At 38.3% G+C, this 57,424-nt stretch overlaps 2 protein-coding genes and 1 pseudogene across 3 annotated transcripts; 1 reads left to right on the top strand and 2 right to left on the bottom strand.

Annotated features, from left to right (window-relative positions):
- Positions 1 to 15,703: 15,703 nt before the first annotated feature.
- Positions 15,704 to 16,642, top strand: LOC309807217 (olfactory receptor 10T2-like; the record flags this gene model as incomplete). The annotated part of the gene is made up of 1 exon (XM_082626565.1): positions 15,704 to 16,642. The coding sequence occupies one exon, from the start codon at positions 15,704 to 15,706 to the stop codon at positions 16,640 to 16,642; it is 939 nt and encodes a 312-aa protein (XP_082482691.1).
- A 9,922-nt stretch (positions 16,643 to 26,564) lies between these two features.
- On the bottom strand, positions 26,565 to 27,503 carry LOC309807581 (olfactory receptor 5P4-like; the record flags this gene model as incomplete). The annotated part of the gene is given in 3 exon segments (XM_082627403.1): positions 26,565 to 26,747; positions 26,751 to 26,996; positions 27,000 to 27,503. Coding segments are annotated over 3 exon segments (933 nt in total).
- A 21,608-nt stretch (positions 27,504 to 49,111) lies between these two features.
- Positions 49,112 to 50,138, bottom strand: LOC309808687 (olfactory receptor 5P4-like; annotated as a pseudogene). The gene has a single exon. The product of its transcript is annotated as an olfactory receptor 5P4-like (transcript).
- Between the last annotated feature and the right edge of the window lie 7,286 nt (positions 50,139 to 57,424).

Here is a 57,424-nt window from a genome sequence, read left to right as displayed (position 1 = left end):
AGGTCTTTTCAGATGCCTAACATAATGGTTAATGGATTAGCTTGGCGTCAAAATGATTTTGAAGGCACTGTCTCATTTAGAGTGGCATATTCTGGTCATGATGTTCTAATCAAATTTTGGATTTTTTAGCAAAACCTCCAGGACATTTTCTTGCAGGTATACTTGTTATGAGGTTTGCTTTGAAGTGCAGACCTGAATGGAATAAACTCCAATTCCTCAGATCAATTTTGTAAATCATATTTTTATTTCAACTATTTATTATTCCAATCTTGAAGAGGTAAGGGCAGAAAAATGACATGAAGACACTCCATGGAATTTTGATTTTAACTTCAGTCATTGTTAAAGGTGAAGCGGAGAAAAATAGTAAGGAATCAGCAGTGGAAAATGAAGAGTATGCAAGAGAAAGAAACAGGCTGGAAATTATTCTGTAGGACTAACAAATATATTGTGATTTGAAGGGTTGCTGTTTTCTCTTTGCATTGTAGTTATGGGCAAAGAATACAAGAGGATTCAGGCCAGATAACCAGCACCCACCTAATACCTATAATGTGCCAGACAATATGCTGGGGTTAGACAGATGTCTCATGTCATGCTCACAAGTCTATGTGCTTGGAATTTCATTTTGATTTTATAAAACAAAGTGAGTTTAGAGTGGTTAAGTGACTATAGAAGTCGTGAATTTATTCAACACATACTGACTAAATGCATATGATGGGCCAGGCAATTTTATACATGGGAAACACAAGTGGTAACCAGACACATAGGATCTCTGTGATGAAAGAGTGAATGACTATTTTGGTTTGTGGAGTCAAGGAAGCCCTCTCTGAGGAGGCGATGTGCTTAAATGGAAAAACAGTGGCAAAAGCAACCAACAGGTGAAGATTAAGGGAGAGAGCATTACTGGCATGTTTCACAGCTAACTCAAAGACCCTAAGGTGGGACATTCATCTGCCTAAGCAGTCTTCAGGCTAGACCCAAATAGCTTGTCTTTGAGACCGCTCCACTCTCTTTCCTCTGGAGGTTTTCCAGTCTGTTTCCTCTAAAGGAAACATTTTTCCATTCTTATTGCTTTAGCTATCACTCACCTTGTATAACTCTGTGATTCTAACCTCTACCATAAAGGAATCTCCAATTTTCTTTAGCATATTTCCGGGCCAAAATGTCCTCCTAGTATTGAATGTAAGATTTTCAGAACAGAATTGGTTGTATTTCCCCCACATGTCAGACTTTTCTCCTGTACTTCCTATTTGAGTTAGTTACAGTCATTAGAGAGCTACCGTCAGACCCCAATTTTGATTTCTTCCTCACCTTTATACACATAAATTCACTTCCAAAATTCCAGATGTCCTCCTGCCATCATCTTTTTTGTTGTTTGTTTTTTGTTTTTTTCTCTCTACCATTGTCGTTGACCTATCCAGTAGGGTGAATGTGGTGCCTCTGTAGTTTTCTATTAGTCACAAATCTGTTGCATTTTTATTCACTACATCGTTACCAGATATTGGATTCCTAAACAGAGGATATATTAAGTCACTAATAGTGTCAAAAACAGTGAATGACTATACACTGCTTATAGGAGGAAATCCAAATACCCCAGCATAATATTTGATGCTCATCGCAAATGGATCCCTAGACGCTGCTCCTGGCTCAGTTTGCACCACATCCCTCTAAGTAACCCTACACTCAAACCAGACAGTAGTGCCCTCTCTTTTCCAAACACATCATGATCCTTCATGCTGCTGTGCCCTTGCCTGTGGGGTTCCCTCTGCCACAACTTCTCCTCCTCCATTTTGTTTCCTATAGACTTTTACTCATTTTTCAGGACCCAGCTTGGATTACTTTGATTCCTCATCCTCTCTTGTTGTCCACATTTTCTAGATTCCAGGATCCTGAATAAGAAATGTCTCCCGCATTCTACTTCCTCACTCGTGGATTTTTGCCACAGCCTCTACTTTTCCCCTCTCCCAGTCCTTTCCTTCACCTGCTACCAGCTTTTCTACGTCCAATCTGCAATCACTGTACATTCCATTTTAGATTTTTAGGTACCTTTTGCTTACAAAGTAGATAATTCTAATAACTTCTAGGCTTCATTGCCTGGTTCAGGTACACCATCTCGTATGTCCTTATGGCTATCCCAAGAGATAAGTGCCATTATCACGACCATGTTTGTAGTGAGGAACCTGTGGCCTAGGGATTTACTTAATTTGCCAGAAGTGATATAGCTGGTAAGTGTACATGTATAACATATACACAGCAAGGCAGTCAGAGTCTAGAGAGCCACTTGCTTGGCTAGTTGATTATAAGGCTTCCCTCAGTGCAACTTCACTAACCGCATTTCTTGCCTCAAACCTCCCCTATATGGGGACCATCCCACTGTTTCCAAAAAACAGTTTATCCTTTGTGACTCTTCTACTTTGTACATGTTGTTTTCTATAAGTTGTAGTGTTCTTCTTGCCCTTTTATGACTGCTAAAAACAGCATTCTTAGACAATTCAAATGTCTTGTCCCTCGGAATTCTCCTCGAACCTCCGTATGTGTGTTAGTCATTTTTTCTTTTAGGTTTACATCATTTTATTGTGAGGAGGTTGGGTTTTTTTTGGTTTTGTTTTTTTTTTGTTGCCTGCCATGTGGCATGTGGGATGTTAGTTCCCAAACCACGGAGCGAACCTGTGCCCCCTACAGTGGAAGCCTGGAGTCCTAACCACTGGACTGCCAGGGAATTCCCAGGAGGTTGGGTTTTTGTTGTTGTTGTTTGGGTTGTTTTGTGTGTGTGCTTGTGTGCGTATGCTTGACTCCTGTACTACACAGAGCAGAGACTTGTTTTAAAATTTTGTATGCCCCAACTTGCATCCTGAGCCTAGTGATTGTAGAATTTTTACTAAGGTTAGTTGAGAAGCTATAGGGAAAAAAATCCATATTCTCCAGAAAGCCTCCATGCTTATACTTCAGTGCATTTAACCCCTCTTCAATACGCCACTTGTTCTCCTTAGTATTTATTTTGTTTGATGTGTACAAAGCATAGTTGGTTTCTCTCTAAATAGTTTTAAGAATAATGTCACGTAGCATTGTGAACGCATGTATAGATGCTTTCTACATTCTTTCTTTTTAATTTTTAAAATTTTTCTTGAATTTTATTTTATTTTTCTATACAGCAGGTTCTTATTAGTTATCCATTTTATACATATTAGTGTATACATGTCAATCCCAAGCTCCCAGTTCATCACACCACCACCATCAACCCCCCACTGCTTTCCCCCATTGGTGTCCATACGTTTGTTCTCTACATCTGTGTCTCAATTTCTCCCTGCAAACTGGTTCATCTGTACCATTTTTCTAGGCTCCACATATATGTGTTAATATACGATATTTGCTTTTCTCTTTCTGACTTACTTCACTCTGTATGACAGTCTCTAGATTCATCCATGTCTCAACAAATGACCCAATTTCATTCCTTTTTATGGCTGAGTAATATTCCATTGTATATATGTACCACAACTTCTTTATCCATTCATCTGTTGATGGGCATTTAGGTTGCTTCCATGACCTGACTATTGTAAATAGTGCTGCAATGAATATCGGGGTGCATGTGTCTTTTTGAATTATGTTTTTCTATGGGTATATGCCCAGCCATGGGATTGCTGGATCATATAGTAATTCTATTTTTGGTTTTTTAAGGAACCTCCATACTGTTCTCCATAGTGGCTGTATCAGTTTACATTCCCACTTTTCTCCACACCCTCTCCAGCATTTGTTGTTTGTAGATTTTCTGATGCTACCCATTCTAACTGGTATGAGGTGATACCTCATTGTAGTTCTGATTTGCATTTCTCTAATAATTAGTGATGTTGAGTAGCTTTTCATGTGCTTCTTGGCCATCTGTATGTCTTCTTTGGAGAAATGTCTATTTAGGTCTTCTGCCCATTTTTGGATTGGGTTGTTTGTTTCTTTAATATCAAGCTGCATGAGCTGTTTATATATTTTGGCGATTAATCCTTTGTTGATTCGTTTGCAAATATTTTCTCCCATTCTGAGGGTTGTCTTTTCGTCTTGTTTATGATTTCCTTTGCTGTGCAAAAGCTTTGAAGTTTCATTAGGTCCCATTTGTTTATTTTTGTTTTTATTTCCATTACTCTAGGAGGTGGATCAAAAAAGATCTTGCTGTGACTTATGTCAAAGAGTGTTCTTCCTATGTTTTCCTCTAAGAGTTTTATAGTGTCCGGTCTTACATTTAGGTCTCTAATCCATTTTGAGTTTATTTTTGTGTATGGTGTTAGGGAGTGTTCTAATTTCAGTCTTTTACATGTAGCTGTCCAGTTTTCCCAGCACCACTTATTGAAGAGACTGTCTTTTCTCCACTGTATATCTTTGTCTCCTTTGTCATAGATTAGTTGACCATAGGTGTGTGGGTTTACCTCTGGGCTTTCTATCTTGATCCATTGATCTGTGTTTCTGTTTTTGTGCCAGTACCATATTGTCTTGATTACTGTAGCTTTGTGGTATAGTCTGAAGTCAGGGAGTCTGATTCCTCCAGCTCTGTTTTTTTCCCTCAAGACTGCTTTGGCCATTTGGGATCTTTTGTGTCTCCATACAATTTTTAAGATTTTTTGTTCTAGTTCTGTAAAAAATGCCATTGGTAATTTGATAGGGATTGCATTGAATCTGTAGATTGCTTTGGCTAGTATCATCATTTTCACAATATTAATTCTTCCAATCCAAGAACGTGGTATATCTCTCCATCTGTTGGTATCATCTTTAATTTCTTTCATCAGTGTCTTATAGTTTTCTGCATACAGGTCTTTTGTCTCCCTAGGTAGGTTTATTCCTAGGTATTGTATTCTTTTTGTTGCAGTGGTAAATGGGAGTGTTTCCTTAATTTCATTTTCAGATTTTTCATCATTAGTGTATAGAAATGCAAGAGATTTCTGTGCATTAGTTTTGTATCCTGCAACTTTACCAAATTCATTGATTAGCTCTAGTAGTTTTCTGGTGGCATCTTTAGGATTCTCTATGTATAGTATCATGTCATCTGCAAACAGTGACAGTTTTACTTTTCCTTTTCCAAATTGTATTCCTTTTATTTCTTATTCTTCTCTGATTGCCGTGGCTAGGACTTCCAAAACTGTGTTGAATAATAGTGGTGAGAGTGGACATCCTTGTCTTTTTCCTGATCTTAGAGGAAATGCTTTCAGTTTTTCACCATTGAGAATGACGTTTGCTGTGGGTTTGTCATATATGGCCTTTATTATGTTGAGGTAGCTTCCCTCTATGTCCACTTTCTGGAGAGTTTCTATGATAAATGGGTATTGAATTTTCTCAAAAGCTTTTTCTGCATCTATTGAGATGATCATATGGTTTTTCTTCTTCAATTTGTTAATATGGTGTATCACATTGATTGATTTGCGTATATTGAAGGATCCTTGCATCCCTGGGATAAATCCCACTTGATCATGGTGTATGATCCTTTTAATGTGTTGTTGGATTCTGTTTGCTAGTATTGTGTTGAGGACTTTTGCATCTATATTCATGAGTGATGGTGGTCTGTAATTTTCTTTTTCTGTAGTATCTTTCTCTGGTTTTGGTATCAGGGTGATGGTGGCCTCATAGAATAAGTTTGGGAGTGTTCCTTCCTCTGCAATTTTTTGGAAGAGTTTGAGGAGGATAGGTGTTAGCTCTTCTCTAAATGTTTGATAGAATTCACCTGTGAAGCCATCTGGTCCTGGACTTTTGTTTGTTGGAAGATTTTTTTTTTTTTTTTTTTTTTTTGTGGTATGTGGGCCTCTTACTGTTGTGGCCTCTCCCGTTGCGGAGCACAGGCTCTGGACACGCAGGCTCAGTGGCCATGGCTCACGGGCCTAGCCGCTCTGCGGCATGTGGGATCTTCCTGGACCGGGGCACGAACCCGTGTCCCCTGCATTGGCAGGCGGACTCTCAACCACTGTGCCACCAGGGAAGCCCTGTTGGAAGCTTTTTAATCACAGTTTCAATTTCATTACTTGTGATGGGTCTGTTCATATTTTCTGTTTCTTCGTGGTTCAGTCTTTGAAGGTTATACCTTTCTAAGAATTTGTCCATTTCTTCCAGGTTGTCCATTTTATTGGCATAGAGTTGCTTGTAATAGTCTCTTAGGATGCTTTGTATTTCTGCAGTGTCTGTTGTAACTTCTCCTTTTTCTTTTTTAATTTTATTGATTTGAGTCCTCTTCCTCTTTTTCTTCATGAGTCTGGCTAACAGTTAATCAATTTTGTTTATCTTCTGAATGAACCAGCTTTTAGTTTTATTGATTTTTCTATTTTCTTTGTTTCCATTTCAGTTATTTCTGCTCTGATCTTTATGATTTCTTTCCTTCTGCTAACTTTGGGTTTTGTTTGTTGTTCTTTCTCTAGTTCCTTTAGGTGTAAGGTTAGATTATTTATTTGAGATTTGTCTTGTTTCTTGAGGTAGGCTTGAATAGCTATAAACTTCCTTCTTAGAACTGGTTTTGCTGTATCCCATAGGTTTTGGATTGTCGTGTTTTCATTGTCATTTGTCTCTAAGTATTTTTTGATTTCCTCTTTGATTTCTTCAGTGTTATCTTGGTTATTTAGTAATGTATTGTTTAGCCTTCATGTGTTTGTGTTTTTTACGTTTTTTTCCCTGTATTTCATTTCTAATCTCATAGCGTTGTGGTCAGAAAAGATGCTTGATATGATTTCAATTTTCTTAAATTTACTGAGGCTTGATTTGTGACCCAAGATGTGATCTATCCTGGAGAATGTTCTGTGCGCACTTGAGAAGAAAGTGTAATCTGCTGTTTTGGGATGGAATGTCCTATAAATGTCAATTAAATCTGTGTGGTCTGTTGTGTCATTTAAAGCTTCTGTTTCCTTATTTATTTTCATTTTGGATGATCTGTCCATTGGTGTAAGTGAGGTGTTAAAGTCCCCCACTATTATTGTGTTACTGTCGATTTCCTCTCTTATAGCTGTTAGCGGTTGCCTTATGTATTGAGGTGCTCCTGTGTTGGGTGCATATATATTTATATTGCTATATCTTACTCTTGGATTGATCCTTTGATCATTATGTAGTGTCCTTCCTTGTCTCTTGTAACATTCTTTCCTTTAAAGTCTATTTTATCTTATATGAGTATTGCTACTCCAGCTTTCTTTTGATTTCCATTTGCATGGAATATCTTTTTCCATCCCCTCACTTTCAGTCTGTATGTGTCCCTAGGTCTGAAGTGGGTCTCTCATAGACAGCATATATATGGATCTTGTTTTTGTATCCATTCAGCAAACCTGTGGCCTTTGGTTGGAGTGTTTAATCCATTCACTTTTAAGGTAATTATCGATATGTATGTTCCTATGACCATTTTCTTAATTTTTTTTTTTTTTTTTTTTTGCTGTACGCGGGCCTCTCACTGTTGTGGCCTCTCCCATTGCGGAGCCCAGGCTCCAGACGTGCAGGCTCAGCGGCCATGGCTCACGGGCCCAGCCGCTCTGTGGCATGTGGGATCTTCCTGAACCGGGGCATGAACCCGTGTCCCCTGCATCGGCAGGCGGACTCTCAACCACTGCGCCACCAGGGAAGCCCCCTTCTTAATTGTTTTGGGTTTGTTTTTGTAGATCCTTTTCTTCTCTAGTGTTTCCCAGGTAGAGAAGTTCCTTTATCATTTGTTGTAGAGCTGGTTTGGTGGTGCTGAATTCTGTTAGCCTTTGCTTGTCTGTAAAGATTTTTTTTTTTTTTTGTAAAGCTTTTGATTTCTCCATCTCAGATTCTCCATCGAATCTGAATGAGATCCTTGCCGGGTAGAGTAATCTTGGTTGTAGGTTCTTCCTTTTCATCACTTTAATTATATCATGCCACTCCCTTCTGGCTTATAGAGTTTCTGCTGAGAAATCAGCTGTTAACCTTATGGGAGCTCCCTTGTATGTTATTTTTCGTTTTTCCCTTGCTGCTTTCAATAATTTTTCTTTGCCTTTAATTTTTGCCAATTCGATTACTATGTGTCTCGGCGTGTTTCTCCTTGGATTTATCTTGTATGGGACTCACTGGGCTTCCTGGACTTGTGTGGCTATTTCCTTTCCCATGTTAGGGAAGTTTTCGACTATAATCTCTTCAAATGTTTTCTCAGGTCCTTTCTTTGTCTCTTCTCCTTCCAGGACCCTTATAATGCGAATGTTGTTGAGTTTAATGTTGTCCCAGAGGTCTCTTAGGCTGTCTTCATTTCTTTTCATTCTTTTTTCTTTATTCTGTTCTGCAGCAGTGAATTCCACCATTCTGTCTTCCAGGTCACTTATACCTCAGTTATTCTGCTATTGATTCCTTCTAGTGTACTTTTCATTTCAGTTATTGTATTGTTCATCTCTGTTTGTTCGTCCTTTAATTCTTCTAGGTCTTTGTTATACATTTCTTGCATCTTCTCTATCTTTGCCTCCATTCTTTTTCTGAAGTCTTGGATCATCTTCACTATCATTATTCTGAATTCTTTTTCTGGAAGATTGCTTATCTCCACTTCATTTAATTGTTTTTCTGGGGTTTTATCTTGTTCCTTCATCTGGTACGTAGCCCTCTGCTTTTTCATCTTGTCTGTCTTTCTGTGAATGTGGTTTTTGTTCCACAGACGGCAGGATTGTAGCTCTTCTTGCTTCTGCTCTCTGCCCTCTGGTGGATGAGGCTATCTAAGAGGCTTGATGGGAGGTACTGGTGGTGGGTAGAGCTGACTGTTGCTCTGGTGGGCAGAGCTCAGTAAAACTTTAATCCACTTGACTGCTGATGGGTGGGGCTGGGTTCCCTCCCTGTTGGTTGTTTGGCCTGAGGCAACCCAACACTGGAGCCTACCTGGGCTCTTTGGTGGGGCTAATGACAGACTCTGGGAGCGCTTACACCAAGGAGTACTTCCCAGAACTTCTGCTGCCAGTGTCCTTGTCCCCACGGTGAGCCACAGCGCCCCCTCTCCCGCCTCTGCAGGAGACCCTCCAACACTACCAGGTAGGTCTGTTTCAGTCTCCCCTGGCGTCACTGCTCCTTCCCCTGGGTCCTATGTGCACACTACTTTGTGTGTGCCCTCCAAGAGTGGAGCGTCTGTTTCCCCCAGTCCCGTGAAAGTCCTGCAGTCAATTCCCACTAGGCTTCAAAGTCTGATTCTCTAGGAATTCCTCCTCCCGTTGCTGGACCCCCAGGTTGGGATGCCTGATGTGGGGCTCAGAACCTTCACTGCAGTGGGTGGACTTCTGTGGTATAAGTGTTCTCCAGTTTGTGAGTCACCCACCCAGCAGTTATGGGATTTGATTTTACTGTGATTGTGCCCCTCCTACCATCTCATTGTGGCTTCTCCTTTGTCTTTGGATGTGGGATATCTTTTTTGGTGAGTTCCAGTGTCTTCCTGTCAGTGATTGTCCAGCAGCTAGTTGTGATTCTGGTGTTCTTGGAAGAGGGAGTGAGAGCTCATCCTTCTACTCCGCCATCTTGGTTCCTCCTCTATGCTCCCTATTATAGGAGCAGTTATGGCAATTGTGTCTTATTTGATGCCACAGAAAGTGAAACATATTGTCCAGGCCAGAAAGTAATAGTCCTCTTTTCTTTGTTCCAAGTTTAGAGGGGGAGAGGGGAAATACGCTTTATTCATTAAACAAACATGTATTAAATACTGGTATGTATTTACTTTTTTTCTTTGCTGAGTCATGCATTTATTTATTTATTTAAACTAATTTCATCCCTGGTTTCCTACTCTTTTGCCTGTCTTTTTTTATTGTTAAACTGTAGTTGATTTACAACATTGTGTTAGTTTCAGGTGTACAACTTCAGATTCTTTTCCATTATAAGTTATTACAAGATATTGAATATAGTTCCATGTGCTATAAGGGAAATCCTTGTTGTTTTCTATTTTATATATAGTAGTATGTATCTTTTAACCCCATACTCCTAATTTATCCCTTCCCTTCCCCCTTTGGTAACCATAAGTTTGTTTTCTATGTCTGTGAGTCTGCTTCTGTTTTATAAATAAGTTGATTTGTATTTTTTTTAGATTCTAAATATGTGATATCATATAATACTTGTCTTTCTCTTTCTGACTGACTTCACTTAGTATGATAATCTCTTGGTCCATCCACGTTGCTGCAAATGGCATTATTTCTTTCTTTTTTATGTCTGAGTAATATTCCATTGTGTGTGTGTGTCTGTGTGTATATATTATATATATATACACACACACATATATATATATATCACATCTTCCTTATCCATTCATCTGTCAGTGGACATTTAGGTTGCTTCCATGTCTTGGCTATTGTGAATAGTGCTGCTGTGAACATAAGGGTGCATGTATCTTTTCGAATTAGAGTTTTCATCTTTTCCCAATATTGTGCAGGACTGGAATTTCTGGATCATATGGTAACTGAATTTTTAGTTTTTTAAGGAACTTTCCAGCTATTTTCCATAGTGGCTGCACCTATTTACATTCCCATCAACAGTGTAGGAGGGTCCCCTTTTCTCCACCACCTCTCCAGTGTTTATTATTTGTGGACTTTTTAATGATGGCCATTCTGATTGCCGTGAGGTGATATCTCGTTGTAGTTTTGATTTGCATTTCTTTAATAATTAGCTAATGTGGAGCTATTTTTCGTGTGCCTATTGGCCATCTGTATGTCTTCTTTGAAGAAATGTCTACTTGGGTCTTCTACCCATTTTTTTTTTTCTTTTTGTGGTACGCGGGCCTCCCACCGCTGCGGCTTCTCCCGTTGCGGAGCACAGGCTCTGGACGCGCAGGTCCAGTGGCCACGGCCCACAGGCCCAGCTGCCCCGCGGCATGCGGGATCCTCCCGGACTGGGGCACAAACCCGTGTCCCCTGCATTGGCAGGCGGTCTCCCAACCACTGCGCCACCAGGGAAGCCCTTCTACCCATTTTTGATTGGGTTATTTGGTTTTTTGATATTGAGTTGCATAAGCTGTCTGTATATTTTGGAAATTAAGCTCTTGTTGGTGGCATCATTTGCAAATATTTTCTCCCATTCCATAGGTTGTCTTTTCATTCTGTTTGGTTTCCTTTGCAATACAAAAGCATAATTTTGATTACGTGCCATTTGTTTATTTTTGCTTTTATTTCTATTACCTTGGGAGACTGAACTAAGAAAATGTTACTGCAATTTATGTCTGAGAATGCTTTGCCTATGTTCTTTCTAGGATTTTTATGGTGTCATGTCTTATATTTAAATCTTTAAGCCATTTTGAGTTTGTGTGTGTGTGTATGGTGTAAGAGAGTGTTCTAACTTCAGTGATTTACATGGGGCTGTCCAGCTTTCCCAATACCACTTGCTGAAGAGACTGTCTTTTCTCCATTGTACCATCTTTCCTCCTTTGTCAAAGATTAATTGACTGTAGATGTGTGGGTTTATTTTGGGGCTGTCTATGTTTGTTCCATTGATCATATGGCTGTTTTTGTGCTCAAACCATGTGGTTTTGATTACTGTAGCTTTGTAGTATTGTCTAAAGTCTGGGAGGGATGTGCCTCCAGCTTTGTTCTTTTTCCTCAGAGTTGCTATATCAATTCTGGGTCTTTTGTGGTTCCATATAAATTTTACGATTATTTGTTCTAGTTCTGAGAAAAATGTCATGGGTAATTTGATAGGGATCACATTAAATCTGTAGATTGCCTTGGTAGTATGGCCATTTAATCAATATTAATTATTGCAATCCAAGAGCATGGGATATCTTTCCATTTCTATCATCTTCAATTTCCTTTATCAATGTTTTAGTTCTCTGCATATAGGTCTTTCATATCCTTGGTTAGTTTTATTCCTAAGTATTTTTTTTTGATGCAATTTTAAATGGGATTTTTTTTTTTACTTTCTGATATTTCATTGTTAGTATAAAGAAATGCAACAGTTTTCTGCATATTAATCTTGTATCCTGCTACCTTGCTGAATTCATTTATTAGTTCTAATAGTTTTTCTGTGGAGTCTTTATGGTTTCTATAGAGTATCATGTCCTCTGCATACAATGACAGTTTTACCTCTTCCCTTCCAATTGGGGTACCTTTTATTTCTTTTTCCAATTGCTGTGGCTAGAGCTTCTAATACTATGTTGAATAGAAGAGATGAGAGTGGGCATCGTTGTTTTGTTCTAGGATTTAGTGGGAAGGCTTTCAGCTTTTCAGCCTTGAGTATTATATTAACTGTGGGTTTGTTGTAAGTGGTATTGGTATGTATTGATACTATCACAATGCTAGGTGATGTGGCTATATCTTAATGGGTCTTGAAATGTATTGAAAGAGACAGTGAACAACATTTAGCACATGCCCCATTTAAGTAAATGACAGAGAAAACAATTTAATTGGAAATAATTAGTCAGTGCATCTAGAAAGAAGACAAGGGAAGCTTCCTGGGGGAAGATGTCACTCCATTTACTCACTGAACTCTCATGACATAAACTTTTATATTTACCATATTTTGCTCCAGGTAGGATACGAAATGGTAAAATAGTCCTCTGCTCTGACTAGTATAGAAGTCATATATGTTAAAATGTCATCCTAATACAATCAGACATGCACACAGAACTCATAAACTCAATCAGTGATTGAAGATGATTTTTTAGGAAGGTGACTTTTTTTTGTAGAATTCCATTTTAATAAAATTCAAAAGCAATCAAGATGAAACTGTATTTTTTCTGTAACATATATATGTGTAATGAAATTATTTTATTGAATGAAAGATTCTTTAAATTCTGTAGTGCTTTTCAGTTTTAAAAGTTTCACACATGTGATTTCGTATAATCCCATAATAAGCCTTTTCCCTGCCCTTACCCCTTTATTGCCCCGCCTCCCTTCCCTGTCTGCACTGGTAACCACTAGTTTGTTCTCTATATCTGTGAGTCAGCTGCTTTTTTGTTTTATTCACTACTTTGTTGTATTTTCAGATTCCACATACAAGTAATATCATACAGTATTTGTCTTTCTCTGTCTGACTTATTTCAGTTAACATAACGTTCTCAAAATCCATCCATGTTGCTGCAGATGGCAAAATTTCATTCTTTTTTGTGGATGAGTAGTATTCCATTTGTGTGTGTGTGTGTGTGTGTGTGTGTGTATATATATATGGTGTGTATACATGTGTGTTTCCATTCATCTGTTGATGGATACTTAGGTTTCTTCCATACCTTGGAAATAGTAAATAATACTATGAACACTGGAGTGCATGTGTCTTTTTGAATTAGCGTTTTTGGGGTTTTTTGGGTTTTATACCCAGGAGTGGAATTGTTGGGTCATATAGCTGTTCTCTTTTTAGTTTTTTAAGAAACTTCTATACTGTTTTCCCCAGTGGTTGCACCAATTTACATTTAGGGAGGTGACATTTAAACTGGGTTTGAAACAAAGACTGTGGTTTAAGAAGCAGGGGGGAAGAACACTGCAAATAGAGAAACAATGTGTGCACAGTAGGAGAGCCACCAAGGGGCATTCCATGCTTGGGAGATGATGGGATGCTTTCCATGTAGAGGAGGTTGGTGGCAGAAGATGAGATGGACAGGTAAACCTTGAATGCCTTGCTAGGGCACTTGCACTTGCAGGGACTCTTTAACTTTACTAGTTAAGAAGGTGTTCTCCCAAGTGACTCTGCCTGGGTATAAATACCAGCTCCTCCTTTAACAAACTTTATCACCTTCACAAATTAAGTAACTCCCTAAGCCATAGTTTCCTTATTTCAAACATGAACACAATACTACTATTTATCCCGTAAGGTATTTAAGAGAATAAATGAGAGAGATGGTCTGATTACATTGGCTATCTTGATATTCTTTAAATATGTCAAGCTCATTCCCACCATGGGATCTTTGCAGTAGTGTTTCCTGTGAGTGTCATGTTTTACCCCTAGATCTTATATGGTGCATGCTTATCAATTCTAGTCGCAAAGTAAATATCAGTTCCATAGAAAAGGCTTTCCTGACTCTACAACTGGAAGTAGCCACCTAGTCCCACACTCTCATATCACTTTCCTTTAATTCTCTTCATGGCATTTTTCTCAGTCTGAGATAGGAGAGGTCATATGTGTCTTATCACATGTTATATTTCCCATCAGAGAATTGACTAATACATCATAGACATTAACTAAATATTTTTGGAATTAATTTATTGACTTTGCATAGTCAATTAAGCAACCTGTACCTTGGTTTCAATTTTTGTAGCATCAGGATTGAAATACCTACCACACAGAATTGTTGGGAGAAAACTAGTGAGAAAATTCTATCAAACACACAGCGTATTGTCCAGTATATTTCAGATTTTGAATAAATACTGGTTACCTGCATCACTGCCTTGTAAATTTTTTCCAGTATTTCAGTACATAAAGAACACACAGACTTTCCAGATAAAGGTATATTTTCTCTTTTCTTCAAGCTTTGTGGATCCTACAAAATACTTTCCAGTGTTGTCTCTACCAGTCTTTCCCCAACCTACAACTCCACACCAATGTCTTCTCACTGTTTTCCTTTCATTCCCTAGTGCCTGAAACCAAGCTCTGTATTGTTTGGAAACTCTGTATGTTACTTTCATGCTGTCATCTCAAACACAGAGTGGATATTTTAACAATGGATGAAAACGACCTGAGGAAGTTGAGTTCTTAAAAGAGCTGTGCTGCAAAGAAGTCCTATTCGATACCAGTATATCAGCTAGATTTATCCTGGAAGTTTTCCTGAAAGCTCAAGAATTGGTCAGAACATCATGAACCAAATGAGCTATTCAGGATGGGAATAGTCTATCCATAACCATTTTTTAAAAATTAATTAATTAATTAATTTTGGGCTGTGTTGGGTCTTCATTTCTGTGCGAGGGCTTTCTCTAGTTGTGGCAAGTGGGGACTACTCTTCATCGCAGTGCGCGGGCCTCTCACTATCACGGCCTCTCTTGTTGTGGAGCGCAGGCTCAGTGGTTGTGGCGCACAGGCTTAGTTGCTCCGTGGCATGTGGGATCCTCCCAGACCAGGGCTCGAACCCGTGTCCCCTGCATTAGCAGGCAGATTCTCAACCACTGCACCACCAGGGAAGCCCCTATCCATAACCATTTTGCTTCCAAGATCTGACTGAATGACAGACAATTATTGAAAAACTCCACTTCAACTCATTGTTATGTACAGAAAATAGTACAAATTTCAAAATGGTAAATTCACTTATTAAATCATTGGCATAATTGTCAGCCAAGCAGCCACTGCCTTCTGGAGAGCACCTCTGAAGATATAATTATTTTCCAAGAATGTTTGGAAGCCATTCGAAAAATTTTCCCTACTTCTCTTTAAGGTAGTATTGATTCAGTCAACATTGTTAAGTACTTATGTATGCCAGGCTGTGATTAGACCACACGTAAACATTGTATACCCTTTACTCCTCATACTCCTGTAGGTGAGAAAATGAACTTTTTTATTTCATATTTCCCTCATTCATTCAGATTCTGACTGTAGAAGATAGAAAGGGGTAATAAATTAGGGGGTTCCCAGAATATATTTGGGGCTACTGTATGGCATTTACATACATTCTCCTATGAGAATCTTTTTTTTCATCACTCTGAGTCCTGACCTGGAATTCAGCCAGGTACATTTAACTTCCATTTCTCAGGCTTTCTCATTAAGAGTTGTCTGTCAGTGTCCTCGATTAAAGGCCAGGTGACGTCAGTGCTTTCTACAATCAGAGTTTTGACCCCAAGAAGCTCTGCACCTTTGGAGGAGAGTTGTTACGTGCACCAGGAGGATGGACAATCATACCACAGTGAGCACATTCCTTCTGTGGGGATTTTCCAGTTTTCCAGACCTGCAAGATCTCTCCTTCGTGATGATTTTCTTCTGCCATGTGACCATCCTAGTTGCAAATGTGTCCATAATGGTGGCCATCAAGCTCAATCACAATCTTCACACCCCCATGTACTTTTTCCTCTGTGGTTTGTCCTTTTCAGAAACCTGTACCACTATGGTAATCATCCCCCGCATGCTAGTGGACTTGCTATCAGAAAGCAAGACCATTTCTCTTCCTGAGCGTGCTACACAGATGTTTTTCTTCTTTGGATTGGGAGCTAACAACTGCTTACTCTTGGCTGCCACGTCCTATGACCATTACACTGCTATTCACAACCCGCTGCACTACACCATCTTGATGACCCAAAAGATCTGCTTTCAGCTCATGACAGCTTCTTGTGTTACTGGGATTGTGGTGTCACTGTGCATTGTCCTTGTAGTATTCAACTTGTCGTTCTGTGACTCCACCATCAAGCACTTTTTTTGTGACATTACATCTGTAGTCTCCCTTGTCTGTGATTACACCTTTTTTCAGAAAATGGTTCTTCTTGCCTTCACTGCCTTTGTTTTGGTGGGGAGCTTTATTTTCATTATGATTTCCTGTGTCTTCATTGGGTCCATAGTTAAGAGGATGCCATCTGCCCAGGGGAGGTATAAGGCCTTCTCAACTTGCTCCTTCCACCTCACTGTGTTGTGCATACACTATGGATTTGCTGGCTTTGTCTATCTGAGACCCAAGGACAGTGACTCATTCCGTGAAGATATGCTGATGGCTGTGACATATACAGTACTGACACCTCTGCTTAATCCCATTGTTTACAGTCTAAGAAACAAACATATGAAAATATCCCTAAGGAAAGTACTAGGCAATATATGTAGGTTTTCCCCTAGATGGTAAATAAAAGAGCTCTGAACACTTTTTAAAATTTTTACAGGGCCTCCCTGGTGGCGCAGTGGTTGAGAGTCCGCCTGCCGATGCAGGGGATACGGGTTCGTGCCCCGGTCTGGGAGGATCCCATATGCCGCGGAGCGGCTGGGCCCGTGAGCCATGGCCGCTGAGCCTGTGCGTCCGGAGCCTGTGCTCCGCAATGGGAGAGGCCACAACAGTGAGAGGCCCGCGTACAGAAAAAAAAAAAAAAAAAAAAAAAAAAAAAAAAATTTTTACAGAGCATTGATAAATTAAAGTGGAGAAAGTGGAGTACTTCCAATAAAAATCATCACGTTGTATACAAAGCAATTAAAGTGTGTTCTAACTGCCTGAAATGCTCTGGTCTCACTTCTTTCTTACTATGAAACCAGATGTAGTTGTAAAATATTTTAAAATGAGATAAAATATTCTAACATATTATTACATATATATGTACATATACAGATATACACATCCATGCATACACACATGCACATATGTATGTAGTAAATGTATCAAAAATGTTTTAGAATACTCTATTTTCATAATTTTGGTTTCCTTTGGAGAAGGAAGAAAATTATATTAAAAAGGAAAAGAAGAAAGAAGGAAAGAGGGAGAGAGAGACAGCGAGAGAAAGAGAAGGAGGGGAAAGAGAAAGATCACTGATTTACTTAATCAAAAAAGGAGAAAGCACAAACACACAAATTTAGTGTTGAAATGAGTGAAAGACCACAATGCAGAGAAATTTCAAAACATTTTTTATTTTTTAATTTATTTTTTTACATCTTTATTGGAGTATAATTGCTTTACAGTGGTGTGTTAGTTTCTGCTTTATAACAGTGAATATATGAATATACATATACATATGTTCCCTTATCTCTTCCCTCTTGCGTCTCCCTCCCTCCCACGCTCCCTATCCCACCCTCAAAACATTTTAAGAAAATACCTGTTTAACTCTATTCAAAGAAACATGGAAACTAGATGGGAATGGATGAATTTCTGAAAAAAAATAAAATGATGAAAGTTACTGCAGAAGAAATATGCATTTTTAACATACCAAATTCCAGGAATAATATAGACGTCTGTCAAAGAGCTATTCTTTCCAGCCCCCAACAAAGGAGTAGACTAGATGGTTTCATAATGAACTTCCACAAAAATCAAATAATTCAAATGTTGTTTGAGTTACAGCATAGACAAAGATAAATAGCTTGGAATTTTTGAAAGCCACAGAGGTGGAAGGTGCTATAAATAACTGAATCTAATCGAGGCCATTGTCGTAAGGTTCTCACGTGGATACTTAGGGAGATGCTGTAGGGAGGGCTTGGCATTTTGAGGTCACATTGTCTAATGGTAAATCCGTATGGTGAGTGATGTTACCAATGCTGTGGCAGGACTGAGGGACCGAGATGGGAGAAAGAATCAAGGGGCTGGTGGCAAAGTCTTTAATAAATGAGAAGAAACTGGGTGGTCAGTAAAAGACTCTGAAAACAGTAGTATATTGTTTCATATCTGGATAGTATTTGTGTCAATGAGTGAAATGTTTTGTCATGCAGATTGCCAATAAATGATTTCGAAATATGGTAAGGAGCTAGGAGAATGTCAACATTGTGTGCAGATATCTGTAGAATAGGAGTGAGCAGCTTCTCTTCAATATTGCTGAGAAGCTTATGTGCCCTCCTCAGACAGCTAGGTTTGGTTAAGATGGAGAGGTGGAGCATGTACTCTGGGAAAAGTTGATGGGTGGAATAGAAAGGAGATTCCAGAATGAAAGTAAAACATATAGGAGAAACCCCAGCAAACAAAGAGAATTTCAAAGAGATGAAGCCGAGAGCTGTGAGTAAGTGAATACTGGCGGAGAGAGTTCCCAAAAGGCTTGCAGCTGAGATTCAAATCATAGCTCCATTGACTATAGGTGGTGTCGGAGCCTATTGGGTCTACAGTTCTCATTCTTTGCTCAGCATTGAATTAAAGTTTGGCTAGAGGTTCTGTGACCAACCATTTCATAAACTTCACCATTCCATTTTCACAAATGTCCTTGTTTAGTGTAAAAGTGTCTGCCTCCTCATGTAATTATCTAAACTTTTTATTTCATTCATTATTTTAAGACTCAAAATTTTGACCAAATGGTATTTATCCCTGCGATGCAAGGTTGGTTTAACATATGAAAATCAATCAGTGTGATACACCATATTAATAGAATGAAAAATAACAACCACACGATTGTGTCAATAGATGTAGAATATATACACAATGAAATATTATTCAGCCATTAAGAAAGAAGGAACTCTTGCCACTTGTGACATCATAGGTGTACCTGGAGACATTGTGCTTAATGCAATAAGCCAGACACAGAAGGAAAAATACTGCATGAGCTCACTTATAAGTGAAATCTAAGAAAGTCAAATTCATAGAAGCAGAGAATAGAATGGTAGTTACCAGAGTTGGGGAAATGGAGGGAATGGGGAGATGCTGGTCAAAGGGTACAAAGTTACAGTTACATAGGACGAATAAGTTCTAGAGATCGAATGTAGAGCCTTATAACTGTAGTTAATAATACTGTATTTTATACTGGATATTTTCTAAGAGTAAACTTAAGTTACTCTTATCACACCTAAAAAAGATAAAGAGATGTGAGTAGATGGATATGTTAGCTTGGTTATATTTATCACTTCACTATGTATATGTATGTCAAAACATCATGCTGGGGCTTCCCTGGTGGCGCAGTGGTTGAGAGTCCGCCTGCCAATGCAGGGGACCACGGGTTCGTGCCCCAGTCTGGGAAAATCCCACATGCCGCAGAGCGGCTGAGCCCGTGAAGCATGGCCGCTGAGCCTGCGCGTCCGAAGCCTGTGCTCCGCAACGGGAAAGGCCACAACAGTGAGAGGCCCGTGTAGCGCCAAAAAAAAAAAAAAAAAAAAAAAATCATGCTGAACACTTTAAATCATAAATTTTATTAAAAAAATTAAAACATCTTAAAATTGTTTTAAAGGTTAAAAGAACATGTCAACTAGCACTTTATTCATACCGCTTGAATGGAAACCATTGTATTTTTAAGAAACATTTCTTTGTTGTGAACTTCTTGAAAGAAAAGCACATAACCTATTTAACTTTGTTTCCTCAGTTCATAACCTCGTGCTAGAAATAAGAGACACTAAATAAATATTCATTGAATTAGAGTTAATGTTTAACCAACAGACATTTGTTGAATGCTTGCTGTGTACCAGACACTGTACTTTGAGCTAAGGATAATTAGTTCAACCTCCCACATCACTACTTTTATCCACCCACCAAAGTTTCTGCAACTGCATTACCAGCTCTCAATGACCAGTTAACTCTTTTTTTCCTTATGCCTCAGTTTAAATGTCATTTCTCTGGTAAAGCCTTTCTTGAGCCTCACAAATAAATGCATTTGCCAAATGATATTATGAGGAATAGAGACTGAGCAAAAAGACACAGCCTGGGGCTTTTGGCAGTGAGGTAGGGTAAGTACATAGAACTTTGAGGTCAAAGATACCTAAGACTTGTGAGGCCAAGATCCTGTAGAGGAAAAAGCTATAGAGAAGTGATCCTGAAATTCTACATATAATTCCTTATTATGGAATTTGACTACTCCCAAGTTGCACTTGGGCTGGTGAGATATCAAACACCAAGTGGAAATCAGCCTATGAGAGCCTGATGATCTTAGCAGAGGTTTTGGCATTTTGCATTGCTGGTTTGATAGAGTTTGATAGATAGGCTGTTTAAGGTAGAGGGCCCCACAACACCTTATGCTTTTATTTGAGAGTCCTGAAGTACTACACCTTAGGAGGAATTGCTGCATCTTAGAAATAAGGTCAAACTAGAAATAGATTATCCCCAACAAAGTACAACCACCACATTCTATTAGGATGCAAGTTTAGGAGTTATACTGTACATGGAGACATCAGTTCTTTTTTTATGTGAATGACCCCTTTAGGCACTCTATTTTCATTTCCTCAAAGGGATCAAGCCAGTGCTTTATTCTTCTGCTAGAATAAAATTGAAAACAGTACGGAAGAAGATAATCTCATCTAGAACCTCTAAAATTTTTTTATCCACGTTGTTCATCAATTAAAAAAAAAAGATAAGATATGCCACAAGATAGGACCAAATGCATAAAAACCAGGTATGTAAATATTAAATAAATATTTATAATACATCTAAGAACAATAGGGGAATAATATGAAGAGTCACACCACAGAAATGAATACAAAAAGAAAAAGAAAAGGAATCAACTTTAAATCTTAAAAATGAAAAACAAAATAAATTAGGAATTCAGCTGTTGGGTTAATAGTAGATTGGACACAGCAGAAAAGATTAGTAAACTGAAATGTAGGTTAGTAGAAAACATACACATTACAAGACAAAGAAAAAATCATCAAAAACACAAAAAGAGTGTGAGAGCTGTATAAGAAATTATGAAAAGATCTAAGATATGTGTAATGAACTTCTAGAAAAAAGTAGAGAAATATCTGAAGAAATATTCAATGATAATTTTCCATTCTGATGAAGGAACGTGAGTTACAAATTCAAGAAACTTTGCAGGGCTTCCCTGGTGGCACAGTGGTTGAGAGTTTGCCTGCTGATGCAGGGGACGCGGGTTCCTGCCCTGGTCTGGGAGGATCCCGCATGCCGTGGAGCAGCTGGGCCCGTGGGCCATGGCTGCTGGGCCTGCGCATCCGGAGCCTGCGCTCCGCAACGGGAGGGCACAGCAGTGAGAGGCCCGCGTACTGCAAAAAAGAAAAAAAAAAAGAAACTTTGCAGATTCCAAACATGATAAGTTATAAGAAAAACCACACTCAAGGAAATCATAAAAAGACTACAGGAAGCCCAAAACAAAAGAAAAATGTTAAAAGCTTCCAGAGGAGAAGTAAAAGACATATTCCCTTCAAAAAAAAAATCAAATGACTAATAGCTGAGTTTTGGAAAGTATTGATGGAAGCAAGAAAATTAAATCTTAAAAGTGCTCAAAGATTTTTTTACTAGTAACCTAGAATTCTACCTAAAATAGAAATATCTCTCAAAAATGAAGGTGCATTAAAGACCTTTTTTGAAGAACCTAGGGGTAAGATGGGAATGGAGACGCAGACCTACTAGAGAATGGACTTGAGGATGTGGGGAGGGGGAAGGGTAGGCTGTGACAAAGTGAGAGAGTGACATGGACATATATACACTACCAAACGTAGAATAGATAGCTAGTGGGAAGCAGCTGCATAGCACAGGGAGATCAGCTCTGAGCTTTGTGACCCCCTAGAGGGATGGGGTAGGGAGGGTGGGAGGGAGGGAGACGCAAGAGGGAAGAGTTATGGGAACATCTGTACATGTATAACTGATTCACTTTGTTATAAAGCAGAAACTAACACACCATTGTAAAGCAATTATACTCCAATAAAGATGTTAAAAAATAAATAAATAAAGACTTTTTTTTTTTTGCGGTATGTGGGCTTCTCACTGTTGTGGCCTCTCCCGTTGCAGAGCACAGGCTCCGGACGCGCAGGCTCAGCAACCATGGCTCACGGGCCCACCACTCCGTGGCATATGGGACCTTCCCGGACTGGGGCACGAACCCGTGTCCCCTGCATCAGCAGGCGGACTCTCAACCACTGCGCCACCAGGGAAGCCCAAGACCTTTTTTATGATTAAAAAAATCTGTTAAAATGCATCACAAGCAAACCTGCATTAAAAGAAGAAATAATAAAGTGTTTTTTAAAGCAGAAGTAAAGTTAATGCTGATATAGGTATAAGGTTTAAAGAAAGGAATGAAGGTCACGAAAAAGAATAAATATATAGGAAACTAGAGGAGGTACAGTAGGTAAGGGAAGATCTTTGAGAAATAATTAAGAAACTCAGTTGGCTTACATGGGTAGGTAGATGATGATATTGTCACCACTTCCTATAGACTCAGATTAAAACGGGAAAAAGAAAGAGTACTCTTTTGTAATACCTTCTAAAATAGCAACTTTATTGGAGTATAAGTTACATACGAACAATTTAAATATACAGGTTGATGACTTTTGACAAGTATAACCACCAACCCAGTCACAATATACAGTGATTTCCTCACCCCCAAGAAATTACCTCTTGCCCCTTTGCTTTCAATCTTCTCCAGCTCTCCATTACAGAGTGAGTATTTTACAGAATCTGGGAAATGTCAATGACTTCATAAGTCCCAGTCCGTTTCAGAAGAAGAAAATCTTCCTGAAATTTATATAGACTAAGAATCTTTTAATATCACAACAGTTCAGGATCTTTTAAAATTTCCCCAATCAAATCCTACCTTCTATGTATCAATCTATAATCCACAGTAAGTAGGGAACTTCCAAAAAAAAATCTTACAAAAGGAGTTTTTTATTTTTTTTTTTTTTTTTTTTTTTTTTTTTTTTTTTTTTTGCTGTACGCGGGCCTCTCACTGCTGTGGCCTCTCCCGTTGCGGAGCACAGGCTCCGGACACACAGGCTCCGCGGCCATGGCTCACGGGCCCAGCCGCTCCGCGGCATGTGGGATCTTCCGGGATCGGGGCACGAACCCGTGTCCCCTGCATCGGCAGGCGGACTCTCAACCACTGCGCCACCAGGGAAGCCCAAGACCTTTTTTATGATTAAAAAAATCTGTTAAAATGCATCACAAGCAAACCTGCATTAAAAGAAGAAATAATAAAGTGTTTTTTAAAGCAGAAGTAAAGTTAATGCTGATATAGGTATAAGGTTTAAAGAAAGGAATGAAGGTCACGAAAAAGAATAAATATATAGGAAACTAGAGGAGGTACAGTAGGTAAGGGAAGATCTTTGAGAAATAATTAAGAAACTCAGTTGGCTTACATGGGTAGGTAGATGATGATATTGTCACCACTTCCTATAGACTCAGATTAAAACGGGAAAAAGAAAGAGTACTCTTTTGTAATACCTTCTAAAATAGCAACTTTATTGGAGTATAAGTTACATACGAACAATTTAAATATACAGGTTGATGACTTTTGACAAGTATAACCACCAACCCAGTCACAATATACAGTGATTTCCTCACCCCCAAGAAATTACCTCTTGCCCCTTTGCTTTCAATCTTCTCCAGCTCTCCATTACAGAGTGAGTATTTTACAGAATCTGGGAAATGTCAATGACTTCATAAGTCCCAGTCCGTTTCAGAAGAAGAAAATCTTCCTGAAATTTATATAGACTAAGAATCTTTTAATATCACAACAGTTCAGGATCTTTTAAAATTTCCCCAATCAAATCCTACCTTCTATGTATCAATCTATAATCCACAGTAAGTAGGGAACTTCCAAAAAAAAATCTTACAAAAGGAGTTTTTTATTGTCCCCACAGGGGTGTTCTTGATCCTTAGTTTTTGACACACTGTTTAGGGAAGATGCTTTGTACCACTCCTAATATATTTTTTTTCCCCTTTTGGAGCGACATCCATTAGCATAACATTCCTGACATCTTTCTAAGCTTTCACTTCCTCTTCCTCTAGGATTAAATTAGCTGATGGTAGACTTTGAAGGGAAAACTAGATATGCAATTGTATTAGTTTGTGAGGGCAGCTGTAACAAAAGTACCACAAAGTAGGTGGCTTAAACAACAGAAATGTATTGTCTCGCAGTTCTGGAGGCTAAAAGTTAAGATGAAGTTGTCGGCAGGGTTGGTTCTCTCTGAGGGCTGTGGGATCTGCTCAGTGCTTCTTGCTTAGATTCTAGTGGTTTGCTGGCAATCTTGGAAGTTCTAGATAAAGAATGGCAATGTATATCCTCTCCAATAAAGACCGTAATAGTGCCACACCTCACTCCGTACATCTGGGTGATTGAATTATTTGAATTCCCTTAGAGTGGAAATAAAAAGGAAAAATGAGTGGATTTATCACAATCAATCGGGGACTATTTATGTGCCTACACAAAATAGATAAGGAAGAGGTCAACATGTGACATGTATTTCATCTGAGAGAAGGAAAGGGATGGAGGGGAGTAGACTATTTTGATGGGTGTGCAGTGAGGGTCACCCCAAATTTATTGGAGTACTAAACCTCACAAAGATTTGCCATTTATTGGGACTTCCCTGGTGGTGCAGTGGTTAAGAATCCGCCTGCCAATGCAGGGGACATGGGTTCGATCCCTGGTCTGGGAAGATCCCACATGCCATGGAGCAACTAAGCCCGTGCACCACAACTACTGAGCCTGTGCTCCAGAGCCCGTGCTCCACAACAAGAGAAGACACTGCAGTGAGAAGCACACACACCACAACAAAGAGTAGCCCCTGCTCGCCACAACTAGAGAAAGCCCACGCACAGAAACAGAGACCCAACACAGCCAAAAATAAATTTATTTTTTTCTAAAAAAGAGTTGCCATTTATTGAGAAAGGAACAGAAGGGAAGGAATAGTTTGGGGAGAAATATAAAAATTTCAGTGAGGGCACAATGAGTTTGAGAGTCTTGAGGAAAAGCCCAGTGAAGAAGTTCATCTGTCCTCCAAGGAAGGTTGTATTTGGAGATGGGGATACTGTCCCCACACAGGTGGCAGCTGAGCTCATGGGAGAAGATGAGCTCACCCAAGAAGACCATGGGGGATGGAGAGAAAGGCAGAGGGCTAAGGATAAACGCGTGAAAAGCAAGAAACAGTGGGAAATGTAAAGAGGAAGACTGCCAGAAACAGTCAATAAACAACGTCTACCACCAGAGGGCAGAGCATCCACCACAACTCTGAGGTGGCCCTTTCCAAGACTGAAGCCATACCTTTGAGCTCCTTCTCTTTGCAGGGGACAATGTCTGTCCCCAGAATTATTGCACTGGCGGGGTTATAGGCCTGTAATTGATGTAAGAAGTATGAATGGGGAAACGGGGCCAGAGAAATTCCACAAAGAGGCTTCCAGGCAGAAATCTTCCTTGATCTGGTCAGTGAAGAGCCCAGGAATAGGAAGTCAGCTTATAAAGTGATCTCTCCAAACTGTCTCAAAATTTGTCTGACATTATTAATATGCTAGAAATAAAATATACTAGCTAAAATATTAATCATAAGCATTATGAAAGGAGTACAGGAGGAAGGGAATCAATTTAGAGACAATTGCTATAACCTAACTGGATCATAAGCACCTTCAAAAAGGGCAGTGGAAGAAGTAGTGACAGTGGACAACTCCATGAGAAACGGTACAAAATGTGTGGTGGATATTCTTTGCCTAAAACAAAATTTCAAATGTCCTACCTTTCGACTGTTGTTAAAAGAAAGTCCCAGCATCCCACTCCAAAGAAATGTCAGCATCCAAAATCCTACTGTAGTATTCATCTGGTAAGACCACCTATGAGAGGAGTCAGCTGAAATTTATACAGCTTCTTCTGTGTTATCTGGGTTGGATCTTTTAATTGTCAAACAGAGGAATCATAATCTTTGCTTTGGCTTAAATAAAGTAAAAATAAATAAAAGCTTTTCTGAGACACTAACATCTATGTTTCCAAAAGTTGAAATATCCATTGACCAAGGGAGGGCAGTACCTTTAATGGAAGTACCCTTAACTGCTGACCTGTCAATGTCGTCACCTATTATACATTGTTGGGGAGAAGTTTCTTTCCTGAATGTTATTTTACAAGATGGTATTCAAGCAAATTTGATCTTTGGTTGAGATCTCTCTCCATTTAAATAGGACTCTATCATTGGTAAATGGAATTTTAAGTAGAAATTATTTTCCAAAGGTATTCTTAACTTGAAAGTTCTATATTTAATTTGAACCAAGCAGACATCCATGTTAATGATACACTTAACTTTATAAATAGAAGTAAACATTGGATTTTTATATTTTCGGGAGCTTATCACTATAAAAGTGATAAAGTTAATGATAAATATCATTAAAATATCCATCAAAAATGTTCCCCAAATTAATGGTTTGTTATTTATAGATTTATATCTGATTTAATTCAGGAAAACCAATGTGCTCTAGCCATTAGTTTTCTCATAGCCTCTTTCACTTCCTTGTTCCTGAGACTGCAGATAAGGGGGTTCAGTATGGGGACCACCACTATGTAGATTACAGATGCCACTTTGACCTGATCAGCTGAATAGCTCGATTTGGGCATTACATAAACAAACAAAACTGTCCCTTAAAACAAAGTGACTGCAGTGTGGTGGGAAATGCAGGTAGAGAAGACCTTCTTCCTCCCCTCAGTAGAGTGCATCTTCAGGATTGAGTGGAGGATGTAGCTGTAGGACACGATTATGGTAAATAGTGTGCTTTTGAGGACTGATGCAGAAGAGATGGCAGGAGATATTTCAGCAATAGAAACATGGCCGCAAGAAAGCTTCAAGAGTAGAAAGAGGTCACAGAAAAAATGGTTCGTTTTGTTTGGTCCTTAGAAGGAGAGATTCATCAAAGAGCCTGTAAATGAAGAAGCATTTATGCATCCACCGAAGTAGGAGGCCTCCAACAGGAAGAAGCAGACCACTGGGGACATGTGGGCAGAGTAGAGCAGGGGAGAGCAAAGGGACCCATAGTGATTGTAGGCAGTGGTGGCCAGCAGGAAGCACTCTGTAGTCCCAAAGGTGACATCAGAGCCAAGCTGAGCTATACGGCCAGTGACTGGGATGGCAGTTCTCTCTCTGCAGAAACTCATCAGCATGATTGGTGTGACTGATGTGGAATACCCAATGTCTACAAAGGCCAAATGGCTGAGGAAAAGGTACATAGGCATGGGAAGCTGTGGGCTACTTCGGATTAAGATGATTATGCTGATATTTCCCACTACGGTAACTATATAAACTCCTAGAAAAATCTCAAAGAAGATGGCACATAGTGTGGGATTATCTGTTAATCCCAAAATAATGAACTCTGTCACTGTTGTATGGTTTGCAGTCTCCATCTGTTCATTTAACAGTGCCTACTGAAATCAGAACCAGAGGAGACTAAATTGACTGAAATGACCCCGCATTTATATACCTAAACATAACCTAAATATAACCTTACAAATATTTTAAATGGTAAATTTGCCTCCCTTATAGTATACTTTATGCATATAAATTTTCTTTTCAATTTCCATGAAAATATTAAAACTGAAGACTTGATTACCTTAGGACTCAGCTATTTTACTCCTATTTATATACCATGGGCTAAATCTTACTCTTGTGCATGGGTGATATGTAAAAGAATGTTTACAGCAGTATCGATTGTAATAACATGAACTGTAAATAACCTACATTTTCAAAGAAAGACCAGCTCTTGATTTTCCAGCCCCATCCCAAATGTGCCTCTATTCAGTAATCTCTGCCTTAGTAAACACTATCTCCATTTATACAACTGATTGGGCCAAAACATATGATGTTGACTTGGACATCTCTTTCTTACCTGATCTTTTTCCTGGAATAAAAAATATCACATCCTTAGTTATAATATTTGATAGCGAGGGCAAGAAGGTGTCCATGTTCAGGATGGAAGGGAAATAGAATTTTTACTGTTTTTATGAGATAAACATCCTGGATATTTTGCAGAATCTTCCAGGACTTATCTTCTATACCATACCTTTTCATACTTATGGGATTGTATGAAACAATAAGGAGAGTCTGGATATTTTTATGGGTGAGGATTAAATGCAAAGTGAACTGAAATATTTTGGGGCTTGGGTTAGTTAAGTTTTGGTTTCTTCAGTTTTATTAAGCAACTATATAGAAATAAGAAGTAGGGGCATATGATGAGAATGGGAGGAAGGGGTAGTTATGGAGGTAGGAATAGAGGTAGCTAGCAAGGAAAGCTAGGAAATTAGACTGAAAGAAAGATTAGTATTTCAGAATAATGCTCCCTTACTTCAAAATAGATCACACGATCAGGGGCAGGTGAGAATGTGTTAATTACCTTCAGTCATTCCCATGACTCCTCTAATTTAAAGATCAACATATTCTTATGAATAATTTGTTTTTTCAAGAAACTCTATCTTAAGAATTAAGAAAACATACATACATACTATTAGCGACCACACACATTCTACTCGGTGTTACATGTGAATCATGACAATGGTATGTTATAGTATGAATGGTACTAGGATTATGTATATGAATTATCAAGTTCTGGCTTTTTTAACTAGACAAAGACCCAAACATGAAACGAATTTTATATCTTTAAAGAAAATAGATGTATGAAACACACAAATGTTTTCAAAGTTGGATATGAGTACCAGCGTGGAAGGCAAAGTGACATGCAGAATACCCTGGACTTTGGAGCCATGCAGACCTAGGATCAGTTTCTAGCTCTGCTTCTTGCTGTCCATGAAATCATAGGCAAGTTACAAGAAATGTTTGCTCTTCTTTTTCCTTACCTGTAAAAAGGAGAAAATACATACCCCATGTGATTCTTGGGTTAAATTACATGATGTGGGTGATAACTCCAAGCACTGTTAACACAACAAATAAATGCTCAATTACTAATAGTTTGCTTGAAATAATCAACTTGTAATTTCTGGTACATAGAAGAGAATCAACTATGTCTGTATCCTTAAAAATGAACAAGTATGAACTAGTGATACATCCACTGCAACACTAGTGATAGTCTCCAAGGAATTGTTGCTGTACAGCAAAGGCATATTTAAGTGAGGTTGGTGTCATTTAGGATAAGGCCCAAGTCACCTATTTCACTTGTAATTACAAATTAATTACTTCACTTGTTTTGGAAAACTTCATTGAGAATATATTGGGTAGAGAAATTACATGTATACATCCACTGGGACAGAGAAATAACATGTAAACATGATTATGTAAAAGTGTATAAATAAAATATTTTCTAAATACCCTCAGGTTCCATTACTTTTTTTAGTTAAATGGAAAAAAGTGAAAATTTTGGTTTAATTAAATTGTAAAACATAACATTTTACTATCCTGAAGTTGATTATTAGATCAACATGACTAATATGGTTGTGAAAATTTGTGGCATTTCTGAAATGTGGCTGTAGTCAGTGATTCAGGTTTTCATATTACATGTGTTTAGATTTGGGTTCGCTAGTACGATTTAGTTTACAAATATGCATCTAATGGAATTGCAGTATTATTATCAACATTCTAAGTGACATACATTTTAAAAAATTGTATAAAATTTCCATATGTATTATAGAATTGTACTAGGACACTTGAGATACACACCGGGCTTGTTGGCTGTAGACGTTTCTCACATACATGGCCTTCCCTCTCCCCAGTGACCTACCAACATGTATGCGTTCTAATAAAACCATGAAGCTCACACTAACATTTTTCTTATCACCCTGCCATACACAGCTGCCACATTGACTAGCAGGTTGTCCAAGATATATGGCCACAGTTGATTCTGGCTGTGTTCTTAGACCATGGCCTCATAGCAGAACACTCTCTAGGTTGAAGGTCAGGCTCCTTTGATTCTGGGCTTGAAGGAGCCTATAGATCAATAACCTTCAGAACAAAGTTAAGCCTGCTAATCCACATAATGAGACTCTGATAGCTCAAAGACCTCAACTCCAACAAGTTAGGAAATGGATATGCTGCGAGGTTCCATCTCTCCTGGAAAGACACAGCTCCTTTAGGCTTTAAGGAAACCCAACTGTGGCTGATGAGTGATACAACAAACATTCCAGACGACATCTGGGAGAATTAAATTCCCTTCACCCCACCCCTGCCCTCCTCCTAACGTTTTATTCACACCATTTAATTATTACCCATTATAGTTGAAGACCTTGCTCTTTCCCGGGAGTGAAGATGTAGTGTCTATGACAAATTATTTTGTATCCCTTTTTAAATGGTGCAATATTGGGAATATAGATGGCAATAATAGATGTTTGTTAAATTAGTGTTAAACAATTTTTAAAAAGTCTTTCTACGTATAAGACACTGTGTTATGACCTAAAGATAAATAGATACTCCCACATCTCTATCTTTACCCAAGTACAAACCATTTTATAATTGTATTCATCACTCAACAACCCCTTCTAATGGAAGACTAACTTCTAGTCACCTTTATGGTCTCAGGTTTAAATTTCAGTGTTGAAACCTCCTCTGACACTAGACTAAGTCATATTCTCCTGGCGAACAATTTCAAAGAATCCTGAAATATGTTTTGCACTTACACGCTTTTAATTATATAGGTACTGGAGCAAATAATTGCATTTGTCTTTTTTATCTACTATCCTACAACTCCCATGAGGGAGGGGGTCATGTCTGCCTTGTTCAACAGTTTATTCTTAGAACATTGCAGAGTGCCTGGTACATAGCAGTACTAAATGAATGAATGGGTGAGTGAATAAATGAATGATCTTTTTAACGTTTATTCTGTTGTAGTAAGAATACTTAGCATAAGGGACTTCGCTGGTGGTCCAGTGGTAAAGAATCTGCCTTCCAGTGCAGGGGATGCAGGTTTGATCCCTGGTCGGGGAACTAAGATCTCACATGCCATGGGGCAACTAAGCCCGTGAGCCAAAACTACTGAGCTCGCATGCCTCAACTAGAACCCGCGTGCTGCAACTAACACACAGCGCAGCGCAAAAATAAAATAAATAAAATGTTTAAAGGGGAAAAAAAGCCTTTGCTTTAAAAAAAATTTAGCATGAGACTTATCCTCTTAGGTTTTTAAGTGTACAATACAGTATTGTTAACTATAGGTACAATGTTCTACAGCAGATCTCTAGAACTTACTCATCTTGCTTAACTCAAACTTTATGTGTATTGATTAGCCTCCTCATTTCACTCTAACCTCAGCCCCTGGCAACCATCATTCCACTCTTGATTCTATGAACTTGACTCTTTTAGATATCTTATAAAGTAGAATCATGCAGTACTGTCCTTCTGTGACCAGCTTATTTCACTTAGCATAGTGTTCTCCAGGTTCACCTATATTGTCACATATTACAGAATTTCTTTCTTTTTTTAAGACTATAATATTACATTGTATGTGTTTACCAAAATTTGTTTATCCATTTCTTTGTTGATGGACATTTACATTGCTTTCACATCTTGGCGAGTATGAATAATGCTGCAATGAACAAGGGAGTCCTAATATCTCTTTGAGATAATAATTTCAGTTCTTTTAGGTAAATATCTAGAGATGGGATTAGTGAATTATATGGCAGTTCTATTTTTAATTATTTGAAGGACCTCCCTACAGTTTCCCATAACAACTGCACCGTTTTGCCTTCCCAGCAAAACTGTACAAGAGTTTCCTCTTTCTCTACATCCTGGCCCACACTTGTCTTTTTTTTTTTTTTTTTTTTTGGTAATAGCCATCCAGACACATGTGAGGTGATACCTTATTGTGGTTTTGATTTGCATTTACTTGATGATTAGTGATGTTGAGCACCTTTTCATATCCCTGTTGGCCATTTCTATGTATTCTTTGGGAAAAAGTCTATTTAAGTCTTTAGCTCATTTTTAAATCGAGTTATTAGTTTTTATGCTGTAGAGTTTTATGAATTCCTTATATATTTTGGAAATTAACCCCTTATCAGATATACAGTTTGCAAATATTTTCTCCTAGTCTGTAGTTGCCTTTTCACTCTGTTGATTATTTCCATGCTGTGCAGAAGCTTTTTAGTTCGATGCAGTCTCACGAGTCTATTTTTGTTTTTGTTGCCTGTGCTTTTGGTTTGGTATCAAAGAAATCATTGCCAAAACCAATGACATGAATCCTTTTCCCTATGTTTTCTTCCAGGAGTTGTACTCTTACAGTTTTAGGTCTTACATTTGTCTTTAATCCATTTTGACTTGATTTTTTTGTATAGTGTAGATAATTGTTAATTTTATTCTCTAGGGATATCCAGTATTCCCAGCACTATTTATTTACTTATTTATTTATTTATTTATTTACTTATTTATTTTGCGGTATGCGGGCCTCTCACCGCTGTGGCCTCTCCCGCTGCGGAGCACAGGCTCCAGACGCGCAGGCTCAGTGGCCACGGCTCACAGGCCCAGCTGCTCTGCGGCATGTGGGATCCTCCCGGACCGGGGCATGAACCCGTGTCCCCCACATCGGCAGGTGGACTCTCAACCACCGTGCCACCAGGGAAGCCCCCCAGCACTATTTATTGAAGAGACTATCCTTTGCCCACTGTGTATTCTTGAAGCCCTTGTCAAAAATTAGTTGACTGTATATGCATGCGTTTATTTTTGGTTCACTATTCTATTCATTGGTCTGTATTGTGTCTTTATGACAGTATCATACTGTTTTAATTACTGTAACTTTGTAATATATTTTGGAATCAGGAAGTGTGAGGCCTACAGCTTTGTCCTTTTTTCTCAAGATTATTTTGGCTATTTGGGGTTCTTTGTGGTTCCATATGAATTTTAGAATTGTTTTTTGTATTTCTGTAAAAAATTCTATTGGGACTTTGATATGGATGTATTGAATCTGCTTTAGGTAGAATAGATATTTTAGCAATATTAAGTCTTCCAACCCAAGAACACAGGATGTTTTAATGTTTGAGTCTTGTTTAGTTTCTTTTATCAATATTTTGTAGTTTTCAGTATACAAGTCTTTGATTTCCTTAGTTAAGTTTATTCCTAGGTATTTTCTTCTTTTTGGTATTATAGTTAATGAGATTGCTTCCTCATTTCCTTTTCAGATAGTTCACTGTTATTGTAGAGTTATAAAAATGATTTTTGTATGTTGATTTTGTATCTTGCAACTTTATTGAATTTGTTTATTAGTTCAAACAATTTTTTGATGGAGTTTTCTCTGTATAAAATTATGTTGTCTGCAAACAGGGACAATTTTTCCTGATTTGTACACTTTTTTTTTCTTGCCTAATTACCCTGGCTAAGGACAACCTTACTCAGATTTCCAGATATGGTCATTAGGATGATCGTGAAGAAGATGACTCTTGTAGTGTCTTTGTATGGCTTTGCTATTGAGGTGATGCTGAACTCATAAAATGAGTTTGAAGATGGTCTCACTGCTTCTATTTTTGGAAGACTTTAAGAAGAATTAGTATAATTTTTCTTTGAATGTGTGGTAGAATTCACCCATGAAGCCAAATTATCTTTGGCTTTTCTTTGTTGGAACGTTCTTGATTACTGATTTAATCTCTTTATATGTCATTGATCTGTTCAGGCTTTCTTTTTCTCTTTTTTTCCCCCAAATTTATTGAGATATTATTGACCTGTAACATAATTAAGTTTAAGGAGTACAATGTGATGATTTGATGCACGTATATATTGCAAAATGATTACCACAATATGGTTAATTAACACCTCCCCCCCCTTACATAATTATCTTTTTGTGTGTGTATGTGATGAGAACATTTAAGATCTGCTTTCTTGACAACTTTCAAGTATATAATACAGTATTGTTTACTAAAGTCACTATGCTCCACATTAGATCCCCAGACCTTATTCATCTTATAGGTGGAAGTTTGTACCTTTGACAAACATCTCACTGTTTCCCCACCTGCAGAGCCTGACAGCCTCTATTGTACCCTCTATTTCTATGATTTTGGTTTTTTAAGATTCCACATATAAGTGAGAACATACAGTACTTGGCTTTCTCTGTCTGACTTATTTCAGTTAGCTTAATGCCCTCAAAGTCCGTCCATGTTGTCACATAAGGCAGGATAGCTTTTTTATGGCTGAATAATATTCCATTTGTGTGTGTGTGTGTGTGTGTACATTATGATATATATGTGTGTGTGTGTATATATATATATTTTCTTTATCCATTCATCTGTTGATGGACACTTAGGTTATTTCCATGTCTTGGATATTATGAATAATGCTGCAATAAACATGGGAGTGCATGTATCTCTTTGAGATGATGTTTTCATTTCCTTCAGGTATATATCCAGAAATGGGATTGCTAGATCATATGATAGTTCTATTTTAACTTTATTCTTGATTCAGTCTTGATAAGTTATATGTTTCTAGCATTTATGTATTTTTTCTAGGTTATCCAATTTGTTCACACATAATTGTTTGTGTAATCCCTTATGATACTTTTTATTTCTGAGGCGTCCTTTTTTTTAAAATAAATTTATTTATTTTTGGCTGCATTGGGTCTTCGTTGCTGTGCATGGGCTTTCTCTAGTTCGGTGAGCAGGGCTACTCTTCGTTGCAGTGTGCGGGCTTCTCATTGCAGTGGCTTCTCTTGTTGTGGAGCAGGGGCTCTAGGTGTGTGGGCTTTAGTAGTTGTGGCTTGTGGGCTCTAGAGCACAGGCTCAGTAGTTGTGGCACATGGGCTTAGTTGCTCCGCTGCATGTGGGATCTTCCTGGACCAGGGATCAAACCCATGTCCCCTGCATCAGCAGGCAGATTCTTAACCACCACCAGGGAAGTTTCTTCTTTCATTTATGATTTTATTTATTGAGCCCTCTTTTTTCCCTAGTCTAGCTACAGATTTCTCTATTTTGTTTATTTTTTAAAATACAACTCTTAATTTTGTAGATTTTTGTTTTGTTTTGTTTATCCTTCTCCAAGCCAAAAAGTCCCCACTCCTCTCCTTATTAAAGAAACTTTGAGCCTGCTGATTGAGCACGGACTAACGTAGAAGCATTTTGATATAAATATTATCTTTCATTTCCACAATACACAGCCTCTAAGGTTAAACATCTGGTCAAAGTTCATTCAGATCATATGTAGCCCTTCAAATGTTACTCTGGGCCCTGCCCCTGGAAAAGTACCTTCTTGGTTACCTACTCCCCTCTCCCTATAAAAACCGTTTCAGAAGGACGCTGCAGTTTGAAACTAGTTCTATGGATGCTGAGATAACCTTAAAGCTGCAGCTAAGGATAATCATAAGTGACAGCAAGAGATAGGCAGCAAACGACGGAAGAGGTGAAAGAGCATATGTGTTTACAGCATACGATTCTCCTTAACCCCATGAGTCTCTACTCCTCCAGTGGAAGCTTGGAAACATCACTTATCTTTCTGTTGTGCATTTAACAAGGGTAGAAGGAGGTTTTTTACAAACACCCTAGGTTTTCTGAATTAGAACGGAAAAGGAAAACAATTTCATCCCAGTCCAGAGCCAATTATGCAGTAGCAGGCATCAAGAAAGTTTGCTTGAGGAATGAATAAATTTCCAAAAGAAAACTACTCGATGCTGACTAGCGTTTTTGGAAACGGGAATTTAACGGCTCCAGGTCGGTTCTACAGGGCCGCTTGGAGCCAGGATCTTACAATGGCGTAAGATACTGAAATAGATCACTGCATTTCAGTGAACTATAATTATCTGTTCAGCCACCCATGCCGAGTCCTGACAGCAAACGCTCAGGTGTTGCTAATTTTCTGAATGAACGGGATGCTCCGTGGCAGCTCTGCCTGTCTATTCGGTCCTCGGGTCACCTTCCTTTTAACAAACAAACAAACAAAAAAAAAATCGGGGAGGCCCATGCAGCAGGACGCTGTCCCCAGGACCGCTTCTCACCCAGTGCAGGCCTCCCCGTCTCCGCCAAAAGGGCTTCAAGCTCCTCCCCACTCTGGGTAGCTCCCGCAGGCCACCCCAGGGCCCTGGTCCCTCAGTGCCGGTGCCCATTCGCCAAGGATGAAGCTTCTTCCTTCGCACCACGCCCGCGCCCATCAGAATAACGGCCCACGCCCTGGGGACGCTCCCCACTTTTCTAAATATAACCCCTCGGCACCCAACCCCTCGGCACCCGACCCCTCGGCTGCTGCTGCCGGGCGGTACCTGAGCCGCAGACCAAGCAGCCGGAGAGGACCAGGAGCAGTCGCACTGCACCACCGCCCCCGGCCCCCCCAATTTTGTAGATTTTTAAAATTATTTTTCGATTTTCTATTTCTGCTATATGTTTCTTTAATTAATTTATTTTTTTGAGTTATGAGTTATGTTTTATTTGGGGCAAAATGAGGACTATAGCCCAGAAGACAGCATTTCAGATAGCTCTGAGAAACTGCTCCAAAGAGACTGGGGGGAAAAGTCAGTATATATGTGAATTTGGTGAAGGGAGAGTACCTGCAATCAAGCACACATTTTTTTGCAGCAGGTTTCTGCTAGTCATGAGGAGCAGACGTCACCATGAAGGATTTTAGTGCTTTTCTAGTTATGAGGAGATATAAGAATTGGGCTCATAAAATCGACTCCTGAAAATATCTAACTATCTGAAGACCTGTTCACCCAGTCTTTTCCAGAGCACAGAGTGCCTCATTTCTCCTCTCCACCCTGAACTCCTTTCAGGGAGTATTGAAAGTCATCTGCTATGATCTTTATTTTTTCCTGCCTTCTGCTTGGGTTTAGTTTTTTCTTCTTTTTCTAGTTCCATGGGATGTAAAGTCAGGTTGTTTATTTTAAATTTTTCTTCTTTTTTAATGTGATATTTATCACTATAAACTTCATTTTTGGTACTGCTTTAGCTGCATATCCTAAGTTGCATTTCCCTTTTCATTTGTCTCAAGGTTTTTTTTTCACATCTTTATTGGAGTATAAATGCTTTACAATGTTCTGTTAGTTTCTGCTGTACAACAAAGTGAATCAGCTATATATATATCCCCATATCCCCTCCCTCTTGAGCGTCCTCCCACCCTCCCTATCCCATCCCTTTAGGTCGTCAGAAAGCATCAAGTTGATCTCCCTGTGCTATGCAGCAGCTTCCCCCAGCCATCTGTTTTACATTGGGTAGTGTATAGATGTCAGTGCTACTCTCTCACTTCATCCCAGCTTCCCCTTCCCCCGCTGTGCCCTCAAGTCCGTTCTCTATGTCTGCATCTTTATTCCTGTCCTGCCCTTAGGTTCATCAAACCTTTTTTTTTTAGATTCCATATATATGTGTTAGTATACGGTACTTGTTTTTCTCTTTCTGACTTACTTCACTCTGTATGACAAATTCTAGGTCCATCCACCTCACTACAAATAACTCAATTTCGTGCCTTTTTATGGTTGAGTAATATTCCATTGCATATATGTGCCACATCTTCTTTACCCATTCATCGGTCAGTGACATTTAGGTTGCTTTTATGTCCTGGCTATTATAAATAGTGCTGCAATGAACATTGGGGTGCATGTATTTTTTTGAGTTATGGTTTTCTCAGGGTATATGCCCAGTAGTGGGATTGATGGGTCGTATGGTAGTTCTATTTTTAGTTTTTTAAGGAACCTCCATACTGTTCTCCACAGTGGCCATATCAATTTACATTCCCACCAACAGTGCAGGAGGGTTCCCTTTTCTCCACACCCTCTCCAGCACTTATTTGTAGATTTTTTGATGATAGCCATTCTGACTGGTGTGAGGTGATACCTCATTGTGGATTTGATATGCATTTCTCTAATGATTAGTGATGTTGAGCATCTTTTCGTGTGTCTCTTGGCCATCTGTATGTCTCCTTTGGAGAAATGTCTATTTAGGTCTTCCTACCATTTTTGGATTGGATTGTTTGTTTTTTTGATATTGAGCTGCATGAACTGCTTGTGTATTTTGGAGATTAATCCTGTGCTATGCAGAAGCTTCTGCATAGCAGAAGCAACTGACGTTGCTTCATTTGCAAATATTTTCTCCCATTCTGAGGGTTGTCTTTTCGTCTTGTTCATGGTTTCCTTTGCTGTGCAAAAGCTTTTAAATTACATTAGGTCCCATTTGTTTATTTTTGTTTCTGTTTCCCTTACTCTAGGAGGTGGGTCAAAAAGGATCTTGCTGTGTTTTATGTCATAGAGTGTTCTGCCTATGTTTTCCTCTAAGAGTTTTATAGTGTCTGGCCTTACATTTAGGTCTTAAGTCCATTTTGAGTTTATTTTTGTGTATGGTGTTAGGATGTGTTCTAATTTCATTCTTTTACATGTAGCTGTCCAGTTTTCCCAGCACCACTTATTGAAGAGGCTGTCTTTTCTCCATTGTATACTCTTGCCTCCTTTATCAAAGATGACCATATGTGCCTGGGTTTATCTCAGGGCTTTCTATCCTGTTCCATTGATCTATATTTTTGTGCCAGTACCATACTGTCTTGATTACTGTAGCTTTGTAGTTTAGTCTGAAGTCAGGGAGCCTGATTCATCCATCTCTGTTTTTCTTTTTTAAGAGTGCTTTGGCTATTCGGGGTCTTTTGTGTTTCCATACAAATTGCAAAATTTCTTGTTCTAGTTCTGTGAAAAATGCCATGGGTAATTTGACAGGGATTGCATTGAACCTGTTGATTGCTTTGGGTAGTATAGTCATTTTCACAATACTGATTCTTCCAATCCAGGAGCATGGTATATCTCTCCATCTGTTTATGTTATCTTTGATTTCTTTCACCAGTATTTTATAGTTTTCTGAGTACAGGTCTTTCCCCTCCTTAGGTAGATTTATTCCTAAGTATTTATTCTTTTTGTTGCGAGGGTAAATGGGATTCTTTCCTTCATTTCTCTTTCTGATCTTTCATTGTTAGTGTATAAGAATGCAAGAGATTTCTGTGCATTAATTTTGTATCCTGAAACCTTACTAAATTCATTGATTAGTTCTAGTAGTTTTCTGGTGGCATTAGGATTTTCTATGTATAGTATAATGTCATCGTCAAACAGTGACAGTTTTACTTGTTTTCCTATTTGTATTCCTTTTATTTCTTTTTCTTCTCTGATTGCCATGGCTAAGACTTCCAATACTATGTTGAATAATAGTGGCAAGAGTGGACATCCTTGTCTTTTTCCTTGCCTTAGAGGAAATGCTTTCAGTTTTTCACCATTGAGAATGATGTTTGCTGTGGGTTTGTCATATATTGCTTTTATTATGTTGAAGTAGTTTCCCTCTATGCTCACTTTCTGGAGAGTTTTTATCATAAATGAGTGTTGAATTTTGACAGAAGCTTTTTCTGCATCTGTTGAGATGATCATATGGTTTTTATTCTTTAATTTGTTAATATGGTGTATCACATTGATTGTTTTACATATATTGAAGAATCATTGCATCCCTGGGATAAATCCTACTTGATCATGGTGTATGATCCTTTTAATGTGTTGTTGGATTCTCTGTTAGTATTCTGTTGAGGATTTTTGCATCTATATTCATGAGTGATATTGGTCTGTAATTTTCTTTTTTTGTAGTATCTCTGTCTGGTTTTGGTATCAGGGTGATGGTGGCCTCATAGAATGAGTTTGGGAGTGTTCCTTCCTCTGCAGTTTTTTGGAAGAGTTTGAGAATGATGGGCGTTAGCTCTTCTCTAAATGTTTGATAGAATTCACCTGTGAAGCCATCTGGTCCTGGACTTTTGTTTGTTGGAAGATTTTAAATCAGTTTCCATTTCATTACTTGTGATTGGTCTGTTCATATTTTCTATTTCTTCCTGGTTGAGTCTTAGAAGGTTATACCTCTCTAAGAATTTGTCCATTTCTTCCACGTTGTCCATTTTATTGGCATAGAGTTGCTTGTAGTAGTCTCTTAGGATGCTTTGTATCTCTGCAGTGTCTGTTGTAACTTCTCCTTTTTCATTTCTAATTTTATTGATTTGAGTCCTCTCTCTCTTTTTCTTTTTTTTTTTTTTTTTTTTTTTTTTTTTGCTGTACGCGGGCCTCTCACTGCTGTGGCCTCTCCCGTTGCGGAGCACAGGCTCCGGACACACAGGCTCCGCGGCCATGGCTCGCGGGCCCAGCCGCTCCGCGGCATGTGGGATCTTCCGGGATCGGGGCACGAACCCGTGTCCCCTGCATCGGCAGGCGGACTCTCAACCACTGCGCCACCAGGGAAGCCCTCTCTCTTTTTCTTGATGAGTTTGGCTAATGGTTTATCAATTTTGTTTTTCTTCTCAAAGAACGAACTTTTAGTTTTATTGATCTTTGCTATTGTTTTCTTTGTTTCTATTTCATTTATTTCTGCTCTGATCTTTATGGTTTCTTTCTTTCTGCTAACTTTGAGTTTTGTTTGTTGTTCTTTCTCTAGTTCCTTTAGGTGTAAGGTTAGATTGTTTATTTGAGATTTTTCTTGTTTCTTGAGGTAGGCTTGTATTGCTATAAACTTCCCTCTTAGAACTGCTTTTGCTGCATCCCATAGGTTTTGGATCATCATGTTTTCATTGTCATTTGTCTCTTGGTATTTTTTTATTTCTTCTTTGATTTCTTCAGTGATCTCTTGGTTATTTAGTAACGTATTGTGTAGCCTCCATGTGTTTGTGTCTTTTACATTTTTTCCCCTGTAATTGATTTCTAATCTCATAGCGTTGTGGTCAGAAAAGATGCTTGATATGATTTCAATTTTCTTAAATTTACTGAGGCTTGATTTGTGACCCAGGATGTTATCTCTCCTGGAGAATGTTCTGTGCGCACTTGAGAAGAAAGTGTAATCTGCTGTTTTGGGATGGAATTTCCTATAAATATCAATTAAATCTATCTGGTCTGTTGTGTCATTTAAAACTTGTGTTTCCTTATTAATTTTCTGTTTGGATGATCTGTCCATTGGTGTAAATGAGGTGTTAAAGTCCCCCACTATTATTGTGTTACTGTCGATTTTCTGTTTTTTTTTTTTTTTTTTTTTTTTTGCAGTACGTGGGCCTCTCACTGCCGTGGCCTCTCCCGTCGTGGAGCACTGGCTCCAGACACACAGGCCCAGCGGCCATGGCCCACGGGCCCAGCTGCTCCGCGGCATGTGGGATCCTCCCAGACCGGGGCATGAACCTGCGTCCCCCACATTAGCAGCTGGACTTTCAACCACTGCGCCATCAGGGAAGCCCCCAATTTCCTCTTTTATAGCTGTTAGTATTTGCCTTATGTATTGATATGCTCCTATTTTGGGTGCATAAATATTTATAATTGTTATGTTTTCTTCTTGGATTGATCCCTTGATCATTATGTAGTGTCCTTATCTCTTGTAACAGTCTTTATTTTAAAGTCTATTTTATCTGATATATGAGTATTGCTACTCCAGCTTTCTTTTGATTTCCATTTGCATGGAATATCTTTTTCCATCCCCTCACTTTTAGTCTGTATGTGTCCCTAAGTCTGAAGTGGGTCTCATGTAGACAGCATATATATAGGTTTTGTTTTTGTATCCATTCAGCCAGTCTCTTTCTTTTGGTTTAATACATTTACATTCAAGGTGATTATCAATATGCATGTTCCTGTGACCATTTTCTTAATTGTTTTGGGTTTGTTTTTGTAGGTCCTTTTCTTCTCTTGTGTTTCCTGCTTAGAGAAGTTCTACTAGCATTTTTTGTAGAGCTGGTTTGGTGACACTGAATTCTCTTAGCTTTTGCTTGTCTGTAAAGCTTTTGATTTCTCCATGAAATCTGAATAAGATCCTTGCCAGGTAGAGTAGTGTTAGTTGTAGGTTTTTCCCTTTCATCATTTTAAATATGTTCTGCTGCTTCCTGTGTCTTGCAGCATTTCTGCTGAAAGATCAACTGTTAACCTTATGGGGATTCTCTTGTATGTTGCTTGTTGCTTTTCCCTTGCTGCTTTTAATATTTTTTCTTTGTATTTAATTTTTGATAGTGTGATTAATATGTGTTTCAGCATGTTTCTCCTTGGGTTTATCCTGTATGGGACTCACTGCGCTTCCTGGACTTGTGTGGCTATTTCCTTTCCTGTATTAGGGAAGTTTTTGACTATAATCTCTTCAAATATTTTCTCAGACCCTTTCTTTTTCTGTTCTTCTTCTGGGACCCCTATAATTCAAATGTTGGTGCCTTTAATGTTGTCCACAGGTCTCTGAGACTGTCCTCAATTCTTTTCATTCTTTTTTCTTTATTCTGCTCCCTAGCAGTTATTTCTACCATTTCGTCTTCCAGGTCACTTATCCATTCTTCTGCCTAAATTATTGTGCTATTGATTCTTTCTAGAGTATTTTTAATTTCATTTATTGTGTTGTTCATCATTGTTTATTTGCTCTTTAGTTCTTCTAGGTCCTTGTTAAACGTTTCTTGTATTTTCTCCATTCTGTTTCCATGATTTTGGATTATCTTTACTATCATTATCTGAATTCTTTTTCAGGAAAGTTGTCTATTTCATCTTCATTTATTTGGTCTTGTAGGGTTTTACCTTGCTCCTTCATCTGTAACATGTTTTTTTGTAGTTTTTTTTTTTTTTATGGGTGCGGCTGTTTTCCTGTCTTACTGTTTACTTGGCCTGAGGTGTGCAGCACTGGAGTTTGCAAGCAGTTGGGTAGAGCCAGGTCTTGGTGCCAAGATGAGGACCTCCAGGAGGCTTCACTCTGATTAATATTCCCTGGGGTCTGAGGTTCTCTTTTAGTCCAGCGGTTTGGACTCAGCACTCCCACCACAGGAGCTCGGGCCTGACCTCCAACCTGGGAAGCAAGATCCTGCAAGCCATATGTTGTGGCAAAAAAAAAAAAAAAAAAAGATAAAAAGAAAAAAAGCAGTACCATAATAAAGGATAAAAAATAAAAATAAAATTAGAAAGATAAAAAATATATTAGGAAAAAATATATAATTGAAACAACTGTAACAAGGTAACACAAAACCTCAACAGAAAAAAGAGGGAAAAAAAGAGAACAAGTCAAAAGGAGCAGAACAGTAACAAAGTGTAAATAATAAAATAAAATTAGAAAAATAAAAGATTTATTAGAATAAATAAAAATATAAATGAATCAACAGCAAGGTAAAACAGAACCCCAATCTAAGAGGAAAAAAGAAAAAAAAAAGCCTTGGCTATGGGGGCAGAGTTTAGGCAGGAGGTAGAACTTAGGCAGAGGTGCGGTTTAGGGTGGGGTGGGACCTCTGCTTAGGACCTGCGTGGAAGGGGAGAGGCAGCAGGTCCAAAGGGGGGCCTCCGGAATGTGGTGTTTGGAGGTAAGGTCCTGGGTGAGGATGTGTGCGTGGGGTTTAGGCCCAGGAAGGTTGGAGGGGCTCCCAGATGGGGTCTCTGTGTGTAGATGTAGGGCCCTGGGTGGGGGTTTAGGGGTGGGGCTTGGGCTCTGCACAGTAGGAGGGAGGCTCCAAGGGCAGAGGATGAGGCCTGGGAGCCCAACAGGCTCCCGGGTGCCTAAGTGGACAGGGAAAGCGCTGGCCACTTTCCCTCGCATTCCTCTGTGCCCCACCCCTGGGTCTCCCCCATCCCTGCTGGACCCCTAACCATAGGTTTGTCCCACTGGGTGCAGGAACTCCTCCCCTCCCCCAGTGCCCCTCAGGGGTGCTGGTCCCAGAGGTCTGGCCTTTACTTTTGCTCCCACTTCCCTCCCTCCCACTCCCTCAGGACCCACACAGCTGGAGTGGGCCTTGGTGGGCAGAGGATCAGACCTGGGATCTCAGCAGGCTCCTGGGGGCCCAAGTGGTCAGGGGAAACTTGGCCACACTCCCTTTTAATCCTCTGCCCTCCAGGTGGTCCCCCAATTTCCCCCTTCGGGTGTGGGATCCCTTCCCCTCCTCCAACTGCCCCTTGGGCACCAGTCCCCTCTCACCTCCACTTCTCCTCCCTCTTCCCCCCCACACCCCACGTCCTACCCTGTCGCTGGTGTTAACTCCCGTCCCCTTAGGTGTCCATGGTTCCTCACTGGTGCCTGGTAGGTGCCCTAGTTGTGTGGAGACGTGAATTCTGTGTCCTCCTAGTCCACCATCTTGACTCAAGATATTTTTATATTTTCTTTTGATATCCTCTTGGACTCAGTGGTTGTTCAACAGTGTGTTATTTCATTTCCATGTATTTGTGAGTTTTCCCCCTTTTCTTGCTGTCATTGATTTCAAGTTTCATTCTACTGTGGTTGGAAAATATACTTAGTATAATTTCGATTTTCTTAAATTTGTTAAAACTTTTTGTGACCTAATACGTGATCATTCCTGAAGCATATTCCATGTCTGCTTGAGAAGAATGTGTTTTCTTCTGCTGTTGGGTGAAAAGTCCTGTATATGTCTGTTAGGCCCATTTGGTCTATAGTATTGTTCAAATACACTGTTTCTTATTGATCTTCTGTCAAGATGTTCTATCCATTATTGAAATTGAAGTATTTAAAAATACTATGATTGTATTGTTGTCAATTTCTTCTTTCAGATTTATCAATATTTGTTTCATATAATTAGGTGTTTTGATGTTGAGTTCATATATATTTATACTTGTTATATTTTCCTGTTGAAGTGATCCTTCTATCATTATGTAATCATCCTCTTTGTTTCTAGAGACAAAAGTCTTTTTGACCTAAAGTCTACTTTGATATTAGCAGAGCCACTAAAGTGAATTTTTTTATTTCTATATGGATCTTGATTTTTTATTCATTCAGCTATTCTGTGTCTTTTTATTGGGGAGTTTAGTCCATTTACATTTAAAGTGATTATTGATGGAGGATTTACTGTTGCCATTTGTTAACTATTTTCAGTTTATCTGATAGTTATTTTGTCCCACTTTTTCTCTCTTGCTGTCTTTCTTCATCTCATTGTGTATGTGTTTTTAAATTGATATGTTTTGATTCCTTTTTCTTTTGTGTAACTTCTGTACATATTTTCTTTGTGGTAACTAAGGAGTTTACATAACATATCTTACAGTTATAATGATCTATTTTAAGCTGATAACAACTTTACTACAAAAGTTGATCACAAATCTAGTCTCAATTTTTTTTTCAGGTATTTAAATCTTTCATTATACATCCTTTGTCAATAATATATATAACTTGAATGAATATTGCCAAAATTTTGGAAAATAAACAATATATTTGTAAATAATACAAAATTTAAGAAAGAAATCATGGTAAAAATTAGATGTGTTCAGTTAGATAACTAAAATACAACACATTAAATCTTACTGGACACCACTAAAACAACAACTATAAGGAAATTTATAACCATCAATGCTATATTGCAAAAAAAAGACTGAATACTATTATCAAAATGTCTTTCTCAAGCCTTCTCAAGAATTTAAATAAAGAACTTTAAATTAAACCCAAAGAAGTAAAGAAGAAAATAATAAAGATGAATATAAATTTATGAAATAGAAAATTAATGTACAATACAGAAAGGCACAAATTAAAAGTTTATCCTTTGAAAATGCTAATAAAATTGATAAACCACTAGCAAGATTTATTAATATATATAGAAAATACAATATTGGGATGAAAAGGGAACAACATTACAAATCTTACAGAAAATAAAAATAAGATATAATTTTAAAATATAAAGGAATTAGAAAACTAATTTGAAGAATATGTTAACAAAAATGACAAAGAAATAAACTGAGAAACTAAATATTTCTTTATTCATTAATGAAAATGAGCCTTACAGTGAAAAACTTTTCCACAAAAATGGAAAGCCCAGATGGCTTCACCATTGAAGTCTTACAAATATTACAGGAATAAATATCACTGATCCTGTAAAAGTTCTTTTGAGAATAGACAACAAAGAAACCCTTTCCAAATCATTTTTATATTTTGATATCCCCACCTGAAAATTTCATTTCAAGAATGGAAAATGATAAGCCAAATTCTCATGAACATAGATGCAAACATCCTAAACCAAGTATTAGCCAATCAAATCCAATGATAATAAAATGGATAAAAAAGCAAACAAAGTTGGGTTTAATCCAGGAACTCTAGATTAATTTAGTATTCATAAATCAATCAAAGTTGTACTTGCATCTCTGAATTAGGATGTACAAGGATGTGAAAAACATTTGATCATACGGTAACAAGATAAACCTTAATGAAATGAAAATCATACCCATATATTCGATGAACCAGGAGTAGAGGATTCAAGAAAGCCTTGATGGGGCTTCCTTGGTGGTGCAGTGGTTGAGAGTCCGCCTGCCGATGCAGGGGACACGGGTTCGTGCCCCGGTCCAGGAAGATCCCACATGCCGTGGAGTGGCTAGGCCCGTGAGCTATGGCCACTGAGCCTGCGCATCCAGAGCCTGTGCTCCGCAATGGGAGAGGCCACAACAGTGAGAGGCCTGCGTACCGCAAAAAAAAAAAAAAAAAAGAAAGCCTTGATGAACTGACATCCATATAGGTGAGCAGGTTGCACACCTAAGGACAGGTGCATAGTCTTGTCTGCCATACAGAGACAATTTGAAGGGATGAGAAGGCATCAGCCAGTTCTTGGGTGACAGTGTAAACTGTTTGGACAGATAGAAATTTAGAAGAAAGACAAATGCAAAGACAAATCATTTCACCCCAGAATTCCCTTCCCTTATGCTCCAAGGGTTTTACCTAGAAAGCAGCAACAGAGGAGGAACTGATAATAAGAGAGAAATCATATAGTCCCACACAGCCTCACAGCAAATAGATGTTATTGCATTCATAGATGAAAAAAAAAATCTAAAATTGCTGTTCAATGCTTAGTTTCAGAAGTATAAAGCCTCTAGAAGATAACATAAGAGACTATCTTTATGACCTTGGATTAGGCAAAGATTTCTTGAACTTGTCACTAAAACATTAAACATTAAAGAAAATATTGATAAATTAGACCATTAAAATTAAAAATTTTGTTCATCAAAACATACAGCTAAGAGAGTGACAAGGCATACTTCAAAATAAGGGTATACCTTTTATGTATAAATCTGACAGGATTTGTAGACAGATTATAAGAACAAATAAATAATAAAAGTTCAATCTGAGAATAAAATTGGTAAAAGGCCTGATGATACATTATACAAAAAAGGACATACAAATAACTGATAAATATATATATATTTTAAAATGCTTAACATAAGAGGCCCAGGGAGATGAGAGTGGACACTGCCTACTTGTTTGTGAAAAATTGTGTCTATCCCTGGATTTTATGGTGATATCCTTTTTTTAAAAAAAATATTTATTTATTTACTTGGTTGTGCTGGGTCTTTGTTGCAGCAGGTGGGCTCCTTAGTCACGGCTCTAGGGCTCCTTAGTCGCAGCTCTCTGACTCCTTAGTTGTGGCAGGTGGGCTCCTAGTTGCAGCATGCATATGGGATCTAGTTCCCTGACCAGGGATTGAACCCGGGCCCCCTGCATTGGGAGCGTGGAATCTTCACCACTGTGCCACAGGGGAAGTCCCGATGTTATCCTTTTTAACAACTGTGGATACATAACATTTTGTCTACCAAAGTGCTGAGTTACTGGGACTCCTTTAAGCCAGCTCTTTCCATAGATTGTCTTCATATCCCTGACCCTTGTGTAGTAAAATTGCTTTACAATGTTGTGTTAGTTTCTGCTGTACAATGAAGTGAATCATTATACATATAGCTATATGTATACCTATATCCCCTCCCTCTTGAACTTCCCTCCCATCCTTCCCACCCCACCCATCTAGGTCGTCACGAATTGGGAGATTAGGTTTGACATAAATACACTAAAGTGTAAAATGTATAGCTAGTGGGAACCTGCTTTATAGCACAGGGAGCTCAGCTCGGTGCTCTGTGACGACCTTGTGGTTCTTATTGCAAGATGCTCTCAGCAATAACCATCAGGAAACTTTGAAAGAGACAAAGCTTGTTACTTACAAGTCCTGGAAATCATGTAGCACACCTGGGGTCGCACAGGGTCATGGGATAGAGTGAGAGAGAGATCTTAGGGTTCTGCTTTTATTGGAGTAGAGAATGGGAGCCTAGGGTTTAACGGGCTTACTCTTTATTGGTGACTTTGAAACATAAGAGCAGGAATTTAAAGCAAGTGAAGAGAAAATACAAGTCGTCCAAATGGTCAGTTATCTAAGGAGCTTGGGAGTAGGGATCAGCCTGGTTCTTTAGTTGTGTGGCTGGCAGTGTTTATTCAAAATATCTGAAGTGGCTGCCTCAGTCAGTAAAGCTTAAAACTGACACTTGCCTTACCAAAACAAACAAACAAACAAACAAAACTAACTGTCAGGGCTTATGCTACACACCTAGAATAAGGCAGTGACAGAAGTGGTAGCAATAAACACCTTCTTGAGAGATATTACAAAGGATGGCATGCATATTTCATGCCTGCATCAGCCTAAGCATCTTAATCTGTAATTTTATGCCTTGGAAATACCAACTAGCTTGCTGAAAGAAAGCTCCACTGTGCCTCAGCCCCCTCCACACCACCACTCCCCAGTAGTTTTTCCTACTATTCAAAGGTTTGTCTGCAAAAGTTCAAAGACAAACCTTAGCAAGCCAACCTTTGCAAACAAACCTTTGAGTAGTAGGAAAAACTTAAGGGAACTCTCAAAGGCTAAGCCTTCAGAGTTCCTTCTTTGTTATCTGGATCTAGTCTCCTGGTGGCAATACTGTGGAATTATTTTGGTCTGGCTTACATTAGGTGGGAATGAAACTTTTCTAGATCCCAGCATCACTATTTCCAAAGATAATGATAACCCTGTATAAGAGACACCAAGTCTTCCATAGAAAGTAACCTGGCCTGTCAATACCACCATCAATTGCATTTCCAATTGAGTTTATGATACCTTCTGAGATGTTAATTTACAAGGTGATATTTTTTTAAATGTATAATTTAACAGAAGAAAAAGAAAACACCCTCTAATCAGACTCCCGAAATAATGAACAGAGGAGAGGAAAAAGTGAAACTATGTTTCCTCAGGTATCTTCATCCTGAAATATACACACTTAATTTGAACCCAGCAGATTTTTGTGAAAATGCTATACTTTGTGACTCTAGAAAATTATAAATTAAAGTTGGCATTAATCGACATTCAGGTATTTTATATTTAAGATAGTTCTTCACATAAAATAAGACTAATGGACAACATAAACGCCCATCACATATGTTCCTGAAATTATTGTTTTGTAGTTTCTGGATTCACATTGTATTCATTTCAAAATGACTGATGTATTCTAGCTATCAATTTTCTCATGGCCTCTTTCACCTCTTTGTTCCTCAGACTGTAGATCAGAGGGTTCAACATGAGGATCACCACTGTGTAGAAGACAGACACCACTTTAATATGTTCAGGTGAGTGGCTAGACTTCGGTATGATGTAAACAAATGTGACTGTCGCATAAAACAAAGTAACTGCAGTGAGGTGGGAAGTGCAAGTAGAGAAGGACTTGTGCCTTCCCTCTGTAGAGTGTATCTTCAGGATTGTGTGGAGGATATACAGATATGAAACTATTTTGGTAAACAGTGTGATTACAGTGATTGACCCAGCTGAGATGGCAGGAGATATTTCAGCAACATAAACATGGGTACAAGAAAGCTTCACTAGTGGTGGCAGGTCACAGAAGAAATAGTTGATTTTATTTGGTCCACAGAAACTCAGACTCAATAAACATCTGATAAATCATGAAGCATTCACACATCCTTCCAAATAGGAAGCAGTCAGTAAGATGACGCAGACCCTGGGAGATGTGTGTGTAGAGTAGGGAATTGGGAAGCAGATGGCCACATAATGATCATAGGCCATGGCAGCCAACAGGAAGCACTCAACTGTTCCAGAGATAACATCAGAGCCAAGCTGAGCTATGCAGCCAGTGACAGGGATAGTAGTTCTTTATTTTAGGAAACTCACAATCATAATAGGTGTGACTGATGAGGAGTAGGAGTACCCAAGGTCCACAGAGACCAAATGGGTGAAGAAAGGTACATTGGGGTGTGAAGCTGAGGGCTTCTTTGGATTAACATGATTATGCTGGTATTGCCCAACATGGTAGCAACATAGATTCCTAGAAAAACCACAAAGAAGATGGAACAAAGTATAGGATTCTCTGTTAACCCCAAAATAATGAATTCTGTCATCATTGTGTGGTTTCCAAGCTCCATCTTATTTGGAATGATGCCTGTTGAAATAAAACCCAGTGGATATTAAAATGAATTGAATGATCTCACAATTAATATATTTACCAGCCAACCTATCAGAAAATCAAAACATCAACCTCACTTTTGTCTAATGCTTTCACTTTGCAAAATGTTTCCAAATGTATTTACATTGTGCATGATTTGAGAATATTAATGTCCATTACCTTAAGGCCAAAGATACAAAGGGACCAATGACTGAGATCAGAACACAGCACTCACGTTTGTATCATTTGGTCAATTCAGGTTGTTGAATGAACACTTACAGCAATTGTATTATTAATTATACTTTAGGTACTGTATAGACCTAACAAAAGAATACATTTCATAGTCATACATGAGTAAGGTATATATTAGAATATGTTGACAAAATGCCTACATGTGTATATTATACCAGCCATATGAGAGCAAAAGAGTAATACACAAATGTTAAAAATATCAAGAAGTCTTTTCACCTAACAAAATATTAATGAATAGGTTTAATCATAAAAATGCAAAAACTGGGGCCTGGTGGCGCAGTGGTTGAGAGTCCGCCTGCCGATGCATGGGACACGGGTTCGTGCCCTGGTTCGGGAAGATCCCACATGCCGCAGAGCGGCTGGGCCCGTGAGCCATGGCTGCTGAGCCTGCGCGTCCAGAGCCTGTGCTCCGCAATGAGAGAGGCCACAACAGTGAGAGGCCCGGGTACCGCAAAAAAAAAAAAAAAAAAAGCAAAAATTAAAATTAAATCAGATTTTCATTTTAAGCCATACTGTGTACATGAAATATCTGAAAATGTTTTCAACAGAATACTTGGGTAAACTATTAAATAAAATTTTTAAATGTTCAGAATACAAAAGTGAGCTTTCATGTGATAAGGGAAATCTCCACCAACCAAAAATGATGTGAGAATTGATAATCAGCAAAATAAGCTGAACCAGAAGTGCAACTGTCTAGACTTATTTGCCAGTCTCCACGAGTAAGGACCTGGTGCTTTAATAGCTGTGCAGGCATTGGAAATAAGGGTTTGGTGGTACTGTGCAAGTTGGAGAGTTTAAACTGAGACCTTCATGCCCTTCCCCACATTTCTACTCATAATTCAAGAGTCCTTTCCTTCAGCCTCAGTGTAATGATAGTCTTTAAAATATCCTCTTACTAGTCAAGGGAGATGAGAATTTTCTGTCTCTGCTTAGTCCCTTGGAGAAATAAAACAACAACAACAATAATCTTGTATCTTCAGAAGTAACTGTAATTGGTTTATCCTGATACAGGTTTGGGATTTGACTTTACTTTCTTTGTTTAGTGTAAAACCCCAAACTGAATTATCATAAAGTAGTCATACATGGGCAGTAATGTACAACAGATTACTGTAATTCATTAAAGATGTGTTATATCAAAGGTGTATCTGTGGTAGATTAAAGATGAATGCAAATTTTGTTCTACTACTCCCATTGAGGAAGGAGTCTAATTCTCTATCAATTAAATTTAATCAGGAGTTAGTAACTTGTTTGACAGGCTGAAGTTCTGGGACTTCTGAAGCTAGGTCACAAGAAGCCTTGCAGTTTCCTTTTAGGATTCTTGGAATGTTCATCCTTGGAACCATCCCTCTGGGACCCCAGCTGCCATGTTGTGAGAAGCCTAAGTCACCCACCTGGAGTAACAATGTGTAGTTGTTCCAGTTGACAATTACAGCTGCCCTCCCAGCAGATGGCTAACATCAACAACTAGCCAGTCCAGTCCAAGCATGTGAATGAAGACCCCATCTGGGAATTGGATCTTGTAGCCTCAGCTATCCCAAATGATGCCACACGGATCATAGCTAAACCACCTAGATGAACCCTTCCCAATTCCTGACCCATAAAATTGTGAGGAAAAATAAAATGGTTCCTGTAAACCATATTTTGGTGTAGTTTATCAGCAATGGATAACTAAACATTACCTAAAAGAGCAAAATGCCAATACTGTCTGAAGAGGCATATCTTCATCCAAGTCCCAAAGGATCCGACACTGATAAAGCTGCACCAGAGATAAATGAATAATTCAAAATTACCCCACACAAGAAGAAATGAGCCACCATGAATAAGAGTTAGCACAAATAAATAAATAATTATACACTAAGATTTCAGATAATAGAATTATCTAAAACAGAATACAAAATAATTATCTTAAATGTTTAAAGAAATAAAATACATTATTAAAAATCAGAAAGATTCAAGGTACTATATAAGAAAGCAAATTTTATAAAAGAATAAAAACTACTAGAAATGAAAAATACTGTCATTTAATTAAAACTCAATAAATAGTTTAAATAGATTAGACACAGCTTAAAAGAAGATATGTAACCTAGAAATAGATGTTAAGGTTTTGTTGAGAAACAGACCAAAAATAAAATTGAATAAATAAAAGAGAAATTACTTGAGAAGATAGAATGAGAGGGCTCATTTTTACATTCAATGAAAGTTCCAGAAGAAAAACTTCAAAGGAATAAGAGAGAGGTAGTTTTTTACATAGACAATGACTGAAAATCATTTTTGATAATGATGAAAAGTATGAATTCTCATATTTAGCAAGCACAACTTCTGACAAGTAGAATAAAAAGGAATGCTCACATAGTAATACTAAAAAATAACAATGAAAAAATATTTAAATTAGCCAATGATAATAGAAAATAACCTATGAAATCATGAACATTGAGACTAACAGCAGACTCTTCATCAGTAACAATAGAAACCAGAAGACATTGACATAATAACTTCAAAAGCATTAGAGAAAATAATGACCAGAAAGATTAGCCAAAGCAGAACTACAATTGTCTGCAGACATTTTTTTCACCTGAAATTCAATAACTAGAGGTAGCATGAAGAGAATAGATAGAAAGAAAAAATTGCAATATTTATCACAAACAGAACATCAATAAAAGAATTTTCAAGTCAGTGAAGAAAGAAGGAAAATGAACCAGAAGGAAGGTCTTAATACACAGGAAAGAATGTGTAAATATACTGGCAAATATGTGAATAAGTATAAATAAACATTGAGTGCATAAAACAGTGATGATAATGATTAATTTGGATGTAATAATAATAATAAAACTAGACTTCTGGATTGCAGGACAGTATATAGGTGTTTAGAAATAAATTATCACTCCTTCCTAACAAGAATATAAAGCTGAATAAACTGAAAAACCAACTCTTCTTAATCCATAAGAGAAGTGACATCACAGGGCAAGCCACTGCCCCCAAAATTGGAGAGACAGACAGGCAGCTACAGAGGATCACAGCTTAGTGGAAAAGAAATCCATGAGCAGAAATCTCCTCAGGAACCAGTACTGGGTTAGGAAACCCTCAAATGTAGTTGATTAATTGCTGGAGGCTCAATGTGGACAAGCTTGAGAAATAAAAACTCCAAGGGGGCTCAGTCATGTGGGGTACCTCACTTATGAGTTTAACTCCAGGAGCTCTTACCATGTTCTCAGAGCGAATATCAGAGAAAAATCCCCTCAGACTTCCAACAGGAAGGGAGGAGAGGAACCATTTTGATATATGCCAGAGAGTTCTGTTCTTCTTAACAGGGTCTGTCCTCAGGAGAAACTATTTGACCAGAGCCTAACCTACCTGTGGTAAGGAAAATACATAACTTTAGTCTCTTCCACTAGGAGAAAGGAAATACACAGCTCCAGCCCCTTCTAGCCATTCTCTCCCATCTAAGGAGAAAAAAAGTGAGAAGCATTGGTGAAATTCACGGTCCAGGGACATGGGCTCAACAAAAACTGAGACCCAATCATAAGACTGTGGAACACTTCCTCACCCCCCAACACCTTACTACAACATTACTAAAGGCCTGTTTACTGAAGTTTCTTTTACCTAGTACATCATGTCTGCCATTTAAAAAAAATTCAAAGCATGCTAAAAGGCAAAACATACAATTTGAAGAGACTAATCAAGCCATCAGGCCCAGAGTCAGATATGGCAGGAATGTTGACATTAGCAGACCAGAAATTTAATTATCAGACTAGGGACATCACTACAGATCCCATATACATCAAAAGGATAATAAAGAAATACTATGAACAATTTTATGCCCATAAATTTGATAACCCAGATGAAATGAACAAATCCCTTGAACACAATCTACTAAAACTCACTCAAGAAAAAACAGATGATCTGAATAGGCCTATATCTGTTAAAGATATGGAATCAGTAATTAATAACTTTCCAAAACAGAAAGCACCATATCCATATGGGTTCACTGGTGAATTCTATCAAACACTTAAGGAAGAAATGATACCAATTCTCCACAATCTCTTCCAGAAGATAAAAACAGAGGGAATACTTCCTAATTCATTCTATGAGCCCAGCATTACCCTAATACCAAAACTACACAAATACAATACAAGTAAAGAAAACTATAGGAATGTATTTCTCAAGAATATAGATGCAAAAATCCTCAACAAAACAGTAAATTGAATCCCACAATATATAAGGCACAAAACTACATATTCCAGAAGTGTCTGAGCAAACATGACATGGGGAGAAAAAAAAAACTCTCATAATACATAGATGATATCATAGTCTGATCTATATAGAAAATTTTAAAGTGTATAAATTAATTACTATGATTAAAAAGTTTGGCAGTGTTTTTGGATTTAAGATCAAAAATTTAAAATAAATGACAAAATTCCACTTCCAGAAAGATGGAGTAGTACATTTCCCTATTTGTACTGTTAAGAATAAGTTTTTTTTTTTTTTTTTTCTTTTTTTTTTTTTTGCGGTATGCGGGCCTCTCACTGTTGTGGCCTCTCCCGTTGCGGAGCACAGGCTCCGGATGCGCAGGCCCAGCGGCCATGGCTCACGGGCCCAGCCGCTCCGCGGCATATGGGATCCTCCTAGACCGGGGCACGAACCCGTATCCCCTGCATCGGCAGGCGGACTCAACCACTGCGCCACCAGGGAGGCCCAAGAATAAGTTTAAACCCTGGATATCATATATGAAATAAGCATAAGGAAACTCTAAAAGGTGGAGAATGGAATACAGACTGGCTAGGAACCCCGGGACCAAAAGAATGACATAGAAGTGAGTTGCCAGGCTTTTCTTTTTGTCTCATATCCCAGACTTGGGGCTGACAAAGCCAGCAACTTAAAAGCACCAACAGGTGAAGACCAAAAAATAGCCCCAACAAAGTTTAGCTCTTTCTAGCCAAAGAACTGGAGAGGAGGCAGCCTAGTAAGACAGAAAACTTTTGGACAATAAGTGTTCTACTCCAGCTAAATATCACGTGCACACAAAAATCCAAGTCTCACTCCCGCCAGAAAAGGATGAATGGGGAGCCTAGACTTCCATATTCACCAGGATATAATGAGATATCTCAACCCTCTGCTAGGATGGTGTCAGAAACGACTGAGTAGGAAGCTAAAACTTTCATCTCTGCCTCTGCCCCTCAGACCACACTGTCATCGGAGACCCCATGGGGAACCTAAACTTCTGTCCCCATCTGACAATAATAAGGTAGCACCCTCACTCTTCACCTTTCCCCAACAGAGCAGTGTTGGAGGAGGCCAGTTGCACAGAAGATTTAAGGGGGAAAAAAAAAGTTTTAAGGAATATTCAGTCTCATAATGTAATACCCAAAAGTCAAGGACTCAGCTGAAAATCACTCATTATAACAAGAACCAGAAGAATATCAACTTGAATGAGAAAAAACAATCAACAGTCATTAACACCAAGATGACAGATGTTGGAATTATCTGACAAGAATTTTAAAGTAGTCACCATAAAAATGCTTCAACAAGCAATCAAAAACATAATTGAACTATTTTTTTAAAATAGAAAGTCTCAGCAGAGAAATAGATATAAATAAGATGCAAATGAAAATCTTGGAACTGAAAAATATACCTCAAATTAAAAACTCAGTGAATGAACTCAACAGCAGAATGGAGGGGATCTAGGAAAGAATCACTAACATAGTGGCTAGAACAAAAGAAAGAACCCATTCTAACGCTGAGAGAAAATAGACTAAAAAAAATGAAGAGAGACTCAGGGAACTGTGGAACTATAACAAAAGATCTAACATTTGTGTCATCAGAGTCTTAGAGGAGAAAAAAGGTGGTGTTGAAAAAATATTTGAAGGAATAGTGGCTTAAACTTTTTCAGATTTGGCAAAAGACCCAGAACTATATATTCCAGAACGTTTGAGCAAACCACAAAAGTATAAACCCAAAGACATCTACACCAAGATACATCATAATCAAATTTCTGAAAACTAAGGACAAAGAAAAAATTTGGAAACTAGTGAGAGAGAAATGGCATGTTACCTATAGCAGAAAACCAATTCAAATTATAGCCAAGTTCTTATCAGAAACTATGGAGGTCAGAAGGAGAATTTGTAGGTGCTAATGAAAGAAACTGTCAACCATGAATTCTATATCCAGCAAAAATATCTTTCAGGAATGAAGAGAAAATTGAGACATTCTCAGATGAAGGGAAACTAAGAGAACTGATTACCAACAGACAAAAGCTAAATTAATGGCTAGAGGAAGTTCTTTAAATATAAAATAACTTAAAGAATATTGAAACATCAGGAAGCAAGAAAGTAAAACAAGTTAAAATATGGATAAACAAGATATTCTCCTTCTTCTCCTTAAGTTTTCTAAATGATGTTTGATGATCATAGCAAAAACTATAAGACTGATGTGGTTCTTAACATGTAGAAGAAATACTTGAAACAACTGTAGTATAATAAACAGGAGAGAGTAAAGAGACAGAAACATAAAGGGAGAAAAGGCTTCTGCTCTTCACACCCATTCATATGATTATGGCATAGATTTTGTCATTATCAATAACTTTATCAATTCCAAAATAACAATTTCAGACATTCCACTCTGTCAGTGTCAACTCTAGGTCCATTGTTCAAAATTTCTTTGATCCCACTGGAAGCACCAATCATTGATGCAACCATATTTTCAAACTCTGCCCTCTGTTATGTCTCCACATCCCTTCTTACCTAGTTAGGATTCCACAAATCATCATTATAATCATTCCTGTGGTTACATCTCAATTTCCTTGCTGCTCTTCTCTTTCATTCTCATAAAAGTGATTGAAAGCACTTTTCAGCCTACTCTATACCTATACTCTAATATCAAACTTTGTTTTGAGAAAAACACACAGATATGTTGACTGGTATCACTAAGTTCTGACCACAATCTTCAAGTTTGCCTACATAGATGTCCAGTTATACTATATTTTCCTAGTAAATTCATTTTTTTATCCTTCCATTCCAA

The sequence above is a fragment of the Mesoplodon mirus genome (assembly GCF_964341445.2).
Source record: "Mesoplodon mirus genome assembly, chromosome: 7".
Lineage (NCBI taxonomy): Eukaryota > Metazoa > Chordata > Mammalia > Artiodactyla > Ziphiidae > Mesoplodon > Mesoplodon mirus.
Note: the sequence above shows the minus strand (reverse complement) of the source record. Positions and strands in the feature narration are given on the sequence as shown.